This window comes from Balaenoptera ricei, chromosome 15, assembly GCF_028023285.1.
Source record: "Balaenoptera ricei isolate mBalRic1 chromosome 15, mBalRic1.hap2, whole genome shotgun sequence".
Lineage (NCBI taxonomy): Eukaryota > Metazoa > Chordata > Mammalia > Artiodactyla > Balaenopteridae > Balaenoptera > Balaenoptera ricei.
This window is the reverse complement of record NC_082653.1, coordinates 654,801-723,723: the sequence shown is the minus strand read 5'-3', so window position 1 is coordinate 723,723 and position 68,923 is coordinate 654,801. Positions and strand designations below refer to the sequence as shown.

The 68,923-nt window shown below is 63.9% G+C and overlaps 1 protein-coding gene across 5 annotated transcripts; it reads right to left on the bottom strand.

Moving 5' to 3' along the window:
* Positions 1-18,976: 18,976 nt before the first annotated feature.
* On the bottom strand, positions 18,977-67,977 carry KCNQ2 (potassium voltage-gated channel subfamily Q member 2). 5 transcript variants are annotated; one of them, XM_059895930.1, is made up of 17 exons: positions 67,682-67,977; positions 53,115-53,205; positions 52,172-52,298; positions 51,707-51,882; positions 50,702-50,827; positions 45,908-46,018; positions 45,133-45,228; positions 39,482-39,576; positions 38,354-38,383; positions 34,943-35,011; positions 34,025-34,054; positions 29,900-29,953; positions 26,263-26,486; positions 25,727-25,835; positions 25,174-25,305; positions 20,174-20,297; positions 18,977-19,708 (listed from the first exon to the last, which is right to left on the bottom strand). In XM_059895930.1, exons 1-17 carry the CDS (start codon positions 67,975-67,977, stop codon positions 18,977-18,979), a joined length of 2,622 nt encoding a protein of 873 aa, XP_059751913.1. The 5 variants fall into 5 exon arrangements, with proteins under 5 accessions (XP_059751913.1, XP_059751912.1, XP_059751914.1 ...); XM_059895929.1 differs by lacking the exon at positions 29,900-29,953 and adding an exon at positions 22,818-22,925; XM_059895931.1 differs by lacking the exon at positions 29,900-29,953.
* Between the last annotated feature and the right edge of the window lie 946 nt (positions 67,978-68,923).

The window sequence follows — 68,923 nt, the reverse complement described above, 5'->3', positions numbered from 1 at the left end:
GGGTTGGCGGCGCGCAGGGGTCCGGGACACGGGTTGGCGGCGCGCAGGGGTCCGGGACACGGGTTGGCGGCGCGCAGGGGTCCGGGACACGGGTTGGCGGCGGGCAGGGGTCCGGGACACGGGTTGGCGGCGCGCGGGGGTCCGGGACACGGGTTGGCGGCGCGCGGGGGTCCGGGACACGGGTTGGCGGCGGGCGGGGGTCCGGGACACGGGTTGGCGGCGCGCAGGACGGGAGGGGGTGCTGGGGAGCCAGGCCCTGACGCTCCCCACCTTTGCGGAGGTGCCGCAGAGCGTTTGCAAGTTTGGAAGCTGCCATGGTGAGCGCTGGGTCTCACTCAGAGCACGGCTCGCATCTCTGTAAAATCAGCGTCACAGGCACCGCAGACCTGGCTGCGCAGCCGGACGGACGGCAGGACCCTCCGAACAGGCTGCCCTCTGGCCTCCAGGGACCGAGGTGGGGCCGTGGCCCTGCAAACACCCCGTTCGACCCAGCAAACACCTCCCCAGACGTGGGCGGCCCCGCAGGAAACCGGAACCGGCAGGCCCATCACCCCTGCCCTCGGACGGAGCTTCAATCCAGGAGGGTCTCGAGGACAGAGGGACAGGGGAACCTGGGACCACGTTGCCCCCGTTCCCGGGCCCAAGGGGACCCCAGGGATCTGCCAGGGTCCTCTCTCGCCTCCATGTGTACAGTGCGAGGTTCTAGAAGGTTCTAGCTGGGCCCTTCCCTGCTTGCCTGCCCACGCCCCCGCCAACGCCTGGCTGCTTCCTGTCATTCGGGTCCTGGATGAAAGGCCACCTACCAGAAGGCCTCCCGACGTCCCTCTCAGAGGATGGGGTCCCTGCCAACCCTCCCCCGGGACGGAGCCTGGTGTGTGGTTCAGGGCGGAGGACTGGGGACGAGGGGTCTGTGGCAGCGGGACCCCAGCGGGCGGCTGTGGCCATGGCTCGGGCCAGGTTGGGGGGCGGCCTGGGCTGCCCGGTCACGGCGCCCACCTTGGGGCCCTTCCAGCCCAGGAGGGCGGTCAGACAGCCGTCATCCAACCTCCTCCCGCCGTGGGCCCACCCGGCAGCCCCCCAGTGCCTCGTTGGTCACCTTCACGAAGTAACCAGGAGGGCAGGCCTCGGGGTGAAGGGAGCCCGGGAGCCTCCCCTCCAGGCCGCCCCCAGCCAGGCCTCAGCCGGCTGCACTTCTCCCACCTGCCTCTCTCCTGGGGTCCCTGCGTCCCAGGCCCGGCTCAGACAGACAGGTGGGTGGGCGCTGCAGGCCGCTGTGTTTCCAGCACAGGACGGAAGGCCGGCTCCTGGGCCTCAGCCCGCAGACCACTCATGGGCCGGAGGTGGAGCCCTGGAGACGCAGATTTAAAGAAAACTCCCGGGGTGGCACTAAGGGAGAGCCGCTGGTGCCACAGCCAAGAGCACCGTCCACGGGGCCCAGGTTCGAGTCCAGCCCTCAGCAAGCGGTAACCGGCCTGAGCCTCCCTTTCCTCTTCGGCAGCTGGGGCTGAAAGTCGTACTTACCCCTCGAATCACCGTGCACACTGCAGCCGGGGCCCCACACGGGGTCCTGCTGTCCAGCCAGCACCACCCACGATGGGAACTGACCTCGGGGAGGCTGGACACGGGAGAAGGGCTTTCCCAAGAAAGGCACAGCAGAGGGACCTGGGGCCCTGGCCGGCCTGGGGGTGTCTCTGCAGGGCCGCAGCCCCCAGAGCTTACAAACCATCGCCTGAGCACAAAGGGGGCCCTCTCGCTTCTCCGCAGACCACCATGGCCCTGACCAGGTGCCTTCGGGGGCCTGCCCCTTTAAGCAGAGGAGAGCTGCCAAGGACACTTGCCTTCTGAAAGAGGGAGGTGGGCGGGCTGAGGGCAGGTGGCGGTGGTGTAGAGGGGCTCCACCGGCCCGACTCACCCACCCTCAGCCACGCTCACCCACCGGCAATCCTGCAGGATGTCACCAGGCTGTTCCTGAGGAGGTGGGTTCTCCGCTTGAGACCTGTGGGCTGAGCTGCCGTGGTGAGACCCTCCGCCCGAGGGGCCTCCCTGTCCTAACTGCAGCCGCAGCAGGATGGCCACCTGCTCGCCGGGCGCTTGCCAGGGACTCGTGTGGACCAGGGTACCTCGGGACCCACCACGGAGCTGTGCCCGGGCAGGACCCCTCCCCACTGACCTCTTGAACTCTGGGACAAGCTGGTGGGGGCTTTGATGGGGGCAAATAAGCACCTTGAGGCCCAGCCGGTGGACCCTGGCCCATGACTTTGGCCCACGTAGCCCCCTGCGGGGGAGGGGGTGGAGCCTGGCTCCTGGACGGCCCAGGTCTTCCGCGCTGGGCCTGGCTGGCAGCCGGGACACCCACACCTCTCCAGCCCAGCTGTCTGCCCGGCGCTCCACACGCATGGCCACGGTTCTGTCTGCGCACCCAAACCAGGGAGAAGACAGAATGGCCTGAGCTCTGCGACCGACTTTGCTGGGAGGTTTTCAGATAAACAGGCGCCTGGCGCCAGGCGTGGACCAGGCTGAGTGATCCCACGTGTGGGAGTTTCTCGTCCATCCCAGAAGCTTCTCGCTCGCCCGGGAGGACACACTTCCCGACCCACCTCCTCCGAGGTCTCTGGGCTTGGAAACTCATTCATCTTTCAGTACCTCATCGCAGACCCTCCGGGCCCATCCCCAGCCCATAGCCCGCAGCGTGTTTCCATAGCAACATGCAGGTGCCTCTGTTGGTCGCATCTCATTGGACTGTGAGCCCTTTGAAGGCGGGACCCTGAGCTGGCTGATGAGAGTGGGGCTGGGGCACCGTGACCCTGAATGAGTGAGCGCGGGCTCCCCTACCTCCAGCCTGTCCAGGACCTCGTCCAGCCAGAGCCATCTTGAAGATGGGACACTGAGGCCCAGAGAGAGGAAACCTCCCCTTTCACTACAGTGCGGAGGTGGGGCAGGGGTCATGCTGTCCAGGGACAACCACGCCCCCTTCTAGGAAGCCCACCAGGAGACAGAAGTCACCAATGAGAAGGGTCCAATCTCTCACATCCCTGGGAGAGGAAGGCCAGTAGCTGGACCCCCGCGTGGGGTGCCGGGTGGGCCCTGTCCGTCCCTGGCCTCCTTGTCCAGGGACTCAAGGCCAGCAGGCAGGCCCGTCATCTGCTGCTTCGAGCCTAGGGGAGGCTGAGGATAAACAGGGGGCGGGGGACGGCCTCCCACCTCTGCTGAGGGCAGCAGCCCCATGCCAGGAACGCTTCCGGAGCAGCAGGTTTTCTGTCTGGTGGGCTTTCCCCCTCATAGCCAGGCGCCCAGTCTTCCAGCCTCCACCCAGCAGAGGCCCAGGGCCCAGCAGAGGGGCTGAGCCGTGGGGAGGAGCAAATCTCAGCAGAGGGGCCGCCGGGTCCTGCGAGGGGCGGGCACAGCCGCAGTCCAGCCCGTGCTCTTCGTCCTGTTGAGCAGACGAACTTGGCAACTGATAATGCGCCTCAGTGGCCCGTTGGGGCTCTTTCCTCAGGGCATTTGAATAACGGGTATCATTTCAAACACACACAGGTCCTACATTTCAATTTTTGATACTAAAGTCATCTCTGATGCAAATTTCTCAGCCCACAGAAATTGCTGGAATTTGCCTGAGTTGGGAATAAAAACTGGAAGCATGGGTCCTTCCGTAACCCCAGGCCCAGGACACACAGGAACTGATGGGATGGTGGCCCACTGGACGTGAAATGCCGTATTCTTGGGTCACCATGAGCTGAGTGTCAGACTCATTTGAGTCTGGGGGGTCAGCCTCCTTTCCCTGCTGGCCCCTGACATTCAACAGAGAAAGAAGGGAAAGGTGGGCGTTTAGACTTGACCCCAGAAGTCGGAGCGTCTGGCCTGGCCTGGTCCCCATGGACGTTTCAGCTCAGAGAGACAGAGGGGGAGCTGCTGGCGCCTCCCAGCCACCCGCCCTCACCTCCTGCATGAGCCCCCTTCCTTCCAAGCCGGGCTGCCTTTCAGTTTTCAGTCTGGGGAGCCCGGGGAGGGAAGGACCTGCTGGGGGGGGGGCGGTGGAGCACGTCTTGGTGGAGGATAGTGGGGCAGGGGCTCCCCAAGGGGAAGGCTGACCTGGAGAGCGCCCTCTGTGATGGGACCCCAGGGCACCCTGCATCACCTCCTTCCTCCCAAGCTGTGGTTTAAGTGGAAGTCAGTTTCACGTTGGGGAAGAAGATGGATTTCCCCACGAGGCTCTCGGGGCTTGCACTCCCCTCTGGAAAAAGGCAGCTGTGGATGCAGTTCACTGCCGAGGAGCCGGACGCCCCCCACCCCCCGCCCCAGGCTGCTGGCAGGAGACCCTAACCCAGCCCACCCCAGGGCCCCGAGCAGCGCCAAGCCCCTCACAGAGCTGGGAGAGCGGGTGCCGGGCAGCACCACCTGTTCGACCGCATCCAGGGTATTGGCAGGGGGGCTCCCCAATTTGATCCCTAAAGTGGGGCTCCAGCGCCCCAGGTGTTCCATGCCCTTGTGCTGGGGAGCATGTGTCGGGCAGAGTCGGTGGGACCCTTGGAAAGAAAGATGAATAAACCAGAGATCGGGGCCCTCCTGGCCTTTTCAAGTCGGGAGGGCTGCCCACCCCCTGGGACTGAGGCTCCTACCTGGTCCGGGCTCAGGCCCTGCTCGCAGGGGGAGGGCAGCACGGGCCCCCCCCATCAGAAGACCCTGGTCCTGCCGGCCCTGGGTGACACGGGGAAGAGGGCGCTGGGAAGGACCAGGAATCCCTCGTCTGCCCCCAGGGAAGGCAATCCCCCACCGTGAGGGGCTCCAGCACCCGAGAGACCCCTGCATTCCAAGCCCTGTCTCCCAGGTTGTGTGGGCAAATGGGCTTGTTCAGCTGGACCCCTGCCTCATGCCACGGCATGAGCTGTCACCCAGGTAGACCCCTCCCACCGAGACAGTCGGTCTGCCCTTGACCCGGCGCCCGCCCTTCAGGAGAGGGTCTTGCGGCGGAAGACACCCCCACCCGCGGCCCAGCTGTCCAGGGGGCCAGGCACCCTCCCCCGACCCCGGGGGAGCAGGTGGGTGACAGGCAGGCCTCAGAGCTGTGACACGCCTGCGGTTTCCGCGTCACCGGCCCTGTCACCTGCAGGGCTGTCTGACGAACAGAAGCCTCTCTCGGCCAAATTTTTTTAAAGGGCACATAAAATATTTGCCTGATCCCTTCTGGCTGCCTGAAGAAAATGATTCATTTTCACGTCCTCAGCAGCCACGCCCCCTTTGACCCTGGGACACAGACCCAGCAAACTGTTTTCCGAGGCACCTGCCTGGCCAGGGGCCCCAGCCTCGGTGCCCACCCCGCAAATTTAATTTTTCATTTCCCCCAGGGAGCCCCGGCTCCCCCCCACATGCTCGCGGGCGACGTGTCCCCACGGGACACCGCAGGCACGGCCTCACACCTGGACGCTGCTCCTTCCCTGGGCTGCAGGGCGGGTATGACCAGAGCCTCACCCACCACCTGGGTGCTGAGGATTCGCCAAGAACCCTCTGTGTAGCTCCGAGGAGGCAGGTGTCCTCTGACTCAGGGGCCAAAGAGATCTGAGTCTGGGAGCCCCTTTCCCAGCACCTGTCCTTGTGGGGTGCACCGTCTGTAAGCCCACTGGTCCATCCCAGCCCCTGGGGAAACCAAGCACACCCAGAATTCACAGGTGCCGCGTTGCAGGAACCACCACAGGAGGGGACCCGTCTCCAGGATGCCCCGGGACGGTCTGCGTGAGCCAGCATTGCTCTGGGATCCTATTTACTGCGGAGCCAGGTCCAAGGTCTGTTATGTAATAAGTGAGCACCAGCCAGGGCCGGGGGTTGGGGTGTGGGGAGCTGAACACGAAGTGGCTCATTGAGCCCCTCCTGTTTGCCCCGGTGTCCCACCTGCGGCCACCACCTTCCCCTCTGGCACCTTCAGAGCCACCGTGAGAGACTGCCTGTGATCGTATCAAACTGAAACCAGTAACAGGCACCGTCAACCAGCTCAATCGAATTGACGTTTCCAGAACAGCAGCAGACACGTGGCACTCACCAAGAAATGCCGTATTCTGGGTCATAAAACAAACCCCAGCCAATCCTAAAGGATAGAAATCGTACAAAGTGCAGCCTCAGAACATAAGGGGCTCAAACTAGAAATCAAAACAGAATGATGTGTGGAAAACCCCACAAATATTTGGAAATTAAACAGCACACCCCCAAATAACCCACAGAAAAGGAAGTCTCACAGGAAATTTGAAAATATTAAACTAAAACAAAAATGCAAACAAAAATTTATGGGAGGCAGGTAAAGCAGGGCTTAGAGGGAAATTTATAGTTAAATGCTTATATTAGAAAAGAAGAGAGGTTTAAATAAGTAACCTAAGCTTCTCCCTAAAGAAACTAAAAAGAGAAGATTAACCCTAAAGAAAGCAGAAGGAAGGAAAAAATAAAGATTAAAGCTGAAATCCATGAAATGGAAAACAGAAAAACAATAAAGTTCTTCAAACCAGAATCTGTTTCTTTGAAAAAGGCAACAAAACTGCTAAACCTTTTGACAACTAATCAACAAAAAAGGGAGTAAGAAGACACGAATTACTAACATAAGGGAGGCCGGCAGGGGGCGGGGGCACCACTGTCGATGCCACGGTGATTAAAAGTGCTACGGGAGGGGATGCTACGTATATTCAACAACTTAGAGGAAACGGACCAATTGCCTGAAAGACACCAACCACCAATGCTGGGTCTCAAAGACGCAGAGCCGCAATGGTCCTGCATGTGTCTAAAGACATTGAACTTGAGGTTAAAGCCTTCCAACAAAGAAAACTCCAGGCCCACAGGGTTTCTCTGGTAAATTCTAACAAATAGGTGAGAAGTAATAATGCCAGTGTTACACAATCACTTTCAGAAGGAGAGGACACACTCCTGTCCGTTTCCCCGATGAGCTCGAAACCCAGGATGTTGCAGGATGGTTCGTTGTCATATGCACCCAGCCACAGATGGAGAGGATAATATTGATGTATCACCACCACTTAGGGCTCAACCCAGGATGCAAGGCTGGTTCAGCGCTCAGAAAGTATTTGGTGTAGTTTAACGTATTAACAGACCAAAGAAGAAAAACCCTATGATCATCTCAATAGATGCGGAGAAAACATTTGGCAAAATTCGGCATCCACTCCTGATGAGAAGCTTCCGCTGACTAAAAAGAGACCCGCTGTCCACGCCGTCTCCACGCCATCAGCATTGCACAAACCCTGTCTCCGAGAAGGGAGACGGCAGGCACCTCGCCACTCTCCCCCTGTGCCCTCGGGGGCCACACCCCTGTGCCAAGGATCCGTGTCCCTTGCCCTGTGATCTTGTGTTTGTCTATCTGTGGCTGCACAACAAATGACCCCGAACCTAGCGGCTTCAAACAACGGTACCCACGTATTATCTCCCACGGCTTCCGAAGACCAGGGAAGAATCTGGACAGGTCACAGAGGGGACAAAGTTCTGGGCCTCAGCCGGGGGCTGGGAGCGTCACCTGCAACCTAGCGTTGGCACTAGCTGTCGGCCAGGACACCCCCACGTGGGTCCCTGGTGGCCTTGGCTGGATTCCAGAAGTGAGGGTCCCCTGAGAGAGGAGCCCATGGGGTGTGTGCTGTGGCCACCACTAGGAGACACCCTGCCTGGTTTGTTTGTCCTGTGAACACCCATGACGCCTGCACCTTCCCCACTCTGGGGGTTTTCAGTACAGCGGGAGCCACGGGGATGCCGCCGGGGGTCCCCGGGCTCCGAGAGTCCTGGTGGGGAGCATCTGGGGTGGGGATCCAGGCCAGTCCCTGGATGGGTGGGAGGCCCTCCTCCTCTCCGACAGGGACCCCATCCCCGTGGAGGCCACAGCCTGGGGTGCCCATCGGCGGCGCCCGGGGAGGCCGCTCGGGTTCCCTCCAGCCTGGGGGTGGGTCTTCCCCTCACAGAAGGAGGGCGCAGGTGTCTGCCCCACCGTTTCTGCCTCCCGTCCTGTTTCTGGAGGGCCAGGCAGGGGCCCCAGGGGTCTGAGGCCCCCCGCCGCCCCCCAGCTGGCTCACTCTGCTGTCTTCAAGCTCTGAGGCTTTCCGGGAACCAACCTCTCAGACCCCGTGGACCCGCTTCTTCCGGAAGCCAGCCTGTCACCCCCAGGGTGGCTCTCTGAGAGCTCAGGGGAGCTATGCCCACGGGCAGAGGCACTCAGCCCACTCCGCCGTGTCCCCGTGGGGGCCTCCTGTCCCCCCGTCTCCCCCGGCACCTCCGGCCAGGCTGCCTAGCTTCTCTGAGCCTCAGGTTTTTCGCCTAAATAGGGAGGAGGCTCTGAACGCAGGCCAAGCGGCAAATGGAGGACAAACTCCCGGCAGGGGGACTTGTCCTGGGAGAGGAGGGGCGGGTGCTGGGCCGGGCTCCCAGGTCAGCCTTGGGGTGGGAGGCACTGGGCTCTCAACAGGGGGCTCCGTCAGGCCCACTCCCCCCTGCAAAGCCGTCATCGGCTCTACTCTGCGCACCCACCTACACCTCTCTCCTTAGGCAGCCCTCTCCCTCCCTGCCCCAACCCCATCAGAAGCCTGGGGAGAGGCAAGGCTGGGGGTCACAGGCCCCATCCCCCTGGGCCCTTGTCTACAAACAGGCGAGCTTTCCCGCCCGGGGTTGGCGGTCACCCGTTCCCGGGTGCAGGCACAGCAGAATCCGGGAGAGTGGGCAGGGGTGGGGCACGTGAGGCACGGGTGCTGCAGGGAGTGTGCACCTCGGCTGGTTGGGCGCCGAGGGGATACCCACGAGTGCGGGCGCTGCGGTGGGAAGGACAGAGCCACGCCCGACCTAAGGCAGGGGATGGGGACTTGGGAGGAGCAGGTGTGATGGGGCTTTGCCAGGGAAGGTGGCGCCGGGACCAGGGCCCACCGGGGACCCTTACGGGGGAGTCTGCCCTGGACCGCGGCCGGGGGCTGGGTGGGCAGCCATGTCCTGAGGTCAAGGTGGGGGCAGGGCCCGGGTGGAGGATGGGGGCCCAAGGTGCCCCGCAGCACGAGGTCTGCGCCTAGGTGGCCGGGGGCCCCCAGGATGGGGTGGACAGCAGACGGTGGTGCGGGCAGCCAGGAGGATTCAGCCTCTGCGCCAGCCATGGGGAGGAAGTTAACAGAAACGATTCCAATGCAAATGTCAAACCCACCCCGTGATGAAAAATTAGCAGCTCTGAATGTCAAGGAGGGAGTCCCAGCTCCAGCTGTCTGGCTCCAGTGGGCGGGGCGGATGGGGCTGAGCTATTTTCTCCAGCTCCTGGGCTGGGGGCCAAGGGAAGAGGCGGCTGGATCGGGGCCACTGTTGGGTGCAGACTGGCCACTGGACTGTCGGAGCGCCCACTGTCCCCTCAGCACCCCCAGTCCAGCAGGTCCCTGAGGGGCTCAGGGGCGGGGCCGTGCCTTCTCCCCTGCCTCTCCACAGTGCAGAGAACAAAGGACGCATTCAGTAGGTGCTCCATAGATGCTCTTGGCCACGTGGTCTCTGGCTCTAGTGAGCATGAGTCCTGCACCCAGCTCCCTCTCTGTCCACTGGCCTGTGGCAGCCCCGGGCAGGTCCCACCCAGGGTCTCTCCAGGCAGGAGGCGAGGGTCCCAAACTGCCCCTGGGCTCACTGCTCCCAGCCCGGCCCGGTCTCAAGGCCATCCACGAAGACCGACAGGCATTTTCCGCCTACAAGTGTCTGAGAAGAACAAGCCACGTGCCAGCATCACCAGCTAGACCTCCCTCTGCACGTGCAGAAGTAAAATGCCAATTGCTTGAGCTAAACCGTTTCATCTTAAATTGAAAAAGAAATGATAGTTTTGCGTCCTGTAAAAGCAGATGATGGCTGCTACGGGGCAGGGTTTCCTGAGGACCCAGCTGTGCCCGGATTTCAGGACTTTCCTGGCGTCTAACCCCAGCGGGTCTTCAGGGACTCAGGTCCGCAGGCTCAAGGAGCTGGCCCTGGAGAGACGGGAGGGCCTCAGGAGAAGGGGCCCATGGAGAGGAGGATGGGGGGACGGAGGGGCTGAACGCCACCCCCGGGATGCAAGTCCACGCGAGGGAGGGGCACTGGTGCAGGGCAGCGCAGAGGCCACGAGGAGGAAGCAGGAGCGGAGGTGGCCCCCGGAAGGACCAGAGGGGAGGGGAATGGGGGGAGGGGAGGGGTGGGCTGTGCACGGAGAGAAGCACGACCCTTGCGTGCTGCGGGGACGGGCAGAGCCCCCCGGGGAAGGCCCCAGTGTGGGGAGGAAGGGTTTGGACTTTTCCCTGCAGGCACTGGGGAGCCACGGAAGGCTTCAGAGCAGGATGGTGCCCAGGTCAAAGGGAGCAGAGTACAGAAGCATGGAGGGAGGAGCCCGGGGCTGGGCTGCAGGAGGGGCGAGGCGGGCCAGGCAGAGGGGTCGCAGGGGAGAAAAGCAGGACTCGGTGAGGTAGGAACGCCTCTGCTCACACACACAGAAGCTTCCAGGCCTGCCCTCTGCCGGGAGAAGCGAGAATGTGCAGTTTCTGAGCCCGCAGCGGGTTGGGCGGGTGTGGACAGCTGGTTTCCCGTAAACCCCCATGCTTGCGTTTGAGGTGCGGTCTGGGGGCTCCTGAAACACCAGGCAGTGACTCGGGCTGGGTCCCTGCTCAGTGAACCCTCTGCCCTGCCCGTGAAAGCTCCGAATTTTGCAGCGGGGCCCCGGGTGGAGAGCTGGACGGGGCAGTGCCACCTCCAACCTACCCGGGTGTCACCAGAGCCCAGAGCCCTGACCTGCAGGGCCAGCCTCGCGGATGTAATAAAGTTTGCAGACAAGCCCAGCGCCCCTGCCTGCCTCTTGCGCTCCTCGCACGGGTCTGAGCTGAGCTGTGTTAGGAGAAGGTCAGGGAGATTTGCTCCATCAGCTTCCGGAAAGGGAGACGGTAACAACAGAGGCCTTGCTCCGGGCAGCAGTTCCAGTGACAGGAGATGGCTCCACTTGGCACCGGCCAGCCCTGTGCCCGAGCCCCCGCCCCGCGTTCCAGCTCCTTGCAGGGGCGGTCCCCAGCACCGGGCATCTCGGCTGGGCCCCCGGAGGGTCGAGGGTCAAGGTTTGCCCCAGGGCCTGCTGCACCCAGAGCCCATCAGGATTGCTAACCCAGGGTTGGATTGGGCTCCGCCTTGAGACAAATGTGTCCTACAAGCCAGTGAGGGCGGCCTGCGACCACCCCACTGAGCTGTCTGACCTCTGACCTCACGCGCACAGTGGCACTTCTGTCCGTAATGTCTGTGCTTCAGCAGATGTCATGAAAGGTCAGGCTTCACAGGTGGTGTCCACCATCTGGGTTTCAGACTCCATGAGCCCAAGGCCTGTGTCTGCCTCATTCTGGTTGCTGCTCCTGGGGACCGATGTTAACCTGTTTATGAATGAATGAATGAGTGAATGAACGAAGGGCACCACTCCCAGAGAAGCCTTTGGGCCTGTCCTGGGCGGAGCCGGGCCAATTCCGAGGACATCCCCCTCGTGGCCCTGGGACCCCGTGGGCTGCAGGCTCGAGGGTCCAGGCGGGGCTGGGGCTGCGTGAGCCCCCAGGTTGCAGAGCAGTGGAAGGAGCTGGACCGCAGACACTGGGCAAGTGGATGGACGCGGGGACCCAGGCCGAGGGGCTTGGAGCGAGCAGCTCCTCCTGCTGAGGCCTGAGGCCCAGCTAGCGTCCCAGCCCCTTCCCCTCCAGCCCACCCTCCGCAGGAGCCCGCACAGCACGAGCCCTCCTCTGACCCCTCAGGCGCTTCCCGAGGCGCCACAGAGCCCAGGGCCAGGCCTGGGGACGTCCGTCCAGCAGAAGCCACCAGGCAGCCTTTCCAAGCCGAGCACCGACCTCAGAGTTGATGGGTCCCTGGGAGCAGCAGGGCTGCCCCAGGTGGGCTCCAGGTCCCCGTCCTCCGGGTGAGTGCTGCCACCTAGTGGCATCTGGACGCGGCGGCCCTGGGGCCCAGGAAGGGCCAGAGGGGGCGTCCTTCCTGGAGGGGCTTAGAGGCGGGCAGCGGCCTCGCACCCCTGGGGGTTGGCATTCCCCGCCAGCCTCCCGCCAGCCCGCCCCTGCCCACAGCGCCTGTCCGCCACGTGTCCTGTCACTCCGTGACCACAGCCCCGTCTGATGCCCCCAGGCCAGCACTCACATGCTGGATCCCCTGCCCCGTTCACCCGTGGCACTCAGAGGCACCCCACGAGCTCATCAGCCATCTGGGAATGCACCACGGCGGGGGGGACATCATCTCCCTGCCCCCAGGCAGGTGGAAGGGGCAGGACATGGCGGGCGTGGTGGGGAGATTTCAGGATGGGAGAGGGGCCAGCGGACGAGACGTGCCCAAGTGGCCCTGTGGCAGCAGGCACCCATCATGCCCCTGGGCCAGCACCTCTGGGAGGGAGAGCTCAGCCTCCCGGGTCTGCCATGACGCCTCATCTCTGGAACCCTCCGCCCTTTGGCTCTAGCAGACGGGCAAGGACGTGGCAGGACCCTGGTTGGTGCTCCGGGTGGACAGAGGTGAACCCAGCAGACGACCCCGGGCCTGCAGGCAGAAGCCCGGCTGCACCAGGAGCCCAGCTCTCCCCAAGGACGCCCCAGCCCAGAACTTTCTGGAAGCCTTGCAGCCCAGAGGCCTCTGGTGGGTGGCCTGGGCCTGCCAGGCCCCTCCCTAAGCCCCTGCTGCAGGCCAGGTTGCCTGGGAAGAGGCTGCGGGGCAGCAGTCCAGGCCCGGTCACTGCCTCTCGGGGTCCTGTCCTGCCGAGCTGCTCTTCCCACTCAGCTGACCCCCGGGAGGCCCGGGGAGGGGGCCAGTGGGGTGGAAAGTTCCAGAAGGCAGTGGGCAGCAGAGCTACACACACACAGGCTCAGCTCACCACCGCGTCTCAGACCCACCCGCAGCCGGGCCCTCGCTGCAGCCCTCTGGGTGGGAGATGCGATGGCCTCGCCCACCACCCTCCAGCCCCTCCCCCCGCTGGAGAGAAGGTATGGGCGCATGACCGAGCAGGTGCCACGCCCAGCAGGAGGGGCTCCGAGGACATCGGAGCCCAGGCCGGGCACCAGCAGCGAGTTCTGGGTCTCCACCCACCGTGCAGACCCACGTGCGCGGAGCCCAAGCCCGAGAACAGGGCCCCGCACACGGGCACCCACCCACCATTTCCTGAGGGCCCCAAGCTGGAAGGTCCGGTCCCAGGGCCCCTGCCGTCCCAGTGGTGGAGAGAAGGGCCAGGTGGGGAGCGCGACGGACTCAGGCCCCAGGCCCAGCTCCGTGAGCGTGGGTTTCTGTTGTGTAAGCCACTGGCTTGTGGTCCTTCATTAAGGACCTCAGCAGTGCCCAGCGCCCTCACCCTGGAGGGCGGAACCCTGCGTGAGCCCTGCCACAGGCCAGCAGCCCCGAGACGCAAGGAAAGAGACCACACACTGTCCAGGTTGAATCACTGTGTTTTACTAAGTGCACAGGTCCACTGGGCATCCAAACTCGTCCCCGTGGCGGTAGAGCTCTCCAGAACTTTCCACATGCGTCCCTGCCGCCAGATTCCACACCTACAGTCCCCCGGCAGACCCGCGCTGGGCCCTCCTGGCGGCACAAGTGTCAACCTGACAGTGAGTGGAGTGAGAATCTCGGCTGGTCCATAGAAAACTAGAGTTCTTTCCCTGGGCGTCTGTCCCTAGAAAACGGACGGCGCACACGTCACCTGTCACGGGGCGGAGTGTGACACATCCAGGAGAAGAGGCCCGGCTGTGCTGCAGGGACTTGAGTGAGACGGTGCTCATCAGTACCGAAGGCATCATGACATATTCTTTGGAGCATGAACATGAACAAAAGTGCAAAGACAGCCAAAGCAACAGCGCAGATGGGGGGCTGCAGCCGCCTTGGGGCCGGAGGGCGATGGCTGTGAGGACGGCGTGGGATGGGGGCACAGGGACCCCCGGGCGGGCGGGTGGGCTGGGCCCCTGCAGGAGTGATGACGTGAGGCCCGCCACCCGCTCTGCGCTTGCTATGGACGTGGTCCTGCAGACCCTGAACGGAGATAGGCAGCGGGGTCCTGTGTTGGTGCCTGGAGGAGGCCAAGGGGGCAGGGGGTGACCTTGGTGAATTTTCATCAACGTGCATTAAGGCAACAACTTCATGAAACCCAGTCAGAGCTGGACGTGCGGCGTTTGGCAAAGTCCACGCACCCACCTGGAAACCCCAGGACCGAGGACCACCCCCAGGAGGGTCCCCTCCTCTCCTGGCACCTGATCTGCCCGTCCCGAGGGGTGTCTCTGGACAGGGCCATCCAGCCACCCCTCTGTCGGGCGGGGGCACCCATGCAAGTGTCCAAGACAAGAGACCACCCAACTCCTCCTCTGACCCAGAGGGGTCTCTCCCCCGTGGAGCATCTCTTTCTCACGCTCTCTACCGGCTTCATAAGCTCCCCTCCCTCCAGCGTCCCCTCCTCTGGCGTCTGCCGCCAGCCCCCACCCCTCACAAGACGGCAGAATCCAGCCAACTGTGGGCCCCACTCAGGGGGGGCAGGTCCCAGGGACTACAGTATCCGGGCCTGGGCAGCAGCTCTCCCAGATCCCTTGGAGAGAAGGCAGGCATGAGCCCCTGATCCCAGCACACCGCCTCCTTCAGGAAGCCCTCCCTAGTTGTCTCTCCCACTTGGCACTTGGTGGCGAGTGGCCCCACTGGAGCCTGCCCCCGGGGGCAGGAACGCAGGAGGCAGCTGTCCTGGGACAGCCACGCAGGCTCCCCTGGGCACCACAAGCAGGCAGCCCAGCCCCGCGGGGCCTCACCCAGCACCCCTGCCCCACACCGAACATCCGTATATCCAAGCAGGCGGCCTGGAGGTCTGCTCAGGGGTCTCAGAGAGCAGGGCTGTCCACACCACTGCTGAGGACAGTGAGGACCACGCGGGACAGCGCTGGCCAGGGAAGGGAGTGTTTGATTGGGAACCAGTGTGCACTGGGGATTACGGGGTCACGAAGCCCCTCCTGTTGCTCAGAACTCCCCGGGCGCGAGGTGCACCAAACCCTCCAGGTGGGTCCTCACTGCCAGACCCGCCCTCTTCACACCTTGTTTATTCAAGGGTCTGGCATGGGGGCAGAACCGATCTTGACTTTGCAGCAGGAAATCCGGGCCAGATGCCTCCACGAGCGCCCAGCACCTTCTTTACATTTGGGGCGAGTGCGAAACAGTACAAACAAGGTTCCTACAGAGGCCTCCCCGCAGCCTCCACCTTTCAGGGCTTCGGAAGCATCCAGAGACGTCCCAGCGCCTCGTTCTGTCCACAAACAGCATGGACGGGGGCATCTGCCTCACGGGGCGGGGAGCAGGAGAAAGCAGGACGCTTTCCCCTCTCTCTCCCGTGTTTACGTCTCAGGTCAGTGACCACTGGGGCACAAGCCCAGGGAACGGAGAAGTTAAAACAAACCAACGTGTGAAAGCTGTGAGGAACTGCCTAGCCGGTGCCTCTGCTCCGGGCTGGACGTGGTAATTACAGGTCAGTTGCTGGCTCTTCGTTCTAACCAGGGGGGCCCCTCGTGATGTGGACTCACAGGCAAGTACCCCCAAAGGAGGGTGGGGCCGCTGTGGTCTCCCATGGGGAAGCGCCAGGCAGGCAGGCCCGGAAGGGAAGCCCCTGCCACCTGGCTGAGGTCCCTCCATCCTCCAGGAGAGCCACAGCTCACGCTGTCACGCGGACAGAAGAAGGGGATGTTGGACCGGAGAAGGGAGAGGGTGCCGGGGCCGGGCCACATGGCTAAGGAGGGCAGAGGGAGGCGCCAGAGCCCCCGCGTCACAGCTGGACGCCCACGGATGCCAGGACCTCCTTGGCCCAGCCAAGCTATCTTGGCCTCTGGCTGACCCGACATCCTGGACGGCCTCCAGGGCAGCTGAGGAGGAGGAGGGGGCAGGTGGGACCTGGATGGGCTCGAGAGGACCGTCTCCGGTGCTGCCCAGAGGCCTGGGACAGCTGGAACCCCGAGCCAGGGGTCAACGTCCCAGGACCGTCTGCAACTCCAGAGTCGTTCATTCCTCTGACTTAAAGCAGGCAGAGACACAGAGCCAGACGAGGTGTCTGTGCACGTGGGTGTGTATGAGTGTGTGCGTGGGGGTGTGTGCACGTGTGGCGGGGGGGTGAGAACGCATGTGCATGACTCTGTGTGCCGGCATGTGTGCATGCGTGAGTGCGTGTGTGCTGCACGTTCACAGGCGTGAGTGTGAGCACAGGCGTGTGTCAGGGGCTGGGGAGCGGTGCGTGCTCTAGTAACTAAAATGCTTGTCCTGGGAAACATTCGCCACACCTGCTGAGGAGCAGGGAGGGTCCTCAGGCACAGTCACACACGCGCGCCCAGGAAGCACGCCGACTTCCCAAAGCGCCCAGCCTCTTTCCTTCTACACCTCCTGAAGGTGGGGACCCCGGGGCAGTGGACGGACGCCAGGAGGGTCACGCACTGCTCGGGCCGGGGTCTGGGGGCCCCTGAGAAGGAGTCTCTACCCCATCATCTCCCAAAACTGCACCCCCAGACCGTCCCTCAAGCAGAGACATGGGTCTCCTGTCTTCCAAGGGGCCGGGATTTCACAGAGGAGACGTCACAGCCCCCTTGCTAAGTGCAGCACGTCGACAGTCTAGCCTCAACCCCTCCTGCCGCAACCTCGGAGACCCTCCCAGCAGTGGCCTTGGTGCCCGCGTCTGGCTCAGCAGCTCTGGGGACAAGAGGTATGTCTGGGCTGGCACCTCCCATCACCAGGGGCCCACGGCACAGGGAGCGTGTGGGACAGGACACGAAACTCTCTCCAGTGGCCAACGGCCCCTCCTAGTAGGGCCGGGCACCCACGCCCACCAAGATCCGACAGGGGAGGGTCCCTGCTGCTGGCGGCCTGAATCTGACTCTCCCAGGGCCAGAGAGCAGGGGCTGGGGCTGGGCAGGAAGTGGACGTGCTTGGCCCACGGGCCTGCAGCTGGGGCCTCCCTCTCCCGGAGCAGGAGGGCGAAGGGGGCTCAGACTTCACGCAGAGGAGCGGCCGCTTGCCGGGGCCCCTTCAAGCCAGCCACACCAAGCACACGCGTGTCCACACTGGGAGGGGCTCTTCTCACCACTGAGAGTCTGAGGTGGAGACACATTGCCTTCGAGAACAAGAGGGGGCGGAGCAGACACGCCGGGCAGAGGGGGCCAGGGGGCCGCGTGGAAGGTTCTACGCCCAACCCCTCCCAGGAGGCCGGAAGAGAGGGGGTGCGGAGTGGACACGCCGGGCGGAGGGGGCCAGGGGGGCCGCAAGGAAGGTTCCACGCCCAACCCCTCCCGGGAGGCCGGAAGAGAGGGGTGTCCTCGTGCTGCGGCCCTGAGCACAGACCACGGTTTCCGACTCCGAGCCTGGGTCCTCCTGCACTGGGCCCAGCCCACCCTCCAGCCGCCTGGCCAGCAGCCCCCGCAGAGAGGTGCGCTCGGGTGGGACCCTGGGTGTCCCGGCGAGGGCGGGGGCCACGCGCAGAGGCTGCTGCAGACCCTGCTCCCCAGAGATCTCAGAGCGTCAGGACCCTGACAGCCAGGGGCACGTGATGCTGCTTTCAAAGTCCTTCCCGGAGAGCAAGCGGATCCCCTCACCGACCAGGACAGACACACGCGTGCTGAGGAGACAGTGAGGCTCTCCTTGAACCTCGTGTTTCTGGGCAAGTCGCTGTGTGGGGGGCTCAGCGGGCCCAGCCCTGGTGCACAGGTCACTGCCTCAGAGGGCGCTAGGGGCCCAGGTTTGCTGTCCCGTCACCCCAAATGCCAGAGGTCCCCGTGCACTGACAGCTGGGGGCCCGGGACGGGGTCTGCTCCGCCTCCTGGGGTTGGAATCCCAGCTCAAAGCTGCTGCCCCACAGACCTCGGTGCCCGGGACAGGAATGATGGGGGCCACTGCTTCCCAGGATACAGGGTGGGGATGGGCGTCTCTGACCCCAGGACACCAAGAGGTCACAGCCAAGGGGCCGGTCAGTGGAGGGGAGCAGGTGGGGGACGGTGAGCTCTGCGGGGACAGGAGAGACACCTACAAGACAGCGCTGCCTTCGTCTCTGGGCGGCGCGGGTTGCGCTACTGAAGATGTCCCCGATGGCTGCGGCACTGTCCAGCCCGGGACCCATCAGGGGCCGATGGGGGGCAGGCGAGGCAGGGTCCCCAGAGGACAGCGTGCACACCTGCTCACCACGACCCGCCCGGCCCAGGGCCCCAGAGCACAAGGCCAGCCTGGGGCAGCGCCCCGGCCACCCAGCACCTCTCCCCGCAGGCAGGTCCGTATCGCAGGGCTGGCCACAGCCTGGCGACCAGCACCCGGCCAGGGCAGAGGGGAGAGGACACGGGGCACACCCGCCATCCTCCACATCTGGAAGGGACCCCAAGAACTCCCTTCCAGGAGCCTGTGGGGCGGGCCCCTCCCCCCAGGAGCCGAGTTCGGGAGGCCCGAGGGTTGCTCTGCTCTGGGGTGGTCCCAAGCCCCGCCACCCTGCCCCCTCCAGGCCAGGGTACTGGACTCCGGGCGGCTCCCATCACAGGACACTCAGAACCCACGGGAAAGAGGGCGACACTGACCAGCAGCTCTGGGCGGGCACCCAAGACAGATGGGGCAGGACAGGAACGGGGGGCAGAGACAAGCCACACCCGAGGGGCCAGCCAGCGCCCACCCAGGCCTCAAGGCCGCTGAGCCTCACGAGACAGGCCTGGCCCTCGCTGCCACCCTCACCCGGCCCTGCTCCCAGCCCACGCCCCGACCCAGCCGCCAGGGGCCCGTCCTCAGCCTCGACCCCGGCCTCCGTCACGCGCAGGCCAACAGTCTGCAGAGCCCGCAGAGCGGGCACGGCCAGCCTGGCTGTCCCTCGCTGGGAGAGAACTTCCGCCGACCTTCCGCGCGAGAGGCCGAGGGCGCGGCTGCCCAGCACCCCACACGGGCGCCCGCGCCGCGTCACTCTGAGCAAAGGGCCCGGAGGGCCCGCCTCGAGACCGGGAGGCCAGGAGTCGGGGCAGGCCGGCGGGCGGCCTCACTTCCGGGGCCCGGCCCAGCCCATGTCGCCGAAGGGGCCCTCGCCCGTGGCAGAGCGCGGCGGGGGCCCGCACGGGGTGCAGAGGTCCGAGTCCGTGTCCGACTCGCCCTCCGCGATGTAGGGCCTGACTTTGGCACACGGTGCGACGGCGGCGTAGCAGCTGCCGAGGGCGTCCAGGTTCTCCTTGGACTGGGAGATGCTGAAGCCACTGAAGGAGCGCTCGAGCTCCTCGTGGTCCACGGACGGGATGGAGATGGACGTGTCGCTGTCCCGCAGGGCGCCCTCGTGGGGCCTGCAGGCCGGGGCGTCCTCCGACCTCAGGAACTCCGTGCTGGCCCGGTGGCCCCCGCTGTAGGCGGACAGGGACCGCTCGTGGGCGGGTGGCGGCGGGATGCGCACCAGCGAGCCGTGGTCCCCCACGGGTGAGGTGCCGTGGCCCTGGCGCGGGTGGCACTGCTGCTGCCACGAGGTGGAGGGCGGGCACTGGGCGGGCGGCGCGGCTGGAGGTGCCGAGAAGTTCTTCTGGCCCATGGAGCTGGCGGAGCGGATGAGCTTGATGATGCAGCCGTTCCTGCCGCCATGGTCCCGGCTGTCCTCGGGGCTGTGGTATGGCGGCGCCGGCTCTGGCTCCTTGGCCCCGAAGTAGGCCTCGGTCTCCGTCGGGGGGACGCCCATGCGCTGCGTGTAGATGTTCACCAGGAAATCCAGCTTCTTCTCCATGGACAGGACCTGCAGGAGGGGCTGCTGGGCCACGCTGGGCTGCTCCCCGGAGGGGGGGCCCTGGGTGCTCCCCGGAGGGGGTGGGGAAACGGGCCCTGCTCCCCGGAGTGGGGGGCGGCCCAGGATGTTTCCCACAGAGGTGCAGAGGCAATGGAGGGCAGACCCCCCGCCACAGCAGCTCAGCCTCTGACCCCGCCCGTCAGTGTGTGTGGCCTCAGGAGACTTCAAAGCATGGACCCTCCTGCTTGTCTGGGCCGCCCTGTGTCCGCTGTGGGTTCACCCCTTAGAGCAAACTCCACAGAGGGAAAGAACCGGCCATTCCTTTCCTCAGCTCCCGTCAGGGAAGTGCCCCAGGCCCGGGGGGGCGCTCCTGGGGGCCCAGGGTCCCAAAACAGCAGCCCTCCCTCCCCCCAAAACTCAAGCTCCCTCCCACAGTGTCCGTGCCGACGCCCCAGGACCCCCAGCCTCTCCCACCTGCTTCTCCACCTTCCCCAGCCGTCCCATCATGCTGGGGTCCTCGGGCAGCTCCGCCTCAGCCGGGCCCTTGCCTCGGTCTTTGTCTGCTATCGCCGGGCCACGCCCCACGATTTGGTCCACTCTGCCGGGAAGAGACCCCGTCCCCAGCGTGAGTTCAGGTGGGATCGGCGGAGCCCGTGGGCCTCTCCTCCTGGGCCAGGCCGCAGCCGCCAGATCCAGGCTCCGGGCTGAGTCCAGAGCCGACCGGGGGGCAGCGAGGAACCAGGACAGATGGACCCTGGGCGCCTGGTCCTTGTCCTGCTCTCCGCCGCCCCCGGGGCCTGTCCCCCGACCATTCCATTCCAGTGGGGCTGGCACATTAGCAAGGGGTAAAGAGAAGGGAGTTGGGGCCAAGCACCCCTCAGCTCCCCCGCCCCCACCCCCGAGCTCTGCTCCTGGATAACGTGCCGCTGTGGCCCCTGCCCACCCGGGGTCTGGAGGGGACGGAGTTAAACGTCTGCAGCGGGAACCACAGAAGCAGGGGGGACGTGAGGACTTCGCGCCATGCGCCAGACGGGGGAGGGGACACAGACCAACACAGGAAACCACAACGCACAACCAGAGGAGGGGACAGACAGAGCCACTGGCAACCAGAGAGGGGGTCCGTGTGTGCTCGTGCGTGGGCACGTGTGTGCTGACTGTGCGTGCCTGTGCGTGCACTTGTGTGAGTGTGTGTGGGCCTGTGTGTGCGCACGCACGTGGGAGATGCAGAACGCAGCTGAGGTGACCTCAAACGAGGCCATCGATCACGAGTGCCAACAAGAGGGGAAGGAGGCCTCCTTCAGGGACGGGGGGGCTTCTGCTTGACCCATGCGGCATCCCCTGTCCCCTGTGCTGAACAGGAAGGGCCACTGAGGGGCTCGGAAGGGACCTTGGGAGTAGCAGGGTGGGCGCCCGACACTCTGAGCCCCAGAAGTGCAGCCACATGGACGCTGGCAAAGGCACCAGGGCCAGGGTGCAGCTGGGCGGGACGGCCACCCAGGCACAGGCCACACAGCCCCGCCGCTTCTCTGGAGCCTCATGCATGAAGTGTGCCACCCAAGCTCCCGAGTGGGGAGGGGCGCCGGCTCCTACCCCCCCAAGCAGCGCCACGGGGGCTGCCGGCCTGCTCGGCTGCCGTCCTCACCCACAGGGCCGCCCTAACTGCCTGTCGGGGCTCAGGGTGGTCTGTCCTTTCTGTCACAGGAAGCAGGAGGGGATCAGGCTTGCGTCGGCCACGGGGCGTCATGCTTGATCATGCGGTGGCAGGGCGGACGTGGGGCCCTCGGGCTCCACGCAGACGCCAGTGGGGGCAGAGCGGGAGGAGGGTTCTCTGGTGTTCCAGGCATCTACACAGTCCAGGCACGGGCACGCAGCGCCTTCACCCCTGCCACATGACGGGCCGCCCTCCTGGCCGCTCCCCTGGGAGCCTTGGCCCAGGGTCGGCCTGGAGCTGCCCCCGGCGGGTCTTCCGTGGAGCCTGTGCCACCCCCTCCCCTGGGCCTCAGGCTGAGGAGTCGGGCTTAACCCCTGTCCTCCTGGCTCCTTCTCTGTGGGCATCTGGCTGCAGTGGTCCGGGAGGCCTGCGGGGTTCCAAGGGCTGGCAGGGCCTTCCCAGCCCGTGGCTCTGAACACCCAGCCCCTGTGCCCTGCAGCAATGCCCAGGAGGGTGGGCTTCTGTCTCAGGGTACAGCTTCCTTGGGGCTGGAGGACACGGGCAGAGCAGGGGACGCGGCAAACACTGTCTGGGCTGCTCTGCTCCCCCGGAAATTCCTCTCTCATGGGAGAGCCGCCAGGCTGAGATGCCCAGCACACACTGACCCTCGGCCTCACGCACAGAAACCCTGGCACACAGGGGTCAGGCACCCCCAGTCGCTCCAATGGCCCAGCTGCCAGCATCCCTGTCGGCCTCCGGGACGCCCCTGAGCCCCTCTGCCCGCTCGGCCGGGCGTGTCTGCCCTCACCCCACATCCTTGCTCTGGGCTCTGCTCTCCCAGACCTGCCAGGGGGGCGGGTCACAGCCATCATCTCCATAGTCCAGGGGAGCAGGAAGGCTCCGAAGTCTGAATTCATCACCAACGAGCCTGCTTCTGCTGACTCACCACCTCACTGCCCGCCCCCCACTCTGCCCGTTGGCTGGGACCGTCTTCTTCAATAACCCCGACCATGGTGAAAACTGGAAAGAGAGCCACCAAAGCTCTGGGGACTCCCCGGGGGCTGGGCTCCCGCCAGGACCCTCTCAGTCCACACAGCAGCCCAGGTCGATCCACCGGCAGGTGGTGGCGGGGGTCTGGGTCGGTGCTGGGGCAGGGCCCCACGTCTGAACACACCTGATCCTTGGGGGGCTGGCCGCCCTCTTCTACCCAGGGACCCCCCACCCCCCGCAGATGCCACACAGGTGTCGGTGGAAAGGAGCCCCCCGACAGCCTCCGCAGGACCCCGCCAAGAGGAGCAGCTCAAGGGCACCCCACCCAGCCCGCCAGGGCCTGCAGAGGACGTCGCTTTGTCAGGGACAGAGAAGGAGCCCCTCCGTCCCGCGGAGCAGAGCGGGTGCTGCCGTCGTGTGGCTGGAGCGAAGGGGGCTGGCCATTCCAGAAACAGGCGGGACGCTCGGCATCCTGACCTAGGTGAGTACTGGGGTGACTCTCTCGGAGGGGCCGTGGGTCCTTTGGTGGGGTACTTCTTGTGCCGGGGAGTTGAAGGGGGTGGGGGGCCCACAATCATATCTATCCTGGCGAGTAAACAAGAAAAGAGACACCAGGAAAATGCATCGTGAAGCAACATGAAAGGGGAGGCAGCCGGAAACTTGCAGAGACAGAATGCACGACCCGCTGAGAGCAGCCGTGACCTTTCTTACAAATGGGACACAGGGACACCGTGCTCCCGTGACCTCAGATGTGGTCAAACGAGCACTGGGGGAGGCCACGAGCTCGCGGCGCCCCGTCTGCCCGGGCAAGGGTGCACGTGCAAGGACACGTGGCAGCTGGCAGCAAAGTGCCAAAGGGCCCCAGGAAAGACACCAAGGCCCTGCCAGCAAGCGACAGACGTCTGGCTCCCGCGGGGGTCGGTTTGTCTCGTCTGTTTTCCAGACAGAAAGGGAGGGAGAGGGGACGGTCTAGGACAGAAGAGCCTCGTGAACAAACACCGCTGCCGTGAGCGGAGGTGGGCCAGCCGTCGAGACCCGGGGAGGCCTCTCACGCACACACATGTGCTCACACCTGCACACACACGTGGACACATGCACGCTCACACACATGTACACACCCGCAAGTTTGCACGCACGGGCACACGTTTACATACTCATGTATACACGTGCACGCTCTCACACGTTATTTACATGTGCACAACTGCACGCACATTTGCGCAGACACACAGGTCTACTCGATGCTCCAGGAGGACGCTGGGCAGTGGGCCTCCCGGCCTGAGCCTGGGGACAGAAAGGGGTTGTCCCCTGGCCTCGCCCAACGGGAGCAGCTGGAGGCCCAGAGGGGCCCCTCCCCTGGGACGCTGAGTAGGACGGGGAGATGCCACCTGCCACGGGGCCGGGATCCGGGCTGACCCCAGGACTGCCCCCACCATCCAGACCTCCCACGGCCAGGGCCCAGGCTTCCGGGCCAGAGAACTGGCAGCCGCCTCATTGCAGGGGCCCTGGCCGGGAGGGCTTGACCAGCGGGAAGGTGGGGTCCGTTCTGGGAGAGACCCACGGCAGCCACGGGCCTCCTCACGGGCACCAGACACACGTGTGTGCACCCGCCCGTCTGTGTATGGATGGCACGTGCCTGTGAGCACACACGTACTAGGCGTGCGTGTGTCGGTCCTACAGCACACACACGTGAGCACAAGCCTTAGAGCACGGCTATGTGTGTGCACATGTGTGCTGGCACACGTGGGCATGTGGGAGCGGACATGGGTCTGCGTGTGTGCACGTCTTGGGTCCTTGCTGAGTCTGTACACACGTGTGTGCGCCCGCCCGTCTGTGTATGGATGGCGCGTGCCTGTGAGCACACACGTACTAGGCGTGCGTGTGTCGGTCCTACAGGACACACACGTGAGCACAAGCCTTAGAGCATGGCTATGTGTGTGCACATGCGTGCTGGCACACGTGGGCATGTGGGAGCGGACATGGGTCTGTGTGTGTGCACGTCCTGGATCCTTGCTGTGTCTGTACACACGTGTGTACAGCTGACTCCTGGGTGAGCAAGCCAGTGCTCACGTGGGGCCAGAGATGGCAGCGCCAGCGTGTGCCCGGCCACGGCCCGCCAGGCACATGTCCAGCCCCACTGCCTGCTCCGGCCGTGGGAATCCCTCTGTGCGGTGGGGAGGGGGGACCAGCCCCTCTGTTCTGGAGGAAGAGGTACCACGTGGCCTAACTGCTGCCTGATGGGCCCACGGAAAGCTGCACCTTCACCTCTCAACAGAACTAACTTCTCTCCCCAACACACACGGGTACACATGGGCAACATACGTGCATGGGCACATGACACACATGGCACAGCACACACAGACACACGCATGCACCCACACGTTTGCCAAAACGTGTTGCACCCGTGTGCGCACATGCACATGCATGCACTTGTACACATACACGTGTGTACACACGTGCACCTGAGGCCTGAACACATGCAAGTACACACGTGCATTCACACATGTGCATATGCACGCTCATGTGTGCGCACAACACATACACGCTTGCCCATCGCAGCACGGGCAGGAGAGAAGAGAGAGACAACAGAAAGGTTAAAAACAGACCACACAAAGACATGGCAGAAAGCCCACACGGGGCCGGCGTGGGGCCGGAGAGGAAGGGCCCAGATGTGGCAGCTAGCAGGGCCGGCCGCTGCGTCCACAGCGCGTCGCCGCCCCACCTCTGGCAGGAGTGGGCAGCTGCGCCGCGCCCGTCCCCAGCCCGCACCCGGCTTTGGCCCAGGGGACCCAGCCCCCCGCCCCCGGGGCCAGGCAGGCAGGGGAGGTGCTCTTGCCTGGACTGCAGGTTTTTGATGCGGGACAGCATGTCCAGGTGGCCAGCCGAGTACTGCTCAATCACGTCCATCACATCGTAGGGCCGTAGGCTCTCCTTGAACTTGCGCTTGGACACCAGGAACCGCATGACACTGGAGGGGGTGGTCAGGAGGCTGTGAGCCCTGGGCAGAGACCACCGAAGGCAGCCCCCCAACGTCCACCTGCCTTGGGCCGCCCAGCATCTCCGAGAATGTCTGCTGGATGACTTGGCCCTGTCATCTGGGCCACCCACCTGTCTCGTACCCCAGCCACCCTTGGGCCCCACTGGGCAGAGGACCCTTGTCCACCCGGGAACCCCTGTGCAGTGGCAGCTCCCAGCCGTCCACTAACAGCCTTGGGCACCCGGCACCTGGGACGCAGGCGACGGCTGGGACAGCAGGTGCCTTGCGAGCCGCGGGGGCCGGACTGAAGGGGTGTCGACGTGAGGCATCCCTCCCGAGCGCGTGCCCTCACTCCGGCCCCCCAAGGCCCCGCGTCCGTGGACGGCTGTGAGGGAGCCCGCCGGGTCCTCACCACACGGCCCGGATGCTGACTTTGAGGCCCGGGGTCAGATCCTCCGTCACAAACTCGCAGTTGCAGCTCTTGTTGTCGTCCACAATGTCCTCCCCTGGGAGACTTGCTTCTGGGTGGAAGGACACAGCCCGTGAGGGGCCGGGCCACCCCCGGGATGGAGGGGGCCTAGTGCTCCGGCCCCGCAGCGCACGCGTGTCCGAGGGGACCTCCGCCGGGCGCACCCACACTCCAGCCCGCCCCCCGTCCTGCTTTCCCAGCCTGCTCCCCTCCACTGTGCTCCTCAGGGAGCGGCCACCACGAGGGTGTAAGAGGGCATCCCTGTGCACAGACAGAAGGACAAAGTGGGCTACGTGCACACGGAGTACTCGGGGAACGTCAGCCGTAAAAGCAGCGACGCGCCGGCACCAGCTCCACGGGTGAGCCTGGAAAACACGGAGCTCGGCGAGCAGAGCCCGACGTGGGAGGACAAGCACGTGTGGCCCCATCGCATGGAGCTCTGGGACAGCAAACCCCCACTCGAGGGCTGCCCGACCTACCTTCCGAGTTCTGCCGGGAAGCGGCGCCCCTGGACCGGAAGGCCTGCCGTGCGCGGCCGCGCTCCCCGAAGCTCCAGCTCTTGGGCACCTTGCTCGGACTGTCTTCCAGGCTCTGGTCGGCGCTGGGCGACCGCCGGACGGTCTGGGCCTGAGGGGACCCCTTGCCCTTGGCAGCCACGCCGCGGGGGCTGGAGAAGACACGGTCTTTCAAACTGACCTTCTGACTGCTCCCGCGAGAACCGACAGACGGACAGACACACAGAAAGACAGCAAGAGAGGTCACTCTGCAAAGAACACTCGCTCCCGCTGGCTCCTGGCGGGTGGACGGGGTGCCCTGGCCGTGGGATGGAGCACGGGCCGGGGCGGGAGGGTCGCTAGGGTGAGCGGGGACAGGTCAGCTCCACCACAGGCCCCCCGGGGCCCGCTCAGCGCTCAGCCTGGCCGGGGAGTGGTCAGTGGACTCTGAAATCACCTTCAGCTACCACCAAAAGGTGCCTGAGACCTCGCCACACTGTCAGCCAGGGCTCCCTCTTCAAACGCCCTGGGCGATGACGGCTGTTCCCTGGGCACCTCCTGAGGGCCCCCGGCCACTCCAGCAGTTACCGTGCCTGCCCCTCCACCCCCGTAACTGCCCCGGGTCAGGAGGGTGAGGTCTGCAGCTGACCCCCGGGCCCCTCGGCCGAACCCCAGGGAGCTGCCTGGCGAAACAGGTCGGGGGGAGGGGGAGCACGGAGGGCCAGGGTCTGCCCACCTCCCCTCCACCCAGGGCGGCACAGGCTCCACCCCCACCAGGACACGTCCGGGCACAGAACGTCCACACTTCCGGAGGGATGATACGGGCGCCGGCCGAGCCCCGGCCCAAGGCCACAGAGAGGGGGCAACCACGGCCGTCCAGCCACAGCCCCGTGAGGGTCTTCGGGCCTCGTTGCCCCATCTCCCGGTAACCATGGAGACGGGTCTGACACCCCACGTTTGTTGGTTCTAACACCCTCCAGGCAGCAGGCAGGAGACAAGGGCGGTCTCTGGTCAGGGTGAGGTCAGGCCCGGGGCCAGGCGGCCACTCATTTCCTCCCGTGGACAGTTTCCACCATCTGCCCAGGAGGAGAGCGAGGCCCCCATGAACCGTGGACCCACTCACGCGACCACGCTCAGGGGCCACACTCAGAACCGCCCGAGGGGCCTCTGCGCTGCCCTGGGGCCTGGGACCAGCCCGCAGGGGTGCCTGGCAGGGCCTCTGCTGTCGCTGGGAAGCTGCCACCACCAGCTAATCCCTCAGACAGCGCCAGCCCCACCGCAGATGGCCCAGGTCAGCTGCTTCCATCAGCCCGAGGGGGACCCACAGCAGAGACACGTCGTCAGACGGCGCACAAGTGACCCCCCATGGACAAGAGCCAGCCCGCACGCGGCGGCCCAGGTCGGTGCCCCCGCCCCGCCCCCCCCAGGCAGCTAAGGCCATCTGCGCTAGTTCTCGGGCCCGAGGCACGGAGCTCACTCAGAGGGGTGGCTCCTCCAGAGACCCTGGGTGTCCCGTGTCCCCATGAACACAGGAGCCGGGGTGTCTGCTTGCTCAGGACGCTGGCCCCAAGCCTGTAACCGCTGCGCCCGGCACGAGGCCAAGACAGGGCTGGGGGACCGAGGGGCAGCCAGAGCCAGGCTACGGGGGCTGCTATGAAGATACCCCTCTCCTTCCTTCGTTCCCGAAGGAGACCACCAGCTGGTCCAGGGAGACCATGAAACAAGGGCCCCACCAAGCCAGGACTGCTGGGGACCCCCGCTGGACCTGCTGTCCCGTGCACAACAGGGACCCCCAGAACTCGGGCCCACGCGGCTGACCGCGATGACAGAGGCTTGCCTGGCCTTGGCCCGGCCCTGCGTCCCCGGCTCTCAGCCTGCTCAGAGCGGGGAGGGGTGCCCTGCTGGAGGAGGCCACGGGTGGCTGTCTGGACTTCCACGGTCATCACAGCTCAGGGCTCCCAGGCACACAGCCCCCAGACACCCCTCGCCTGCCTCAACTCCAGATGCCCGAACGCCGACGGTCCTGCAGGTGTCGAGAGAGACCCTCCCTCACCTCACAAGCCAAGGACAGAAGCACACGCAGCATGGGGCCCTGGCAGCCTGCCCCCAGGGAAGGAGCACAAGGCCAGCCCACCCTCCGAGTGGGAGGGCATTTACAAGGGGCCAGGGGGCAAGCTCAGGACGGTCTGGGAGAGGAAGCGAGGCCCAGCCTCTCCTCCCCTGCCTGCCACCCTCCCCAGGGCAAAACTCCCAACAGGTGAAGCCAGCCATCAACAGGGACAGGCGAGCGGGGGCCCCGGCTGAGCTCGGCTGCACCCTGGTCTGCACGGCCGGCCGGGGCCCAGCTCAGCGGGGAAGGAGCCGGCATCCAGAGAGAACCGCCCGGCCCACAGCTGGACTGCGGATGCCCAGGGAAGACGGCGGTGGTGGGGAGATGAAGTGACGTCCGTGAGACGCACACAGCAGGGCCAAGTGAGGCCTGGGCTCCTGGCCCGGCCGTGGGCACCTCCGGCCCTTCTGGTTCCCAAGCAGCCTGAGCACAGCCCCAGACCCGACCGGCCAGCCTGTGGCCAGAAGCACCCTGGACACCAGCTCCGGGCAAGCAGGACGGCTTCTGCCGGGGCCCCACATCTCCCCTCCTGGGGCGGCAAAAGCCTCCCCCACGGTGCCCTACGTCGGGAACACACAGGCAGCACGGGCAGGTGGGGGCAGGCGACCCTCCGGGCCCCTCTCGAGGGCGAGGAGGATTCCGAGCATGCACGGATGCAGATGTGCAAGCATGCCGCCGCCCTGGAGCCCCGAGCCTGCTGCCCGGCCCCTCCCCATGCCCGCCACTCGGCACCCCTGCTTCCAGGGCCGTCACGGACCACATGCACACGATGACCGGTGAGTGCAGCTGCCAGCACCTGCAGGGCCGCACGGGGCAGGGAGGGGCGGGCAGGAGGGGGCCCCAGAGCAAGCAAGGGGACAGACGCTTCCACACCCCCGAGAGCAGAGAGGGGACAGAGAGAGGAAACGTGCCGGCAGTCAGGGAGCCCACGGGGCAAAGATCGGGCGGCCTTTCACCGACCCGCTTCCAGCCTGCCCTAAACCAGGCCTGCACGTGGGAGGGGGAGCCGTGGACCTCTGGCTTTCCGGTGTGTCTGGTGTGCCAGGACCGCGGGGAGCGGGCACACACACGACAGAGCTGCCTCCCGGTGGGCGGGCGGGCTCCGGGTTGAGGGCAGCGGCCCTCCCGTGCGTAGTAGAGGTGCTAGATGGATGAGCCGTGGAGCAAAGGCTCGTGGGAGAGCAATCAGGCCCCTGAAGGCGCCCTTTCTGGTTTTCAGAGCCCCTGGCCGGCCCCCCTCCTGCTTGGAGCACAGCATCATTTGGTATGGGGAGAAGGAAAAGGGGTCAGCTCCACGGCCACCGTCACCCAGGCGGTCGTCTGGAGTCAGAGGGGGCCGAGGGCTCCACCAAGGGGCCGGGAGGCGAGCTGCCAATCTGAATCGGGGCCTGGGGGGCCGGGCGGGCGCCAGCCTCTCCCTGGCGCATCTAGAACCTCTAATAAGCAGAGTGCTTGGAGCGGGAGGGGGCAAGAGCCGTGCAGCAATGGCCGCCCGAGCGGCGTGTCTGGTACCTAGCGCGTCCTGGGCAGCATCCACACAGGGGCTCTGTGCGCCGTCTGCCTTTACTGGAAATGAGGAGAGGACAGTTAGTCCCGGGGGCGCCGGCGGCCGGACGCGACCAGAGGGAGCCCGGGCCACGCGCGCGGGCAGGAGGCGCAGGGACACGAGGCCCCAGCCCCCCGGGGCGGCTCTGTGCTCAAGCCGCACCCGCTACAGAGATCGCGTCTCAGCGAGAAGAACGAGGGAGCCGCGCGTAAAGTCCTCCGCCGGCCTGGAAAAAAAGTGGTCCCTATTTTTGGAGAAAAAAAAAAAAATTCCCTGTTTTTTCCTCCAAAAATACCTTTTCCTTCCAGCGTCAGTTTGGGGCCACATCTTTCAAAAGATGTATTATTTTTTTGCTACGTTCATGCCAACAACAACAAAAAATAATACATGGGCTGAGGCTGTGCTGGTTCCAGAGGGCCAGGATCCCAGAAAGCTCACGTCTTCAGAGGAAAAACGTGCAAGTTTGGCTGCACAAACCAACCCAGCCAGCGGCCCGATCCGAAGTGGCCTCGGTTTACCCAGAAGGCAGCGGCTGCCCCTCCCTGGAGGGGAGCTAAGGAGAAGGGGGCTTGGGGCTCCTGGACGTGAAAGGGCCGCCAAGGTCGGACCTGGGGTGATGTCCACCCCGTGCTGAGGGCAGAGACGGACCTGCGGGCGGCTCTTCAGGAAACGCTGCCCGTGGTCACCCTGCCCAAGCACCTCCCCAAAAGGCCCAAGACTCAGCGCTGCACTAGAACCTGAAAACTTTTAAGCAAAAATGAAAAGAACCAGCAAGAACTTCAAGAAACCCTTCACTTCCCTGGGGCCTCGCTCTCTGCCCCCACCTTTGTAGCTGTTGCTGCTGAGACAGTGGTTCTCAAACTCTGTACCTGAGGAACCCAGACGCGGCCAACGGTCTTGACCCACAAGTGTTCAGTGTCCACACGTTCACTTAAACACCGACGGCACCTGCCAGTGTCCGGACAAGGATCTCCCCGCTAAACGCCGGCAAGCCAAGGTCAAGTTTCCTCGAGGAACCCTCGCTCGGCTGGCCCGGCCTCGCCCTCCGCGGAGCCCCCTGCGAGCGTGCGTGCCTCCCCAGCGGGACCTTCCCCAGTCACTTCGGGTTGTAGGACAAAACTAACCAGAGGTCGACCCCGGGCGGAGGGAGCTGGGGTCCAGCTGTCCACCGAGCGCACCCACACGGGGGCAGACCTCCCCAGGACTTGGACCCCCCGCCCAGCAGGGGCCCCTCAAATTCAGGGCAAACATGCTCTTCCAGGGTGCACCCCCGAGGCAGCCACGGTCCCACCAGGGCCTGCAGGACAGATAAGGACCCTAAAGACCAGGACCCCCACGGCCAGCTCCCCCCAGGGGTCCCCAGGCCTGCACACAGGACCCGCCCCGCCCCACCTGGAGGCTCCTCCCCTGGGAAAGAGGACCAAGCGGGGCGGCGTCTTTGCCCTCCGCCTTGACCAGCTTTGCTGCCTTCAAGCCTCCCAGCAGTCGCCTGCCCACAGCCCAGCACCGCCAAACCCACCGTCTCCTAGGCGACCGCCCCACGCCTGGCTCCCAAGCGGGGAAGGCTCTCTAACCGCAGTGACTATCCTTAATGTTAACGAAAATATAAACAGTCTCACATGGCCAGCAGCTCCTGCACGAGACAGCGCAGCCTGAGAGCGGGACAAGAGCGGGGGGGGGGGGGGCTGCTGGTGGCCTGGACCCCCCGAGCACTGCCCCTCTGCTTCGGGGGGGTGAGGAGCCCCAACTCCAGCCCATTGCCTCTGGGTTCCAGGCTGGTGCTGGGGTTTCCTGCCCACAGCAGCCAAGTGGAGCTTCACCCCATCAGAACTGCCGGCAGGCAAGCCCGGGGGGCCCGGGCTCGAGAGGGTGGAAGAGGCGCCCACGGACACTCACCAAGACCAGACTGGACAGACACGCACCCGAACACGGCACACTGCCCCCCGCGACGAAGAGGGGGGCCACGGGACAGGGGCAAAGCGGCTGGGGCACAGGGGTTCCTCCAGGCACGGGAGGGGCGGGGGCAGTCAGAAATGGGGTGGGTCAAAGGGCAGGTCAGAGCCACACCCAGAGCAGCACAGCCCGAGACCCCCGCCTGCCCCGCCCCCAGCCCCACGCCTTGGTCTGACGCCCACACAGCCACGGGGCGCGTCCCCATCCTGAGCCGGGACCGGGGGTCTCACGGCAGCTGAGGGAGGGTCCCTGCGTCCACCCCGTCCACCTGCGCTTTACGGGACAGGGTCCCCTCACCAGGCAGCCCAGGGACAGGCCCACCCTGCCGTGGGTCCAGTGGCAGGATCATTTCCTGCAGACCTGCTATGCACTGGGTGCTACAAAGGGGCTCATGGCTGCTCCAGTCAGGGAACAGAAATGCCACCTGTTACCTGGCTGACAGGTGTGCATCCAGGAGAGGCAGGCCCTCTGTCCCAGGGCCTCAGCCCGGGGCCCCCAGGGGAAGCCGCTGGGTCACAGGCAGGGACACACGGACACAAGGGGAGGGAGGGAGGAGCAGGAAGCGGGGGGGCGGGGGGGTAGCCACAGAACGTGCCGGAGAGCCGGGGGGCTCCCGCGTATCCTCACCTTGAGTCCTGCTTTCAGGGTCAGCCACCTCATCCCCAAAGACAGAGCAGACGTGAAAGGGGCCCGAGAAGGGCAGTGACATGATTAAAGGCACTTGGGGGGCAGGCAAGATTTTCCAGATTGGGGGAGGGAGGGCAGGAGAGGAGAGAGAGAGAGAGAGAGGCTGAGACGAAAATTGTCGGGAGAGAAGATAAAGCAGGGCGACGAGCACAGGAAGCCGCGTCAGGCCAGAGGGGCCGGACGGGTGGGCGGGCCGCGCTGAGGGCCAGAGAGGCGCCCACCCTGGCAGAGCCAAGGGCAGCCGCGCCGCCCCCCCGGCCTCAGGGTCCCGGGGCTCCCGGAAGGGGCAGATGGCAGCACCGACAGGATCGCACAAAGCACGCGAGGCCCTGCTGCACGCCCCTCCCAGCCCGCCCTGACCACAGCCCCGCGTCGGGCCCGCCTCGCTCCCAGCCTGCCCAGGTCACTGCCTGGGCCGAACCCACTCTGGTCCAGGTCTGCCGCTCTTCGGGCTGCTTCCAGGCAAAAGCGCTGCCCACCTTTCCAAGCCTAGGCCCCAGCTGACATCCCCCTCTGGGGGCTTGGGGGTGGGGACACGTGCCCCCTTCCGATGGACGCCGAGGGTGGGCTCAGCCCAATGCCTCCCCAACCGGGCAGCCAGCCGAGCCGCCTTTGATCCCGGAGGGCACTAATGTGGGCAGGCAGCGTCTCTGGCCCACGGCCTCGGGGACAGGGCTCCCTCCGCAGGTGTAGACGGGGCGCCGGGGGACCCTGAGCTCAGAGGTACACAGCGATACACAGACGGGCTGGAGGTCACCAACTTGAACGTTGTGAATTGATCTGGATTTTTTTCTCAACACTAGGAAAACAGCAGGGTGCTATCGTCCCTCCTCTGCCCCCAGCAGAAGTCATCCCTGGGAGTCCCCGTTCGGGGTCCCAGTCTCGAACTCGCCTAAAGCAAACAGAACCGCAGGGGCCTGGACAGACCCAGGGAGGGGGAGACCGGTCCTCACCGAGGGGGTGTGAAGCAGGGCAGGGGACCCTGCCCCAAAGGGGACCCTCTCCCACTCCTCCAGAAACCTTCCACAAACCAAGACCTGACAGGGGTGATGCGAAGACCCCTCCTCAGAGCTGCCCCTCCTCCCACCGTCTGACCCTGACCTGCAATGTCGGGGGGACACCCCGTGGGAGTGTCCACCTGGGTCGCCCTCGGCTCAGAACAGCCCAGGCCCTGTGCTGGAGCTGGTAGGACTGCTCCCCCAGAAGCCCCCCCGCGTCCGGTCCGAGGGGCTACAGTCACGGGAGGGCAGGAGCTGCCCCTCAGCTGCCGAGCAGGCCCGGGGCCTGGGAGGGGGCGTGGACCCAGGAAGCGTGATTTAAGGACCCACATCGCCAGCAGGCAGGGGTCCACCCTCAGCAGCACACAGGAGCATGCACAGCCCCGAGGCAGCCCGCGCTCCCCGAGGACACACAGGGCAGGCGCGGAGGCAGCGAGAGAAGGTGGCACTGACCTTGGGGATGGCTCCGGCTGGGGCTCCTTCCTGCAAACAGAAGCACAGGCCTGTTCGCGGCCGGCCCTCCGGGCCGACCCCGTGCAGAGCCCAGCTGACCCCCCCGCGCTCCCACAGGCCGGGGGCTGCGTGTGAGGGGGCAGGAACAGCCCGCCCACCCCGAGAGCCCCCTGGGGGCCAGAGGAGGCGGGTCCCAGGGGACAGGGAATCCGGAAGGGGTCACGAGAAGTTCTGAGGCTGCGGTTGCTACCACCCCGTGTTTATGGACACGCGCTTTCATCAGAATCGCCGACATTAACAGACTTTCAGAGAGGAAGCTCCTCCACAGCCGACGCTCAGGACAGCTGAGGCCCTGCACTTCATAACACCCACGAAGACTTTTCCAGGTGAGGTCACGTTCACAGGTTCCAGGGCATGGATGTGTCTTTGCGGGGCAGGCGGGGGGGCACCATTCAACCCGCTCCAGCCGCTCCGCCCACTGAGAGCCCCTCCGTGTCGGCAAACAGGCCTGGTCACAGGCACCCTCCCCTGCCCTCTCCTGCGGCCCAGCCCGCCCCCTCCGCACGCCCCTCCCCGCGTCGAGCACTCGAGGAGCCGCAGGGTTTGCGACTGGGAGAACCAGCAGGTGCCACCGCGTGTGTCCACCCGACGCTCCAGGGACATGCCAGGTCGGACTCTTCTTCCCGCCCGAGGCCAGAGCGCCAGCCTCCCGGCCCCACGTGGAGCTCCCCTCTCTGCGCCCACCCCGCAACCGGCCGCCCTCAGGATGGGAGCCGAGACCGGGGTCAGCAAAAGCGGAAAACCACCAGCGTCTCCGGGTCCCACGGCAGCCCGGCCACCAGCATCCTGCAGCTGCCAGCGCCTTGCCAAGCCCTGAGACGCCGTGCCCCGGGCGCCAGCCCAGGCGCCCCCGCTCACCTGAAGGTGAGTCCAGACTTGCTCTTGAGGTTTCGAAGCAGCTCTAGCTGGTTGAGCGGCGGGATCAGTCTGCGGCAGGAGGACAGGAGAGTGGGCCCCCGCCCGCCAGAGCCCCAGGGGCCCTCAGCCCAGCTCTCACGAGCACCCGCGTCTCACACGGGGACACGGGCTGTGGCCCGTCACAGGCAGAGAGGGGAGGAGCGCACGGCGGCGGCAGACCCCGGGGAGCCCGGGCCTCCACCTCTGGGGCTGGGCCACTGTCTTCATCTCTGGGCTCCCTCGCCCCGGGGACCCCAGCCCTGGGAGTGCACGGGGCCCAGGCCATCGCTAGAGGGGATGCCCACGTGGAGCCGGTCCTGCAGGGAGGACGGGGGGCTCCCGCCCCTCCCCCTTCCCAATCCCTGAACACCCCCAGGGGAAGCACAGTTGCAAACCCAGCCCCCAACATAGTGGGGCTCCCAGACCCCTCTCTGCAGAGCCACTCTCCCTGCCAAGGCTGAGCGGGGCCGAGGTCACAGGAAAGGACTGTGCCGGGCAGAGCCCACAGGGCTGCAAGCGGGCCTCCTGCACGGCTGGCCTGGCCCTGCTCCGAGCCCCTCCTCCCAGACGCACTCACACCTACCAGGACAGCCGCACGCCAGGCCCGCCTGCCGGCCCAGCATTCAGTGCCGCGGCCACCGGCCAGGGAGCCGAGAGGTGAACAGTCCCCATGGGATGCCAGGCAGGGGTTTGTATACCTGGGAGGTTCCTGGGGAAGCCCAGGCCTCCCACCTCCAGCTGCAGGAGACTCACCCGAGACACAAGTCCCCACAATGTCTGGGGACACTTCTGTCCCCCACCCCACCCCACTCTCCACCCTCCTCGCGGATCCTGGCCACCTTTGGCCCTCACACAGCTTCCATGCCATCAGTGACCCTGCGTGTTTCCAGGCACTGGTCTCTCTTTCCTGACTCAGCCCCCACCTGCTGTGACAACTCCGCCTGCTCTCTGACACCCCTCCTACCCTGTGACACCCCACCTGCTCTGTGACACCCCACCTGCCCTGTGACACCCACTGTCTGTGACATCCCCACCTGCCCTGTGACACCCCACTGTCTGTGACATCCCCACCTGCCCTGTGACACCCGACCTGCTCGGTGACACCCCCACCTGCCCTGTGACTCCCCACCTGCTCTGTGATACCCCACTATCTGTGACATCCCCACCTGCCCTGTGACACCCCACCTGCTCGGTGACACCCCACTGTCTGTGACATCCCCACCTGCCCTGTGACACCCCTCCTGCTCGGTGACACCCCCGCCTGCCCTGTGACTTCCCACCTGCTCTGTGATACCCCACTGTCTGTGACATCCCCACCTGCCCTGTGACACCCCCCACTCAGCCCCAGCCCCCAAACCCAGTCCTGAGCCTCAGGCCTTCTTGACCCTGGGGACCCCTGTCCCTCCTGGGCACCTGTGTCCGAGCCATCCTGGGCACCCGTGTCCGAGCCATCCTGGGCACCCTCACCGGGTCCACAGCACCACCACCCGCCACACACACAGCCCTGGCTCCAGCCCTCACCCGCTCCTGTCCCCTCCCTCATTACCCCCCCACCGTGTCCTCCTCTCCCTGGGTGCCCGCCCTCCTCGTGTGACGCCCCTGCACCCACGGCCCCGCCCCGCCCCGCCCACCTGCCAGTCTGGCTTTGCTCTGGTCCCTCCCGACGCCTCCTCTACCCAGCCACGCCCCCTAGCGCCCATGCGAGTGCCCCCTCCGCCGGGCCTGCCCCAGTCACTGCCATCTCCAGGGCCCGCAGGGGCGGCCCCGCCCCTCTCTTCCTTCTGCAGCCCAAGCCCGGCCAGGCCTGGACCCTGGGAACGCTAGCCCTCTCTGTCCCCCTCCCCACTCCCCCTCCAGGTCTCTCCTGTCCTCGTAGGTCCTGACGAAGCAGGAGGCCTGCGCAGTCAGTTCGGCTCACGCCATGGGCGCAGCAGAGCCCCAGGACTGGACACCGGGACAGAGCTGGCCTCCCCACCCCCTTGGCCACCCACCACGGGGCCTGGAACAGAGACCCTGGGCGGCTGGCCCCACTCGGCCGCCACACACGCAGGTCCAGGGTAGGGGCACGCAGTTAGGACGCCATGCCTTGGACACACAGAGGCAGGGGACAGAACACGGACGGGCGGGGCCGCGGACAGGGACGTGCAGGCACCACACACGTGAGGGCCACGCCCACACAGCCCCAGTTGTGGAGGACGAGGGTGCAGTGGGCGATGGGAGTGGGGGACACATCGGGGGGCATCCCCAGGAGCGAGCAGCGGCTAGTCTGGGGTCAGACGCCTCCGAAGGACGAGGCCAGCCCCCAGGCCCGGGATGGGGATGGGGTGCTTCCACAGACGTCGGGGGATGGGGGGCTGCTGGAGAAGATGGACCGAGGGGGCCACCGGGTCTGGGAGGAGCCTGTCGGGCTCTGAAGCAGGGTCCCCCCAGCTGCCCAGCAGCCTGGAGCCCCAGAGGTCCAGGGCCAGCAGACGGGAAGGATGCTGTGCCCACTGCCACCTCCGCCTCTGAGTGAAGCCCCTGGGGCCCGTGGCCAACGGTGAAAGGCAGGCACTGCTGGGGCGGAGATGCCGAGGGGTCAGGACCCTCCCGCCCCTGGAGCCTGGCCCTACACTGCCCAGCACGGCACCCTCTTCCCTCCTGGGAGCGGAGGGGTTAACTTTCTAACACGGTTCCCACGCAGGGCGCCAGGGGAGGATGAGAGACCGCCCCCCGCCCCGGCTCTGCAGGGCGCAGCACGGTGCCACCACTCTGAGGGGAAGGACAGGGCCTACAAAGGGACCTGGCCCCGGGCGTGGGGGTCCTCGTGGAGCAGTTCAGCGCCCCCGTCTGGGCACGGGGCCCCAGACTGAAAGTGCAGCAGGAAGAGAGCCGTCCGGGGCAGACACGGTCAGTGGGGCCACACGGATGGACCACAGGCCCCCTCTGCCCAGGGCCTCACGTCTCCCTCTCGCTGCAGTGAGAAGACTCGGGGCGGGGGGCGGAGGCAGAGAGGGAGACCCCAAGCCCAGAGCTGCCTTCCAGGACCGGGGGCGGCTGGCTGGGGTGCCCCCGAGCTGGGATGGCTGATGCCCCGTCTCCACCACCTCTGCATTGGGAGTAAGTGGGGCCCGTGGGGCGGGACCCCAGCCACTGAGACAAGGCAGGAAGCAGGACAAGGAACGGAGGACACCTGGACAGACAGACCCAGCACGAGAAAGCAGCTGGTGGGGAGGGGGCGGTCGGGAGGGGGAGCCCGGGCAGCGAGGAGGGCGCACGTGGCTCCAGGAGGGGGCCACAGGCTGGGCGGGGTGGGCTCGGGGTGGCCCCGGAACAGTCCCCAACAGAACAGAACCACACCACACCACACGCTTTCCGCCCATGCAGTCCTACCTGGAGGCCCCGTAGGTTTGAGTTTGCGAGCTTTTTCAAGTGTTTTCACACACACACAAAGGGAAAGGAATGAAAGATTTTAAAAGAACGGGATAAGAAAAAGAAAATGAAAAAAAATAGTCCAGGAAAGTGGGGGAAACAACAGAACAAAGAAAATTAGCACGAGGGTCAGTCCTGCCTCGGCCGGAGGGCTGAGGGCGCAGTGCCTTCAGCATTTCCGGGAAGCGGGTGGCACCAGGCCCCCACCACCCCGAAGCTGAGCGTCCCCGAAAGTGCCAGTGGGACGGTGCTGGAGGAGGGAGCGGGCAGATCCCGAGAGAGGCAGGTGGCAGGTGGGGACCCGCAGGAGGACCCTGCCCCAGGGAGAGGGCTCCGTGGGTGGACACCCCCAGGGGCAGGTAAGGGGACTCCTCGGGCTGAGAGGCCCCAGGGCTCAGCGTCAGCCCCTAGCGGGGAGGGCGGGCTGGCAGGGCAGCGCCCAGCCCGGGGGCACCTGACCTGCATGGACGCTGGCCAGCCCTCGCCCTTCTCACCTCAGACCTCGTTCTAAGCCAGAGCCTGGCACAGACAAACCCCGGGGGGCACAAGCAGTGCCTGGAAAGCCGCCTGCTGACCACGCAGCCCCCCAGGGAGGGCTCCCCGGCCCCCTCCTCTCCCCCTCAGGGCGCCTGGGGGTGTCTGGGCTTTGTCCTGTGGGGACCTCGCTGTGGGGTCTGGGGTGCTCTCCTTCCTTGAGCAGAGACTCTTGCCCTCGCTGGGGGTCAGGGGGTCAAGGCTATCCTTTTGCTTCGAAACGCGGGGCCCCCTGGAGGGGCTGCGGTCCCCGGAACCAGCTGGCATTTACCTCCGCAAACTCTGGGGGGCTGTCGTCACAAGGTTTACACACTACGCACCTGACAGCAAGGACACTAAGCAGGGGGCGGAATGAAGGTGAAAAATAAAAGCCGCAAACTATAAAACAGAGAACAAAATTAATAAAATAATCACGCACGATTCCTTTTTGAAAAGTACATACATTTTAAAGAAAAAGAAACAAAAAATAATCAAAATGATGAACGACAACCGAAAATGGGGTTTAAGAACAAAGGGGGCTGCGCACAGGCGGTGCTGGGGAGGTGCGGGAGGTACCTGTACATGGGGACGGTCACCGTGCGCTCATAGTACTGCCACGTGGAGTGCAGGTCCGTGCGTGACAGGTTGGTGGCGTAGAACCTCCAGGCGGACTGCGGGGAGGACAGGACGTCAGCTGGGCACTAAGGGGCCCCACCGGCCTCCCCCAGGGCCTCGCCCCTGCACATCCCCGTGCACCCGGCGAGTCTGCAGGGAGCTTCGGTGCTTTCCTTCCATCTGTCCTACCTGACGCTTGGAAGCCGTCACCCGGCATCGTGGTCACCTTCCTTCCCTCCCCGGGGGACGGGGTGGAGGGCAGAGCCAGGAACAGACCTCATCCTCCCCACTTTGAGACTGAGCCCCTGCCAGGCGCGGGCCTGCCCTGTACACCAACCTCGACCCGGCCTGGGCTTCTGCTCCTCACTCTTTTTGTTAACTGGGGTAAAATACACATTGACTAAAATTCACCACTTTAAAGTGTGCAATTAACTGGCGCTGAGTCCATTCCCATTGCTGTGCAACTGTCCCCTCCAGCCAACCCCACATTTTTACCACCTCAAAAACAAGCGCCCCCAACCCACCAGCATGGCTCCCCGCCCCCTCCTGCCCCCGGCCTGCCACCCCCAATCTGCATCAGTCCCTGTGGCTTTCCCTACTCCAGGCACTTTGTAGCGATGGAATCGTAGCGCGTGGCCTTCTGTGTCTGGCCTCCTTCATTCAGCACATTCTCAAGGCCCATCCCTGCTGGAGCCTGCGTCCGGGCCTCGTTCTTTTTAAGGCTGAGCAATATTCAAGCGTATGGATGGACCACATCTGTGTATCCTTTCACCCACCGAGGGACATCTGAGCTGTCTCCACCTTTCAGCTTCTGTGAATAGTGCTGCTACAAACACCTGTGTGAAGCTTTTTGGCTGAACACCTGTTTTCAATTCTGTTGGGTGTATACCTAGGAGTGGGATTCCTGGGTCATGTGATATGTTTAACTTTTTGAGGAACCACCAAACTGTTTTCTACAGTGGCTGCACCATTTCACATCCCCCCAGCAACGTACGAGGATTCTGATTTCGCCACATCCTCATCAACACTTTTTCTTTTCATTTTAGCCATCCTGGTGGATGTGAAGTGCTTTTGATTTGCATTTCCTTCATGAAGAATGATGCTGAACATCTTTTAATGTTATTAGCCATCTGTGTATCTTCTTCAGGGAGATGTCTACTTAAATCCTCTGCCCATTTCTTAATTGGGTTGTGTGTCTGTCTGTTGCTCAGCTGTATGAGTCCTTCATATATTTTGGGTACCAGACCCGTATCAGATATATGATTTGCAAATATTTTCTCCCATTCTGTGGGTTGTCTTTTCGCTCTCTAAAGAGACACTATGAATAGTGTCCTTTAACGTACAAAAGTTTTTAATTTTGCTAAAGTCTTATTTATTTCTTCTTTTATTGCTTGTGCTTTTGGTGTCATATCTAAGAAACCAAAGTCATAGAGATTTACATCCATAATTTCATCTAAGAATTTTAGTTTTAGCTCTTATATTAGGTTTTTAATCCATTTGGAGTTAATTTTGTATTGGTGTGAGGTAAGGGTCAAACTTCACTCCTTTAAACATGGGTATCCAGTATCCCAGAACCACCGTCAAAGAGACTGTCCTTTCCTCATTGGATAGATGTGGCACCCAACTATCGAGACTTGTTTTGGCCCAACCCATGGTCTATCCTGGGGAATGTTCCACGTGCACTTGAGAAGGATGTGTTCTCTGTGGTTGGTGACACATGTCTAATGACAGATGTCTGCAGGTCTAGCTGGGTCGTGGTTTGTTCAAGTCCTCTGTCTCCTAAGGATCTTTTGTCTGGTTTTTCTAACCATTTTTTTTTTTAACTTTTGGGGTTTTATTTATTTATTTATTTATTTATTTATTTATCTACGGCTGTGTTGGGTCTTCGTTTCTGTGCGAGGGCCCTCTCCAGTTGTGGCAAGTGGGGGCCACTCCTCACCGCGGTGTGCGGGCCTCTCACCATCGCGGCCTCTCCCGTTGCGGAGCACAAGCTCCAGACGCGCAGACTTAGCAATTGTGGCTCACGGGCCTAGCTGCTCCGTGGCATGTGGGATCCTCCCAGACCAGGGCTCGAACCCGTGTCCCCTGCATCGACAGGCAGATTCTCAACCACTGCGCCACCAGGGAAGCCCCCTCCATTTTTTTTTAATGTATTTATTTTTGGCTGCATTGGGTCTTCGTTGCTGCCTGCGGGCTTTCTCTAGTTGCAGCGAGCAGGAGCTACTCTTCATTGTGGTGTGTGGGCTTCTCATTGCGGTGGCTTCTCTTTGTTGTGGAGCACGGGCTCTAAGCACATGGGCTTCAGTAGTAGTGGCATGCAGGCTCAGTAGTTCTGGCTCGTGGGCTCTAGAGCGCAGGCTCAGTAGCTGTGATGCACGGGCTTAGTTGCTCCGCGGCATGTGGGATCTTCCCAGACCAGGGCTCAGACCCATGTCCCCTGCACTGGCAGGTGAATTCTTAACCACTGTGCCACCAGGGAAGTACCTTTCTACCCATTTTGAAAGTGGGGTATTGAATTCTCCAGGTATTACTGTAGAAATGTCTATTTCATCCTTTAATTCTGTCAGTTTTTGCTTCATATATTTTTAGGACTCTGTTGTTAGTATATAAATGTTTATGATTGTTAATCATCTTTATAAATTGACTCTTATCAATACATAACAGCCTTCTTTTTCTTGACTTGTCTATTTTGTCTGATACAAGTGTGGCCAACCCGGCTCTAGGTCACTGTTTGCATGGAATATCTTTTTTCATTCTTTCACTTTCAGTGTATTGTCGTCTTTGGATCTAGTATACTCGAATAGATTTTTAATCCATTCCTCCAATCTCTACCTTTTAATTGGGGAGTTTAATCCATTTACATTTAAAGTAATTACTTATAAGGAAGGACTTGCTTCTGCTGTTTTTTTGTTTCTCAATTCCTCCATTATTGCCTTCTGTAGAGTTTCATTTTTTTCTAGTTATTACTGAGTCCCTTCTCGTTTCCTTTTCTGGTATTTTTTAGTTGTTTTCTTAAAGGCTACCCTGGGATTATGATTAATTCCATCTTAAATTTATAACAATCTAGTTTGAATTAACACCAACTCAGCTTCAATAGTGAACAGAGACTCTGCTCTTGTGTGGTCCGCCCCCTTTATGTTGTAACTGTTACAAATTACACCCTCTACAGTGTGCACCCAGATATACAGATTTATGATTATTGCTTTATGCCTTTGTTTTTAACTCATATAAGGGAAAAAATGAGTTACAAATCAAAAATATACTACTACTCGCTTTCATGTTTACCTGTGTAGTTAACTTTACCAGTGTCTGTGTGGCTTGAGTTACTGCCCAGGGTCCTTTCACTTCTGTCTGAAGAGCCCTCCTCAGCATTTCCTGTACAGCAGGTCTATTAGCTACAAACTCCCTCAGCTTTTGTTTTTATGGGAATGCTGTGATTTCTCTTTTGAAGCATAATTTTGCCAGACCAGAATTCTGGGTCAACAGTTTTTTCTTTGCAGACTCTAAACACGTCATCCCACTGCCTTCTGGTCCCCATGGTTTCTGATGAGAAATCGGCAGTTACCCTCACGGAGGACCCTTGGGCACCAAGAGTCCTTTCTCTCCTGCTGCTTCCAAGACTCCCCCTGTCTGTGGGCTTCAACAGTTTGATCATAATGAGTCCTGGTGTGAATCTCTTTGACTTTACACTACTTGGAGGTACAGATTCACGTCTTTCATCAAATCTGGGAAGTTTTCAGCCTTATTTTTTCAGGTATTCTTTTTGCCCAACCCCTCTTCTCTTTCTGGGACTCCCATTATGCAAATATTGGTACATTAAACAGTATCCCACAGGTCTCATGGGCTCTGCTCATTTTTCTTCCTTTGTTCTCTTTCTGCTCCTCAGACTGGGTGACTTCAACTCACCTGTCTTCAAGTCTGCGATTCTTCCTTCTGCCTGCTCAGATCTGCTGCTGAACCCTCTATTGAATTTTTCATTTCAGTTATTGTACTCTTCAGCTCCAGAATTTCTATCTGTTTCCTTTATATTATTTCTATCTCTATGGACATTCTCTATTTGGTGAGACATCATTCTTCTGATTTCCTTTAGTTCATTTCCATGGATTCCTTTAGTCTTTTGTGCATATTTAAACAGCTAATTGAAAGTCTTTGTCTAGTAAATCAAACATCAGGGCTTCTTCAGGGATAGTTTCTATTAATTTTTTTTTTCCTGTGACTGGATCATGCTTCCTTGTTTCTTCGCATGCCTCACAATTTTTTGTTGAAAACTAGACATTTTGAGTATTGTAATGTGGTACCTCTGGAAGTCAGATTCCTCCCCATCCCCGGAGTTTGTTGCTGCTGCTTGTTGTTGATTGTAGTAGTTTGTTAAGTGACTTTTCTAAGCTATTCCGTAAACGCTGTATTCTTTGTTGTGTGTGGTCACTGAAGTCTCTGTTCCCTTAGCTCAGTGGTCAGATGGTGACTTGAAAGACGTTCCCTTAAACCCAAAGAACCAAAGAGGAAACAAATGCTCTCAGCCTCTGCAGACCAGCCCTGTGTTGGGGCACTCCTCCAACATCTGAGAAGGTCACTTACAGCTCTGCCTTAGCCATCACTTCCTGCTTGCATGGAGTCTAAAGATCAGCCTGAGGTGAGCAATTAGCGTCTCCTCCAGTCACTTCTGAGCCTGCGCCCAGCACTGGGCATGTGTGTGCCTCCTAGATCCCCCAGTGTATGGGGGTCCTTCCCAAGCCCTAATTCTTCCACGTCTCCTTCCCAAACCTCCGAGCTTCTCGGAGAGGAGGGGCAGAGGGTAGGTGCTGCGTGTTCAGGCCATGCTCCTTCCCTGTGCCACTCAAACCTCTGAACCACACGTAGTGCTGTGACTTTATTGTCAATAGTGGGTGGGACTGGGGGGCATTTTTGTTCTTCTTCACACTCTTTTGCATTTAAAAGAAGTAGCCATTTGAAGTTCTTATGGTGAAAGACACATGCATACATACATACACAAAAGTAGGCTGCACCCAGGGGAAGACCACACCTTTAAAAAAGAAATGCACTTGAGGGGCCAGGGCAGTGTCCAGCCAGCAGTAAAGGCCAGTCAACTCCAAAGGTCCGCTGGGTCCCCTGGGCTTTGGGAGGGGCTGCAGGAACGCTGGGCCCATCGGGCAGCCTGTGCTCGGGCCCACACTCTCAGGATGGCTCATGAAGCACTACTGGAGGCCGAGTGGCCGCTGTGACCCCCAGCGATGGGGTGGGCAGTGTGAGCTGGGGCAGCACAGACTTCGCTCTGGCATCTGCCTGCGTGGGGATCTCTGAACCCTGATTCCACAAGTGCAGGATGGGTGTCAGCGCTGTGAAGGGACACCTCGGGGGCACCTGTGACAGCCTGGCCCAGGACCCAGGGCCCACAGAGCGCTGGCCAGCACCCGCCTTGCTGCTGCCTGTGCTGTAGCTGCCAGACAGCTGCGGGCATCTAAGCTGGTTCTCAGCACAGACTCGAATCCCCCAACAGGGAGACAGATGCCAAGCAGGGCTCCACTCCAACACCGTGGGCCCAGGCCAGGGGTTCTGCCGGTCTACATGGAGGTCCACGCGGCACTCCCTGTGGGGGGGCCACCTGGACTCACCTGGATCAGGCCTGCGGCAGGGTTCCGCCTCTTCTCAAAGTGCTTCTGACGGTGCTGCTCTTGAACCTTCAGGGCAAAGCCAGACCCCAAAATGCCCTGCAAGTCACTGGGGTCAGACGATGCCCCAGGGACCACAGCCCCACACTGAGCTCCTCAGGGTCAGACCACGTCCGGGGGACCGCACCCCCACCCCACCCTTGCCTGCACACTTCTGGCTCCACCTTCCTGCCTCCTCAGCCCCCAATGCCAGGAGACAGGCTGGGGGAAAGACTTGGATTTGGGGTGAAGGGAGCTTCAGGCTTCCAGGAGCCTGGCGGGGCCCACTCTGAACACATCTGGGCCCAGAGATTAATCCTCCTCCCCGATTTGTCCACACTGGAGTGAGTGCAGGGGTGTGGCCGGGGTCACAGAGAAGGGCCACCGGGAGGACAGCATCGCCAGCCCCGCCCCCGCAGCTGCGGGTAGAGGGTTAACAGGGCCCTTGCCTCTTCTGAAGGAGATCTGACGGGGCTGTGTCACTGTACAGCACCGCTCCTGGTCACAAGGACCCGACTGGCCAATCCCGCAAGGCTGGGAGGCACTGACAGGGACCCGCAGACACGGGTCAGAAGGTACAGCCTGGGGCGGCAGGTTGTGGAGGCTGCCACGTCCACTCCTGGGGCCCGTGGACCTGCTGGGAGCCCTGCCCCCGCCTCACATGGCCCCGAGGGCAGCTGTGGTCACCAGGGGAGCCCAGACCCCGTCCCCAGCAAAGGCAGGAAGGGGCACGACTCACAGCAGGAAGAGCAAAGAAGGAGACGCCGATGAGGGTGAAAGTTGCTGCCAGGAGCCTCCCGTTCCAGGTCTGGGGGTACTTGTCCCCGTAGCCGATGGTCGTCAGGGTGATCTGTGGACAGCAGGCCCCATCGCTCAGCCAGGCCGGACAGTGGCCGCCTGGAGGCCAGGGACCTGAGCCGGACCCTCCTCCTGAGGCCTCAGGGCAGCTGGACAAACCCCCCCCGCCAGCTACGCCGCCCTCCCAGGGCCCGAGAGGCCAGGGTCACTGTTGGCCGCCCTTCCCCCTCAACAATCACATCCAAACTCCGAGCCTCTGCTCCTTCCCTATGCGCTGGGCGGGGGGGTCAGGCTCTGCTCTCATTTCACACCCAGCCAGGAGCCAGGAGGCTAGGAGAGAGCCAGGGGCCTGAGAGGTGACAGTGCCGAGGGACCCTCCAGGGACGCAGAGAGGGTCGCGTGGGGCCCTTTGGAGGGAGGCTTGTAAGCTGAGGCCAGGAGAGCGGGAGGGGACGGGGGTGGGGCTGGAGGAGGCGACAGGAGGGGAGAGACTGGAGAAGGAAAAGGCCCCTCCCCAGGGTGTGGCAGGCAGGGCCTCGGAGGCGCTGGGGGAGCCAAGGGTTTGTGTTTAGAATTGCTCTGCGGCGGGGAGTGGGCAGGGAGGAAGTGGGGCCCGGACGGGCCTTCCCGGGAGCCCAAATGGAGGGGGCCATTTTCAGGTAGCTCCCACAAAACCCGCCAAAGTGGAGACTCAGGCCTGGTGTGCAGGACCACCAAGGCCACACACAGAGGCAGGCACGGAGGCTCAGGACAGACCACGTGGCCGGCTGGGCTGGGAGGCGGGCCCAGGCGGGCCCTGAGAGGGGGGTCTTAGCCAAACCGCGGGAGGGGCCGAGGTGTGAGCAGGAGCGGGGGCTGGGGGCATCGGCGGCCCTGGCCGGGCAATGGAGAGCAGCAGACCTTCCTCATCGGGGGACCCGGACAGCAGGGTCAACTGGCCCACGCGCCACAGGCACGGACACCTCTCCACCCACCCACCGTCCACCCTGGGAATCCATCCCCCCGACTCTGGGGTCATGCAGAGAGTCCACCCAAAGCCCACTGTACAGTCTGAGAAAAGTCTGCAAAACGGGGCTGAATAATCATGGCTTCGCCAGCAGGGACTTCTGTGCCCGTCACCTGCGAAATCACAGCCAAGGCATTCGGGCCTGCGTAGAAGGTTCTGGGAAGGCGCCAGCGAGCTGGGCGCAGGTAACAAGGAGCTGGGTGGAATGAGAAGGACACTCGCTTCTCACCAGAAACCTCCCGGTGATTGGGCTCCTCTATTCGACTGCTTTCAACAGAAACTAAACACATTTTAAATACGTAAAATACTTAAAATCACGCCCCCCTCCCAAAACTCGGCAGCGCGACAGGAAAGGCTGTGAAAGGACACAAGCCGAGGGCGAGGGCAGCGAACCGGGCGAGACGGAGGCCGATGCGGGCCTGACTCAGGGCCAGGAGGTGGGGAGAAACCCAAGGGCTCTCGGGGCTCAAGGAGAGGCCCCCAGACCTGGCGCTGATGTAGGCGCAGGGCGCGCAGGGCAGGACGGCGAGTCTGTGCCAGGGCGCCTGCACCCGCCCCAGGACCGCAGACCCATGTCCTCCCAACACCGGCGATCACCGGGGCAGCGAGAGGGCAGGACGGCGAGTCTGTGCCAGGGCGCCTGCACCCGCCCCAGGACCGCAGACCCATGTCCTCCCAACACCGGCGATCACCGGGGCAGCGAGAGGGCAGGACGGCGAGTCTGTGCCAGGGCGCCTGCACCCGCCCCAGGACCGCAGACCCATGTCCTCCCAACACCGGCGATCACCGGGGCAGCGAGAGGGCAGGACGGCGAGTCTGTGCCAGGGCGCCTGCACCCGCCCCAGGACCGCAGACCCATGTCCTCCCAACACCGGCGATCACCGGGGCAGCGAGAGGGCAGGACGGCGAGTCTGTGCCAGGGCGCCTGCACCCGCCCCAGGACCGCAGACCCATGTCCTCCCAACACCGGCGATCACCGGGGCAGCGAGAGGGCAGGACGGCGAGTCTGTGCCAGGGCGCCTGCACCCGCCCCAGGACCGCAGACCCATGTCCTCCCAACACCGGCGATCACCGGGGCAGCGAGAGGGCAGGACGGCGAGTCTGTGCCAGGGCGCCTGCACCCGCCCCAGGACCGCAGACCCATGTCCTCCCAACACCGGCGATCACCGGGGCAGCGAGAGGGGAGGACGGCGAGTCTGTGCCAGGGCGCCTGCACCCGCCCCAGGACCGCAGACCCATGTCCTCCCAACACCGGCGATCACCGGGGCAGCGAGAGGGGAGGACGGCGAGTCTGTGCCAGGGCGCCTGCACCCGCCCCAGGACCACAGACCCATGTCCTCCTAACACCGGCGATCACCGGGGCAGCGAGAGGGGAGACGCTTCCCCTCCTGCCCACCCACCAGCAGCCGGGCCTGTATTCCCCATGCCTGGCCCTACTCTTGGGACCCCAGAGCTGGTCAGAAAGCCTCCAACGGGGCAAAGACTTCCTAAAAATTCCGTTATCCCTGCACAGAGAGAAGAAAGTGTATCCATAAAACAAAGAGTCTTGAAAACGAGACCCAAATCACACAGGGTCAGGTGGAAGACACCTCCCAGGATGTAGGCAAAGAGATGAGGAATCCAGATAGGACACGTTCCACGGTCCAGCGGTCTCACCAGCGGCCTCGGAGCCCCGGGAAGGAGGGAAGGAGGAAGCTGTAGACTTTGAAGCCGCAAAGGGCACCAGCCTCCTGGAAGGAAGCCCCCCCCTCCACAGGGCCCACGTTCCAGAAGAGCGTCAGGGAGGGAGGGGCCCGGCCGCCAGCGGGACCGTGGAATTGGGGCACCTTCAGACACACGCGTCTCACAAACTTCCTCCCTCAGAAGACTGTGACCTCCAAACCAAGGGCAGACTGGGGGTGGTGCCGGGAGACTCGGCACCTGGGGCCCAGCATTCGGGGGGCCCAGCCCTCAGGGGTCAGCGTTCATGGCCAGCGTTCGGGGGGCTGGCTTGAGCGCGCTGCAGTGGGGGGACTCGCCCGACGCCAGTGAGGCCCCTCCAAGGGCCCCCGGCCCACAGAGCAGAAGAAAGGGGGGCTCGGGCAGGACGCTTTCCAAGAATGACAGGGACACAGAGGGGGCTAATCGCACCCTATCACAACACAAGGTGAGCCTCTGAAGTCTAAACTCACAGGGGAGGGAACTCCCCGGCGGTCCAGCGGTTACAACTCAGCGCTCTCACTGCCGAGGGCCTGGGTTCAACCCCTGCTCGGGGGACTAAGATCCCGAAAGTCGCGAGGCACGGCCTAAAATAAAATAAAAATAAAGCTCACAGAGGAAATCCTGGTGGTGTAGGTGGGGAATACGCAGAAGGGTTCCCCCGTCTTCTGGGGGGGGGGGGCACCACAAGGTGGGGGATGGGAGTGGGGGCACGTTTTCACTGTAACACTCAGGCACTATTGGGCGTGTTTAAGATTTTGATTCAATTCTTAAAGATGGGGAGGCCCCCCCGGAGGGCCTGGGCAGGGCAGGCCAAGAGAGCGGCGAGACCCGGGCTGTCCGGTCAGAGGCTGGGCGCTCAGCGGCTGTGGGCCCTGATGCACGGCTCCCGGTGCCCGGGCCTCAGCTCCCCTCTCCCGCCGAGCCCCGCACCCCCAGGCTCCCGATCACCCTGCTTCCCACGTGGTCGGTAGAGGGACACAGACTCCGGGCCTCGTGGCAATTAATACAATAACTACAAGTAAATTGCTCTCTGGCTTAAAGGCCAGGTGAAAGCAGGCATCCCTCTTGCCAGCGACTGGATTTGCAGCATCTGCCCGAGGTCACGTGGTCCTCGTTTTCGGAACTGGGTCTGGGGTCCCAGGAGACAACGGACTCTAACGTCCCACACCCACGGGACCCTCCACACGACCCCCGGCCCAGTGCCCCCAGGCTGAGTGTCCAGTACCCCCAGGAAGAGCTCGCAAAGGAGGGCACTCTGGCCCCCCTGCCTGGGGACATCCATGGCAACGGGGAGGAGGAGCCAGGCCAAGGTCCATTCAGCCACTGGGGCCGAGGCCCGCGGGGCCCAGCCTGGTCTCCAGAGGGCACACTTGGAGAACGCGGGGCATCACCACTCAGAGCAGGAGGGGCCCTGCAGAGGGGGGCCCAGGAAGGCTTTTCTCAGAAGAGGCCACTTGCACCCGGTGACAGGAGAGTGGCCCTCGAGGGGCTCAGGAGGTGGGTGGCCGTGAGCATGGGCTGAAAATCCACCAGCTCCGGACCCACCCTGGGCGGGGGCAGCCTAGGACGTTAAGCTGGGAGAGCCAGGGCGTCCATTTCCCCTTTTTCAAACTCTCCTGCCCATCAATAGGACCGCAGGACCCGCCTGCCCCCATCACAGAGGTCACACAGGTGGTCAGTGAGGAAGGAGGGAAGGTGACTGGCCATGGCTGGGCACAGGCTCCCTGGGCCCAGGCCTCTCTCCACCCCACACAGACCAGCGCGTCCCCTGCCCCCACCCCGCCTGGGCCGCCACGTCCACGTGGCATCACAGTCAGCAGTGGCCAGCAGGAGGCCCCAGAGAGACGTCTCTGGCCAGGCCAGCCAGGGAGAGCCGTGCGTCTCCTGTCCAGGCCCAGGGGTCAGGGGCGCATCCTGGAGTGGGGAGCGGGGGAGGGCAGACAATGTGCAGGAGGGACCCCAAGGAAGGCCACACCCGGTGAGCGTGTCCTCAGTGAAGGGGAGGGGCCCCAGCGGCCGGGCACTCACCAGGCCCCACCAGAGCGCGTCTGCGTAGGTATCAAAGTGATCGTTCTCTCCCTTCTCCGCCAAGTACACCAGAAACGAGGCCAGGATGAGGCAGAGGAAGCCGATGTACCAGGCAGTGACCAGCTCCTGAAAGAGGCCCATCACAGCCGCTGGGCCAGCGTCCAGCCCGACTCACCCCCGGGAGCAGGAGGCCCCGCCTGCCTGGAGGTTTGCTGGGCGCTGCATCCCCCGGGCTTCAGCGGGTGGGTGGCCCTCCCGAGAGCCGGCCGCAGAGCCCCAGCAGCCCCGAGCCCGGGGCAGGCGGGAGGCGGAGCGCGTCTTCCATTTCCAGCCCTGGGTGGTCCCACACCTATGCACCTCACCCCTGGAGGACGGTGGGTAGGGACGGCTCAGTGCTGCATCCACCCAGGAAGGGAGTGTCCCCAGGCGGCCGTCAGCCAGTCAGGCTGGAGAATCTTGGGCCTGCTGGGACCCTGCCCCAACTTCCCTGAGCCTGGGGGAGACACCCCGACTGGCTGCCCTTCCTGGGGGACCACCACCCTCTCTGTCCTGCCAGCCAAGCCCCAGCCTCCGGGCTCAGACAGGAAGGGTAGTGGGGAAGGGACTCTTGGGCCAATAAGCCCACCCACAAGAGGACGGCCTCCTGGCAGAGCCTGGCAGGGCGGGGTCTGGGCGGGCAGGGCCCCTGGCAACACAGGGACGGGATCTGGACGGGACATGGGGCTGCAGCCACCTTGCGGGTCCCACGGCCAGCGGCCACCACAAGCCTCAGCCTAAACAGGCAGGAGCCTGGGGGTTGGGGGGCAGTGGGTACCGATCCAGCACAGCCACCCAACCAAGGAGCGAGCCGGCTCCGGGGGGGCCCAGAGGGACCGGACCTGGCAGACAAGCTGGAGAGAAGAGGAAGATGGTCAAGTCATGGGAAGATGCCCAGAAGAAACGAGGGGCTGGGTCCTGCCTGGCCGGACCTCCTGGCCCCAGCCAGCCAGCCCGGCGCCGGCTCACCTTGCTGTGCGCGTAGACCACGGAGCCCAGCAGCTTCCAGGTGCCGCCCCGCCGGTCCATACGGATCATGCGCAGGATCTGCAGGAAGCGGAGGCTCCGGAGCGCCGACGTGGCGAAGACGTTGCCCTGGGAGCCGGCGGCCAGCACGGCGATGGACGCAATGAGCACCATGATGTCTGTGGGAGACAGTGGAGGAGCTCGGGGCGGCCCCCGCCGCGGAGGGGCAGCCCCCCGCCAGGGCCCCGGGAGGACGGACAGACGGACGCGCACAAAGTGCCGGCGTGGGCCTGGCTCCACTGTCCGCCCAGCCCAGCCCTGCCCTGGGCACGGCCGCCCGACACCTCATCGCCCTGCACTCAGGCCACAATAACCACGGGCTCTGACGCCAAGAGGGCAGGTGACCAGAAACTTCCAGAAGGAGCCGATCCTACAGTCCTGCCTGCCCCCACCTGCACCGGGTCTCACCGATCACACAGAAGGGCTTCCGCGCAAACTTGAGCCGCCCCCTCCAGCCGCGGTACCGGCAGCAGCAGCCGGCGGCCCAGATCCGCACGAAGTACTCCACGCCGAACACCACGATGGTCACGATTTCCTGCAGGGGAAGCCACACCTGAGCCACTGCTGGCTCAGCTGGTGGGGGGGGAGGGGAGAGTGCTGTGTAGCTGGTGTGGGAGTGGGGACCCCGTCCTGTGCAGCTGGTGTGGGAGTGGGGACCCCGTCCTGTGTAGCTGGTGTGGGAGTCAGGACACAGAGGGCAGAGCCGATGGAGGGTCTCAGGTAACTGCCAAGGGGGTGGGGCTCCCATGCCTGGGGCAGCCCCAGGACACAGCGCAGGGCGGGCAGGGGCGGAGGGCTCCCCAGAGGTGCGTCTGGAGGTGGCATCAGCTCCCCCGTGGCCCCGTACCTCCATCACCAACAGCAACACAGAAATTACCTGTGGTTGCCATGGCGCCTGCCCCAACCTATCACGGGGTTGCTGTGAGCTTCACAACCCCCAGCCCACGCCCACATCTGCCAGGGAACACCCCACACTCTGAGGTGGAGGGGGCCCCCGGGGTCCTCAGGCTCTGGTGAGAACAGAAGGCGGGAAGGGGGGTGGGGACAGTGGGGGGGCTCTCAGGCACTGTGACGACACAGGGAGGGGCCCGCCTAGGCTGGAGGGTAACAGGGTGCCGGGGGTGTTCGGGGGAGGGGCGGGTGGGCGCTGAGGATGCAGCAGTATCACCGTCAGGAGGGGAGGCTGGGAGGGACCCAAGGGCTACCAGGAAGAGCAGGGGCCCTGGGTGCCAGGAGGACGGGGGTCCCTGCCGGTGGCGTCTGGGAGATCAGACCAACGGGACCGGGGACAGGCTGCCGCCCACGGGCTCCGCCACCATCAGGCCCGTCTGCGCCGACCTACGGGACCCACCAGGATGTAGAGCGCGCCCTCCGAGCTCTTCTCGTACTCCTTGATGGTGGAGAACACAGACAGCACGAGGCAGGAGAAGACCAGCAGGAACCTGGGGGCCGGAGCAGAGGGCGGTCAGCCAGGCCGGGCACCCAGCCGGCGCGGGAAGGCACAGGGCAGAGCAGCGGGCACGGGCAGCCCAGGGCTCCACAGTGATGACTGGGCCCAGCTGCTCTCCAGGATGCCCACCGTGCTCCCCCCGCCAACGTCCAACGTCCCTCTCAGAGGGACCACTAACGGGGGACAGCGCCTTCTGGGCCCCTGGGCAAACAAGAAATGAGCGAGCCGCACAGCCCGCGCCCACGCAGGGCACCCCGTATGCGGTCACCCCTCTCCTCATCCACAGCTGTTTCCTCGCCAGGCCCCGAAGTAGACACTCCCTGTCTCCCGGTTCACACCAGCCTCACACACACCGTCCCAGCGCCCTTGGCCGCCGGACCTGTGTCTGCAGGCGGTGCTGGCGGGGGCACTAACGGAGCCGGGGGCTGATGGGCAGCAGGTGTCCAGCCAGAGCGGACAGGGTGGGGCTGGGGTCCCAGGGAGCAGAGCCCCCGAGGGCTGAGGACAGGGTCCAGGCCTCCTGAGGCACAGGGCACCTGGTACGGGAAGCTGGGCGGGGACCGCACACCACGCCCCTCCCACTTCATCACCACTGGGACACCCCCATCACCCCAGGGAGTCGAGACCACCATCCTCCGTGGTAGTGGTGGAGGAGGGGAGGTGAGACCCTTCAGAGCCAAAGCCACGTGGTCCAGCCTCAGCTGGGCCACAGCGACAGTGACTCGGGCCCTACCCTGCCCAGCCCAGCCCAGCCTGCGTCACTGAGCGGCGGCCCTGCCCATGTGCCCCAGAGGCCTGACAACCGGGCCCAGAGAGGCGCAGACCCGCTTCCACATGCGGCCCCTCCCCAGAGTGTGGCCCCGAGGATGTCTCCAGATGCACCCCCAGCTCCAGGGCAGAGGCGCTACGGACGGATAACGGAGGCCGCTGGCGCAGACAAAACGCACGCGGGGAAACGGTCACGTTTCAAAACCTCAATTAATTTCCTTTGCTCATTAGCCAATTTATTCAATTAGCTGAGCCCTGGGGGAAAAAATGTCCAGATGTCTCATGTGCCTCATACTCATAATTCTCTGCCTGCGGTGGGAAGGAGCCCACGTGCCCAGAGAGAATCTGCCAGGGTCAGAGGAGATCCCAGGGTGGTGAGTCAGGACCCCGGGGCCTGGGCGGTGGGAGAGACTGGCAGGACCCCCATCTCAGATGGGGCACCTGGACGCAGCTCAGCTCAGCACTGGGTGCAGGAGCCGGGGGGCGCATAACATGGCGGGCTTCCCTGAGGAGGTGTCCACAACACTGCAGGATGAAGAGCTGGTGGGGCCAACAGAGAAGGGAAAGTGTTCCTGGCAGAGGGAATGGCAAGTGGAGTGGCGCCAGGTAGGGGGGCGGGGGGAGAGGGGGAGACAGTGTGTCCAGGACCCGGCAGCGGGCAGGTCTGACCAGACTGGAGATCGGGGCCCCGGGATGCCTGACGCCATCGTCACCTGTCAGGGAGACTGAGTCCAGGGCTGCGCCCACGAAGGCCAGCTCCTCATGCTGTATAAAAACATTCCTCTAAAGAAAAACAGGAAAGACCCAGGTCCCAAGGTGACCAGGCCCTCTCAGCCCCGCCTCCCCAGGGCGCTCTGACCAGCATCTCGGAACCTTCCAGAATGGCCAGGGCACGCTGCACGAAGCGCAGCCCTTCCCAGCAGGCAGCGGCCAGGCTGTCAGGAGTCTCACCAGCAGTTCAGGAGACAAACCTGTGGCCCAAGCTGGGAACCTCCCCAGTGGCCCCACCCCAGGAAGTGCCAGCGACATTCCAAGTTTTGTTTTTGATGTTTTGGGACAGATGGCCACAGATGGCACCGCCTGGGGTGTGCAGGGGATGCAGCAGGATGGACACTCCAGAAAGAGGCCAGCACACCCACATAACAAGGAGGAAGGAGAGGCGGGCAGCAGACTCCCACGGGCAGCGGGCACCCCAGCCATGCCTCCAGGTGCAGGCAGGGCCCCCGCAGATCAAGAGAGGGACAACTCCAAAGGGCAGTGATGTTCCCCACCCCTCGGCCACTCACAGGCAGCCATGATGGGGAAAAGGCACTTACTTCCAGGTCCCCTCTTGTCTGCGGGTAACCCTGTGACCGGCGACCACTCCTGCCCAGCACACAGCCGCATCCTGGGCCCAGAGACCTCCGAAGCCCACCCCCGTCCCGCAAGGCTGGAGGGGGCTCCGCCTCTGGCCTCGTGGTCCCCGGCATGGCGTCCTCCATTACAGGGGACACTTCCCTGGGGCCCAGCCTCGGGGCGCCGGGGGGTGGGGGGCCAGCCCTCCCGCAGGACGACGCAGGTGATCACCCCCAGCCCTGAGGCCCATCGCGGGGTCGCCCGCTGCAGTTATGCTGGGGCCCTGGGCACCGGAGCGTCCTGGAGACCCTGGGGAATCTGAGCCAGGCAGGGGCCTTCCTTCCCAAAGACCTCTCTTGCCTCGGTGACCTGGGTTCTGGCTCCTGGCAGGCTCATGGGAGCTGGCAGCTGTGGATCAAAGGGACCCCCCTCCTCCCCTCTCCTCCTCTGGAGAGGCACTGGGGAGGTGCAGGGTGGACGCTGCCAGCACCACTGGGAGGCCCCGGGAGGCAAGCTGTGTGCTAAGCACTGACCCCCCCAGGCCCCAGAGGACGTGGCGTCTAGTAGCTGCGTCCACTTCCTCCCCAGATGGGACCGGTGAGCAGTTCCACCCGCCCACAGGCTGGGAGACGCGTCCCCCTGCTGCAAGGTTCAGCTCAGTGGCCAGCACCATCCTGTACATCTCCCCAACACCAGGGCCGAGGCCCCAGGGCCCTGGGGGAGGGGAGTTCTCTCGCCCTCCAGCCTGGGAACTGTCCAGGCTGCAGGAAAAGAAAGGAGGGGAGGCAGGAGGTGGCTCCAAAGGCAGAACATGGTGGCTAATTATGATAATGAATTCAACGTCAGGATGCTTCCCTGGCAGCGGTTGCCAAGGAGACGAGCAGCTCAAGCAGCTGGTCCCCAGCCCCAGATTCCAGGGGCTGTGACGGGGGTCAGGCGGAGGGGCAGGGCAGCCAGGGACCTCAGACCTTGCTCAGCTGGGCAGGGGGGAGGTAGGCCACTCGGAAAGTAAGCGACAGAACCACATCCCAGATGCACACCCAGGCCTGCGCCCCCCAGTTCACGAGTGGCCACAAGGTGGGCTTGACCCCAGCACTGCAGGATCCACAGCAGCAGGACAGACCTCAGTCAGACATCAGGAGGGACTTCCATAGCCTGAGCTCTGGGCAGAGATGGACCCCTCTTTTGAAACAGGTGGAGGCACGGCAGGGTCCTGAGTGTAGGGATTTTGACGCATGGAGAGACAGGGCAGGCGGGAGGTGACGGGAGGGACTGAGGGTGGTGGAGGCTTGGGCATCGGCCAGGGGAGCCCCCCAGTCAAGGCCTGACAACACCCCTCGAGGCGGTCAGCCCACCCACAGCCGTGCCACAGGTCCTGGGTGCACACGTGTGCGTTGTGCCTGCCCCGCCATCTCAGGAGGGGGCAGCCCCCACCTCCAGAGGGAGACCCCACTGCTTTCGGCTCTCCCCTCCCACCCCAGCCCCCCCATCTGACTGCAGGGAATATTTCTTTTCCGGAAAACGTGACAAAGCCTCTGCCACCTCATTCCCACGTCTGGTTTCCACTGTTGGGAGGGCACCAGGGTGGGTGCCATGGTGCTGGCCCACAGCCCAGACTCCCTCGCTCCCTTCCAAGACTAAGTTGGGAGATGACTGGGATTATTCATCTCATTTTACATATTTAGTGAAATACACCTTTTATAAGCGAATGGCAGGGTTGGGAGGAAGGGAAGTCGTGTTATCAGCACCCCACTTGCTCACCCCCAGCCCCTGGCTGGCAGAGCCGGGAGAGGAGGATGGGGAGGGGTCCCTGACATCAAGCACCACCCCCCAGGCTACAATTCAGTTAGGCACCAGGCAGGCGACAACCCAGCGGATTGGAAGAAGATGCTCATCCGTTTTACAGATGAGAAAACAGAGGCTGTGAGGCAGCTCACTGCGGCCGCGCGGGGCCAAGCCTGAGCACCGCTTCCACTGGCGGGGTCTCCCCAGAATAACGTCCATCCCGATAAGGCCGGGTGGCCCGGGAGCCCAGGGGAGGTCGGGGGGAGGAGCTGCCAGCGTGAGGCCCGAGCTCCCGCACCGGGTCCCCGGGGAACCTCCCGCTGCCTCGTCCATCAGGACTGCAGTTGGCGCTGCAGCCCGGAATCTAATTTCACCCCTAATGAACTGCTCTGCCTCCACTACCTGGTGCCACTGCCAGTCTCTGGGGGGCAGGAAGCCCGGACTCCTGACGGCTGCTCCGGGCGCAAACCAGACGTGAGGAATCGCTCTGAGATCCCGCCACGGCCGGAGGGAGCGGGAGGCCGTGTGCAGACCCTACCCTGGAAACGAGGCCCGCCCACCCAGGCCCACTGCAGTCCCGCCAGGCCCTGTCTGAGCCTGCTGACGGGAGAATGGAAGGTTCTCGGAAGCACCCACCCGAGCCTGGGCCGTAGGGGGTGAAGCAGGCAGGCACTCAGGACCCCCGTACGTGGCAAGTAAGTGCTCAGTAAACGCCCCAGACCTTACAGGCCCCAACCCAGGAAGTCCCAGATCCTGGGAAGGTCCGGCTCCGGCCTTGGCATTTGAGGCCTCCCTTGAATTAAGTTAAATTGAATAATTGCACATTCTGTGGATTTCACCTCAATTAAAGAAAAAAAGAGAAACAGGCCAGGTTGTCAGGGACTGAAGCAGAGGGTAAAGCCCATCCGCCCGTCTGTGCCCAGGCAAGCCCTCCCCACCTGTGCCTCAGCTTCCCTCTGCGTCAGCACAGATGTGGGTGGGAGAGCCCACCCCTCTGCCCACACTGCTCCCCGCACCCCCTGCCGGCAGGGGACCTGACCCCATCCTTCAAGGAAGGACACTGCTCTGAGGCCTCTTGGGGGGCAAGGAGGGCCCCAGCCTCCCCTTGGGACGCCTTAGCATGCACACGTGGGGAGCAGGCAACCGCTGGCTGGGTGATTTCCTGAGCTGTGGGGCGGGGGTCCCCCTCCAGGTGTGTTTTCTTCCATGGTCCACACTGAGCTCTTCTGTCCTTGTAAGTCCTGGTCTCCCCCCGGCCCCGGCTCATTCTGGGGGTCCCCGTCCTGGGGTGCGTCCCCCAGGCCTGCCACACACACCCCCAGCGCAGCCACCTTTGGGGTCCCTCGAGTGCCGGGCTCTGTCCAGGGAGCTGGCCTGACGAAACAGTCACCGTGTCTGACTCCGGCCCTGCGGGTCCCGTAGCCCCACCACATGGAAGCCTGCGCAGGAGTGGGGTGAGGAGGGGAGGGGTCCCCCGAGGGAGGCACTGCCGTGGACAGGCCTCTGAGGTCAGGACCCAGGGCAAATACCATCTTTTGGGGGAGAGGTGCTCCTCCCCCCACGAGGGGTCAGTTTGGACCACCCCCGGCATCTGACATCCCCTTCGTGAGCACAGGACCCCATGCAGGCGCTCAGGGTACCCCCACACCAGGGACCCTCACAGACCCGCCTCCCTAGGTCGACAGCACGGCCAGGCCTGCTCCCCCGGACTCTTCCTGAACACCCTCCAAGCGGCTCTCGGGCTGGCCCACTCCCCCCGTGCCCCACGGCTCATAGCTCAGTGGTCTCCTAAAAACACTCCTGGTGTTCTGCCGGCCTCCATTTGCACACCTCCAGCGACAGCAACGGAGGGCTCAGCCATGGGCAGGACCTCGTTTTAACAAGCCCCCTCCTGGACGAGCCCTGGTCCTGACCCCGGGGGGCCACCAGGCATGTGCTTGCCTGGGGTCCTTCTCCAGGCCAGAGGCGCTGTCTGCTCCCCAGCCGTAAGCCACCGAGGGCGTAGGGTGAGGGTTCAGTGACAGGACCACCTCATTCTCCCCCGACCCCAGGGGCACCAGCAGCCCTGACGACAGAGACAAAGCCCAGCACGCGTCCAGCAGAGACTTGTCTGATTCCACGGGAAAATCCCCACCACACACGGTTAGCACAGAGGAGGATGACAGAGCCTGAATCCGATCTCCTTTAAGAAACGCAGAGACAGGCACAGATGCTCGGAAGTAAGTCGGGAAAGACAAACGCTCCTCCTCAGGTTTTCTGCATCTCCTCCGTTTCCTACGGTGGACGTGTGTAACTTTCATAGTCAGAAAAGATAAGGGACCATAACCAGGTGTTTCTCTAAGAGGCCGCCAGCCCCTCTCGCTCAGACCGCGCAGTGCTGTCTGCCCACCGCCTGGCCTGGAACACTGGATTTCCATCCACACGATATTAATTCAGCTCTCGGCTAATCACACCACACAAATCGGAGAGGACCGTCTTGGAGAACATTAACCAAGGAGGAAAGAGCTCTGTGAGCACAAAAGGCCGAATCGGGAGACGGAAGCAAGTGGTCCAGATGAGGGGTGGCCGGGCGCCTGCCCCAAGAGCCCCTTCCCCAGGCCAGCCAGTGGTGGGCAAATTTCCCCACTTTCCATGGTCCTGCACGGAGCTCACTTGGAGAGACGACCGTGGGCTCGTGATCAGGACCGTGGCCAGCGCCCTACACGCCAGTCCTGCATCGGCTCACCCTGGTCACCCCTGCCAGAGGCTGAGCTCCAAATGCTCTCACTTCCTGTTCCTCCGGGTGAAAGTCGGAACCCCGGGTCGGGCCCTGCCCTCCTCCTGGAGGGCCCATCCCGGTGCTGCCACCACATCCCACATCAAGGCTTGGTCTCTGGGGAGAACAGACTTATAAACGCCAGTGGACCAGCCAGGCCCTGCTCAGAGCCCTGCTCCCCGGAACAGAAATAGATCAGCAGGTGCTCACCCAGGCTCCTCCCACTTCCACATCCCACTGCCCCCCCCCGCCCCCGCTTCCTCCCCCAAAGCCTGGAATCCCAGGAGGAACTGGCCTTTTCCTCAGACAAACCCTTCAAAGATTTTTTTCCAAGCCTAAATGTAAAAGCAAACCCAAAAGTTCTAAGCTCTCTAGTCAGGTCAAGACTGAGGCCCCAGGGAAGGAAGGGGCGGACCAGACAGGACCTGGAGGAGGGAGGGGCCTGGGCGGGGGCACACGCAGCAGACAGCCAGGAACAACCTGGGAGCTGAGACCTGTCACCACAACAGACGATTAAGGGATCTCTGGAGACGCTGTTTCCAATGACTCCGAGTAGGACTTTCTGGAACAAACGCGGTTCTGTACATTTACAGAATTATTCCAGGGCCCTTCCCTGGTGGCGCAGTGGCTGAGACTCTGTGGTCCCAATGCAGGGGGCCCGGGTTCGGTCCCTGGCCAGGGAACTAGATCCCACATGCATGCTGCAACTAAGAGTTCGCAACTAAGGAGCCCACGTGCTGCGACTAAGACCCAGCACAACCAAATAAATAAATAAATAAATATTTTTAAAAAATTATTCCGGGTAATCTGAAAAAATTAAAGACCTAATTTTACTCAAGCTGGGTAGCTGGCAGAGTCTAAGGACGCTCAGCTCTGAGTACATCCTGGAGACGAAGGTCAGACTCAGGGCTGGCGGCTGGAACACACCCACCCTCGCGTCTCAACCAAGTGGAGCCAACACGGCCTCTGCAAGGAGCTGCCGGAAAAGGCCTGCCCGCTCCAGCGTGCCCTCCCTTTGGCCGATCCCAGCTGCTGGGCAGTGGGACCAAGGCTCTGGGCAGCTGGTGGCCGAGAAGAAGCGAGAGCCCCCTCGTGGGTGGGTACCTCCCCAGACCAGGGGTCTCCCCACTGTCCTTGGGGCTGCTGGAGAAGGCACAGCCCTCACCCAGCCTCTGCCGGCCTTGAGCGCTGCTGGCCCCGCTCACCAGCGTGCGTTTGGGTCCGTTACTCAGCCCGGCTCTCCTCCGCCCCACCCTGCAGCGTCATGACACCTGGTATAAGTCCTGCTGCTGTCCCTGTTCTCCCTTCGGCAGGCACCATCCTGCCCGTTCCCCGGGGAACCCCCTTTGCATGACGGAACCCTCACTTGCCGAACCCAGGCCTTCACAGTAGGGAACTCTGAGGCCTGCATCCCCCGGGGCTCTGGCTGGGCTGTGGATGAAGCCACCCAAACGCACTAGGGCAAACTGAGGAATGTGGGCCCTGCAGCCCCCACTGGGAGGCACGCAGGCCCCAGAGCTGCCCACCCAGGGGCTCCAAGACCCAGGCATCCCCAGCCCTGCTTCCTCCTGGATGAATTAAAAGCTTGGTGCAGCCCAGCTTCAAACAACAAAGACCAGCCCTCTTCCTAACTCCAGACCGTTTGCAAAACAGCCCCTGGACCACCTCCCTCCAACTCTGGCCATGGCTGTCTTAATTCACACGAGGAACAGACAGGCTTTAGAAATAGTCCTCTCTCTGCCCTGACCCCCTCCTGCACGCACCCACCTCACCAAGAGGGGTTTTGGGGGTTCACCGCCGCCCCACCAGCTGCCAGGGGAGCAAGCTGAGAGCGGTCATCGGGCCACGGCCGCCTGCAGAAAAGTGGAAAGAGGGCCTGGGGGGCCGGGGGCAGCTTCGTCAAACCCTCCCCTCAGCATGGAAGGCAGAGTCCCTGGGGGACAACCTCGGGGCTGCACGCCCCTCTTCTTTCCACCAAGCGGGCCCGGGCTTGCTGGCCGGGTGCCCCACAGCTGGGAGGGAACGGCATGGCACAGGTGAGGCCCGTTTCCCGACGCCGCAGAGCTGTCGGCAAACCGCTGTTGGAAAGCGCAGCAGGCACCAGCCTTCAGAAGGGAGTGGCCGTGCCAGAAGGAGCCTCCCATGCTCCGGGGCAGCGCCGTCTGGAGGTGGGCTCAGCCTGGCGGCCCACGTGACGCTAAGTCACCACACGACAGCTTAGGAGGGGGTGCAGCTCAGCAGGACGCAGCCCATGTGGAAACCTGAGGTCCCCTTTACGGTCTGGGGGTCCATTGGTACAACCCGCTTGCAATGGTCCTTTCCAAGCCAAAACCGTTCTGGCCTCCATGCTTGGAGGTTCAGGGTGCTGAGACCCTTCAGCCGTGGAAGGAAGACGTCTCCCAATACCCGGGCAGCTGTAGAACAGTGAGGTCCTTTAGGAAAACGGCCAGTCCTCCTGGACAAACGCAGCTTCAGACGGGGGCCCCGTGTCTAATCACGCGGCCATGTTCACAGCAGCCCCAAACGCCTCCATCCAGGCCCAGCCACTGGCCGATGGGACTGAGAACGTACCCGGGCCGCGCAGAGGGCGGACGGCCCAGGGTGCTGTCCCAGACGCGCCAACCTCCCTCCGCCTGGTCTTCCTCCTTGCTGAGTGACAAACAACGCGGCCAGGACCCCATGAATGTCACACGCTCCGAGCACTGTGCTGAGTGATTCACAGGAGACAAGCACAGAACTGTGTCCCCACGTCCCAGAGGAGGGGACACAGGGCCCTCAGGCCAGGAGCGGCAGTGCAGGCCGGATCCCCGCCAGGCCCACCCAGAGCCCACGGTCCCCACGGCTCGCCATCCTCTGCCCACACGCGCCCTCTGAACCATCACCGGTTATAACCTCACACCACACCTGACGGGGGCGTGGGGGTGACGAGGTGACGTCTGTGACTGAGGCACGTACCCGGCGATTTCCACGCAGGGAAGATCCTCCATTTACACTCGAGAACGTTTCAAATGACCCGCCTACGAGGTAAGCCAGGCAGCACGGTTTATAATGAGGCTATCGGACACAGGCCAATGTCTCTCACAAGCCTTGCCTCAGGAAGGGGCAGAAGCCTCCAGCCCAGGGCCCACCCAGCATCGTGAGCCCCAGGCCTGGCCCCCCAGCCCCACCCCTCCCGTCCACCGCAAGGAGAGGAAGGGCAGGCCCGGAACGCCCGCAGCACGTCCCTGCCCGTCCTTTGCGGACGGAGGCTCGGCCCTCCGCGGGGTCCCCCACCGCCACCCTGGCCCTCAGCACCTTCCATGAAAGGCCCCAGAGAACTCTCGGTCCTCTGGACCCTGTTCCTTCTCCGGGGCATTCAGAACGCAGCTTCCGGGGGTGGGGGCAGCCGGGTGGGCTCACCAGGACGGACTCAGGACACCTTGTGAGCAATGCCCAGGAGCAGACGCCGGGCCTCATCGCGGGCAAGCAGGAGCGCAGAGATTAACACAGCCTAGGATTCATTTACTGACGAAAACGAGTCGGGAAGAACCCCTCCCCCCCAGACACTCTCTCCACCACCAGACTCGGGCTTCGCTCTTGGAAACAATCCCGTCTCTTCACAATCATTCCGGGTTTAGGTGTTTTCAGAGGCGGTGCCCACGTCGAAGACTCCGTAGAGACTAGTTTCAATGTTTGACTTGCACTGGTTTCTAACAAAACAGAGATTTTTCTTTGTTCTGATCTGTGAAACTGTCATGAACGGAGCTTCCTACGGACCCCATTACCTTGAGGACACAGACCGTTTGCGGGGATTCACGACAGTGTAATTAGACACCGTGATTAAGAAACACTTCATTGTCTTATTGTGGGTGAGAAATCCTACAAGGAGGCCTGAGGTCTCCAGACAGCCGGCCGGGGACGGTCTGCTGAGCCCTGGTTTCCCTGGAAACCACAACCCTCCTACCGTTTTCACCTTTGGGGAAATTTCCATAAGATTCTCCAACTCTTCAGTCAATAGACATTTCCTCCCCAGGATTGCAGCGAGGTCTGGGAGCTGAAAGAAGCTGAGAATACAGCCATTCAGACCGCAGTCTCCTCTCAGAAGCAGACACCCTGGCCACTTGCTCTGGGCCCCCCCATGCCCCCCAATGCAGTCACACCGAGGAAAAGAGAGGCCAGCACGTGGGCCCACACTTGCCCACCCGAGGGCGGACAGGTGAGAGGGGGCAGCGGGCGGCCTGCACGTGACCAAATGTGGAACCCCACTTGGGTTATCCGAGGCCACGCAAGGGACTGCAGCAGGGCCCTGAGGCCCCAGGCCCCCATCCCGCTGCCCCCAGCCACAGGCCCCGAAACGTCGGAGGCCCCCCGAGACCCACCTGGACGCCATCCGAGGACGGAGGGGGCTCGCTGGACCAGCCCGAGAGAAGGCAGCTCACAAAAGTGAGCCGCTCAGGCGAGCCCCGGCCTCCAGGGCCCAGTCCCTGCCCTGCAGTCACCGGCATGTTCCATCCCGCCTATTTCAAACACAGTCTCACCTGGCAACTCCAAGTGGCTTTTGGATGTTGGAAAAGTCAACCGATCTGCACCCCAAGCTCCCATCACTGGGCAGAGACCCCTTCTGTCCGGCGTGAGTGGGGCAACTCAGGAACTCGACCATCTCAGCCTCGGTTTCCTCACCAGTGAAAATGGGGCCACAAAGTGAGAAACCCCTGAGACCAGCAGACAGCGGGCCGGCCCAGAAGATGTGCGGTTCCCCTCCCCTCCTAACTTGAGCCTCGGGGAGATCCTCCCACCCCCCCACCATGATGGAGCAGCTGCCGCTCCCACCCGAGAGGGCAGGGGGCAGCGTGCCCAACCCAGGCTCTCAAAGGACCCCCGAGGGCTTGCCTGAAGCAGATGAGTAGCCCCTGGGGCCTCACTGGCCTGGACACGCATCCCTGAAGTGGTTTGGGGCCTTTTCTGTGGCTCACACCCCCTCTGAGAAGCTCGTGAAAACTCTAGACCGTAGCTAGAAAATCCTCTCATGTAAAGACGCCCTGCTCTAGGGTTGCACAGACCCTCGGAGCCCCGAGACCTGCCTAGGGGTGTGAAGGGCAGGCAATGGGGAGCTGAGATGCACCCCTTCCCCACCCCACACGGCCCAGCTCCTCGCAACAGGGCCCCCACTCACTGCGGACGACACCAGCCTGCCCGCCCAGAATCCCAGCCAGATCTGGGTGAGGAGTCATGCGGGGCGGGGACCTGCCCAAGCGGGGACTGCTCTCTCTCTCTCTCCAGCCGGAGCAGAGGAATGGACCCTGCAAGGGCGTCGGGGCTGGGAGGCGTGGCCCGGGCGGGCTCCCCTCAGCTGGTCCGGGATCCCCGCTGACTCAGGGAAGCCTCCCGCCCCCAGAAGTGCTTGTGGAGCCGCTCACAGGCAGAAGCAGTGATGGCGATGGCTCCAGGCCCAGAGGCACGTCCGTGAAGACAGCCCCTTCCGCAAAGGGCGGGGGGCACATGGCCTGATGCCCACCAAGCCCGGGGGCCAGAGGGCGGCCGCCTCCCTCCCCACCTCTGACAACCAGAGGGCTCACCACACCTCCGCCTTCCAGAAGCCAGGCTTTGGTGGCAAAAGGCAGAGGAAGGTGGCCCAGGACGGCAGCACTGCCCCAGCCCTGGGACTACTCCCTGCCCCCATCGGCCCCCCCAGGCCCAGCTCAGGAGGGGCTTGAGCTGGTTTAATCAACAAACCAAACAGACGAGGGCCAGTCCCTGCTGGGGGGCTGGGGGTGCACAGGGGAGGCCGCACCACTGGGGACCAGCATGGGGGCAGTGAAGGCCTCCTGAGTCCAGTGGGCTGGGCCCCAAGGATGGGCTGGGCCTGGGGACAGCTAGTGAATGCAGGCCCGGGGACCCGGGGTGGGACAGAGATGTCGCCATTCAGGAGCACCCCCGGGCAGCGCTGGGAGAGTGGAGACCCCACGCAGTAGCCTCCACAGTGCCCTGGGGGCAGGGGCAGCTGTGCCCCATTCACCGCCCCTGGACCCGCACACACTGCAGGCCCACCTGTCCCGACTCGCGCACTCCCGCGGGGCGGGCAACGCAGACCCGCGCCCGAGAGCAGCTGCCTGGCCCCAGTCCCCACGCTCTGCTCCCAGGTCTGGAGGCTGCAGCTTCCAGGACGCAGGACGCACAGAGGGGCCGGCCACTTCAGGCCTGGGCAGGGAGAGGCCACACAGAGGGGACCCCGGGAAGTGCTGCCGGCGGGGACCTTCGTGCCCAAAGCACAGCAAACCCTCCAGCAGCCGCACCACACGTCAGACAGGAGTGGGGGCCCCGCTGGGCTGTGCCCACACACCAGAGGTCACCTCGGGCCAGGACCTGGCTGACCAGAGCTGGCCCCCGCCCGGCAGAGAGAGGAGGCACGGGGCTCTTCCAAGGAGGAAGAGCGCACCTGGGCATGTCCGCCCCGGGAAGAGCCAGGTCACCTCCCTGGGGCAGGCGGGGGCTGACACAGTGCCAGGGGAGCCTCTGCCTCTTGGGACTCCCGGGGTGGCTCAGCGCTGGGGCTGGGGACAGTGGCCAGGAGGCCTCCAGGGCTGTGGTGACCCCCAGGACACCTACCCCTCCAGCAGCTTGGCATTTCCTCCCAGGGTCTTCTCCCCCACCCACAGAGGGTCCGTCCAGAGCACACGCTCACAGTTCACAGGCACACTCACGGGCACACACCCCCTCATCCCAGGTGGGCACTTGGTCGGAGATGGTTTCCCAGAATCCATCCCTCACTCCCATCCCCAAATGCCTCTTTCTCACAAAATGGCCGAGTCCCAGGCCCAGTCTAGCTGGGATGGGAGAGAGCGCCTGTAGGCTCAGAGGCCGTGCTCGCCACCAGCACGGGCGCGCGCGCACACACACACACGCCACACGCTCGAACACCCGTGTGCACACAATGCCGGCCTGTGGCCACCAGCCCTGCCTCAGGAGCCAGGAGTTCCCTGAACAATGGGCCCAGGGACACCGACAGCCCTCCCAGGGCCAGGGCTGGCGGCCCCAGGATGGTGGCACCCCTCTTCCTGGGGGTCCACTCTGCAGTAAAGGGGGTCTGGAGCCCAGAATGCGCACAGGGGCGTCAGGCCTGCACCTGCTCCTCCAGCTAGCAGCTGCAGAGGGGCTCAGGGCTGTGCTGGGTGGAGGGGCGGGTGGGGCGACGCAGGCCAGGCCAGGGGTGGGTGCAGGCACCACGGGGCAGGACAGCCAACTAACTGCCCTCAGCCTACGGCTGGGGGAGGAGAGTAATGATGGGACCCCTCCGCCATTTCAGCACCCCAGAAGCTCACCCTAGAAGGAGAGTGAGCGGCTTGGGGGGATGGGGAAGGGTTGGCCAGCCCCTCCCCCCATTTCCCCTTCTTTGAGGGAACCCATCTAGAGGGGGCCCTCTAGGAGTCCAGATCCAGTGACAGGACGGGCAGCGCCGCCCTCCCTCCCTGGTCGGCCCTTTGTTCAGTGCAGTGGCCGTGGGGAGGGGCCTCTCAGGGCTGAGGAGGGGAGGCTGGGGCGCTGCACATCTCCCCATCCTGCGGGGGAGGGACTGATGCAACCCAACCAGGCCGCTGGAGGGCGCGGGAGGGGGACAGGCGCCCCCACCCCGACCCCAGAACTCCTTCCAACCAGATGTCTCCAAAATCGCTCTCCAGCCTCTGCCCTTCGCTTGAACCGAGGGACCCCAGGCACACGGTGTGACCGACGCGGGCGCTCGGACACACACGGAGGCCCTCGTAGCCCGCAGCTGCGCGCCCACGGGCCGCCAGCGGCCGATCGCCCGGGTGCGTCGCGACCCGCGCCCGCCGCCCGGGTGGGCACTCACACGTAGGCGTGGTAGATGAAAGCCCAGCCGCGCGGCCGCTCCAACACGTTGTAGAGGAAATTCTGCAGCTTGCGGTAGAAGGCGTTGCGCTTGGGGGGCTTCCCGGCGCCCGCGCCGCCCGCGCGCGGCTTACTCAGGATGCTGCCGCGCTTGGGGGCCTCGGAGCCGGCGATGAGCAGCGCGCCGTCTCGGGTGGAGTCGGGCGCGCCGGGGTCCAGCCCCACGAAGCCCACCTTGAGCTTCTTCTCCCCGCTCGGGCCAGGGTACACGCCGCCGTTGCGAGACTTCTGCACCATGGTGCCGGGCGGCGCCCGGGCGGGCGCGGGCTCAGCGGGGGCGGCGCGCGGGGGGCGGCGCGGGCCCGAGCCCAGTTCCCCGGCCCGGGAGCCGCATGGCCGAGGCGGAGGCGGCGGCGGCGGCGGCGGCGGCGGCGGCGGCGGCGGCTCCGCGCTCCTGTCGGGCCCGCGGGGACGCTGCGGCCCCCGCGCTCCGCGCGCGCCTGGGCGCCTGGCCCGCGGCCGCGCCGGCTCCGCCCGCCGCCTCGCCCCGCCCCCCCCCCCTCCGTTAACTCCTGCGCCGCCGCCCCGGCCGCGGGAGGGAAGGGGAGGGGAGGAGGGGGAAGAAAGAGGAGGGAGGATCGGGCTGCGCCACCCCACCGACCTCTTCCCGCTCCTCCGGCCACGTGTGCCCTGACGAGGGAATCTGGCCCCTTGGTCCCCTCTGGGTGGGCAGGACCAGGCAAGCACACGCCTGAGCAGAGACCCCAGCTCTCCCTGGGATCCCCAGGCGGTGCGGTGCCAGGGCCTGGCCCCAGCTGAATTCTTACCTTGGAGCGGGGGAGGCCAGGCTCTCTGTTAGAAGGCCCAGCCCCCCGGGACCTTATGCTCCTGGCCTCTAGATGGACCAGGCATGAGGACGCTTTAGACCCCAGGCCCTTGGCTGTGCAGGGAGGCCTCTGCGGAGACTTCCTTCCTAAGAGGTAGCCTGAACTGGGCCTTGGAGAGGACGTCCCGGGAGGGAGACAGCTGGGGAAAGGCGGGGGTTTGCAGAGGATTCCTGGCAGGAAGAGGAGCAAGGGGGGTCAGGAAGCTCAGACCTGAGAGACACCCCGGGGAGCCTTGAAGTCCCCCAAGGGGCCTGGGATTTGTTCTGTAGACCCCAAAGAGGCCTGAGGCAGGGGCAGGGGGTTGGAGAGTGGGCAAGACCTAGGCCTCAGGCCAGTGGGGACGCTGGTGCCACAGT

Bases quoted from the DNA above. Each gene is read 5' to 3' on its own strand.
- KCNQ2 (XM_059895929.1), bottom strand. From the start codon at position 67,977: ATGGTGCAGAAGTCTCGCAACGGCGGCGTGTACCCTGGCCCGAGCGGG. The intron at 46,019-50,701 runs GTGAGTGCCCGG...TGCTGTCCACAG, and splicing joins ACGCGCTCTGGTGGGGCCTG to ATCACCCTGACGACCATCGG. The intron at 26,487-34,024 runs GTCAGTGCCACC...TCGCGGGAGCAG, and splicing joins CAGCCGGAGCCATCCCCAAG to TCAGAAGGTCAGTTTGAAAG.